The following is a 72,089-nucleotide window of genomic DNA, read 5'->3' on the forward strand; positions in this document are numbered from 1 at the left end:
CGGAATTTAAACTGGACCATTTGAAATATGCGGTGAGGCAACAAAATGTTCCAGTCAATGAAAACGTGCACATAGCATCTTCAGAAAATGACAACAATACCAATTCAACTAATACAAACTCCAATGCTAGCTGGACTATTAATAATGGTAAGTACCTGCAGATGTGGATGGGAAAGCAATTGGAGGCACATCGAACCCTATGGAATATATTGTACAAAAAGTTCAGGAGGATGAAATTTCAGCACTTTCCATTTAAACGATAAATACTGTTCTTAATTTCCCGAACTAATGAGTCAATTTAACAAAACAAGGTACCCTAACCCCACTCTCCAAACCCTGCCACCCTCACCGGAACAAATCACACTGGCATCTTCCTTGTGATCACAGTCAGATTGAGCCGGCGATGAGGAAGGACAGTCGGCCAGAGAAGATTCGCTTCCAGTGCACTTCACCTCATCCAGCCAGATAACACCGTCACCCTGAGAAAAAGTAGCTCCTCCGGGGGCCAATAGAGCGTGACCACAACCCAGCTGTCTGCAGACAACATTGGCATCGGACAAATCCCAGGAGTCATCACAAACCGTGCCCCAGCTGTTATTGCACAATATCTCCACTCTCCCAGAGCAGTTGGTGTTACCTCCAAACAGGCGCAACCAATGTCCAGAATCTGGCAAAGAGAATCAATTATTATTATTGATGTAGTATAAGACAGGAGTACAAGTCAGATAGTTGGTATAATAAAGAGGAAGTAGCACCTGGTGAAAGTACATGTTTACAATCATATTCTCGAATGCAGTCCTCTGATCGATGGAGCTGCTCCTCAGTTACTTTTGCTTCTGTTGAGAAGAGAAACATGCTGACTGTATCAGCCACCAATGTTTGAAATGACACTCACAGATTGAGACGTTTGTTGTGTTACCTGAACAAATAACACCAGCATCCTCCCTGTGTTCACAGTTGTGTTTCCCCCACGGTTCTGTTTGACACTGCCAAAAGAACGATTCGTGTGAAATACACTCTATCCCATCGAGCCAAATGGGTCCAGATCCTTCTCCGAATGACAGAGTGTAATAATCGATAGAACTGAGGGGACCGCACTGTAACTGTTTACAGATCACTTCTGCATCAGGTCCATCAAGTCTATCCGAGCACACTGTTCCCCAGGTGCCATTGTAGAACACTTCCACTCTCCCCTCACAGCGATGCTTCCCATTCACCAGCCGCAGCTCTTTGTGCTCTGTCAATGACACAATTGATATCCAGGTGTTTGGATTGATAACTCGTTGTATGTTCATACTGCACAGCTCAACACATGCTGCACCAGTTGTGTTCACTGATTTCCGGTAATTATTCAAGAAAAGCGAGAGAAAAACACCGGCAGCCCATAATGTATTAAAGAATAATCAACACGGATTGAACAACAGAAAGACAAACAACGTTACTGAATTGTTTTCAGGCGTTACAGAAAGATAACGGGGATAATGCAGTCGATGCAACATGCACGTTTTTTTCAGAAGGCCTCCGACAAGGAACCACATCGTGAGATCATGACTGGGGTCAGAGCATGTGAAGTCAAGAGATCAGTGGAAGAATAGTATAAGACGAGCTACAAAGCACACTGTCGGGTTTAAATGTGGTAACCCAGAATGGCGGAAGGTGGGAAGTCGTGTTCCACAGGTCTGGGGTCACTGCTGCTCAATATTTACATAAACGATTTTGACTTAGACAAGGGAGACATGATTTCAAAATTTCAGATGACAGCAATTTGGGGATATAGTTAACACTAAGAACAACAAATACGAAATACGGAAGACGTTAGTAAAAGAGCCGAATGGGCAAACAATTGCCAAATGAGTTGAATACAGATAAGTCTAAGGTGGTCAGTGTTGATAGGAAGAATAAAGAGGCAACGTACTTCTTGTAAAATAAGGATTAAAATGATGTATAACAGCAAAGAGACCTCGGGATACAGGGGCACTAATCACTTATAAAGTGACAGAGACCGAAGCTAGTGATCATAAATATAGGATGATCATGAACAAATCTAATAAGATATTCAGGAGAATTATTTTTTTTAGCTCGGAGTGGTTTGAATTTTGAATTCCGAACACATGCAATTGTTGAAGTGATGAGCGTCGATGCCTTCAAGGTAAAGCTGTATAGGTACATGAAGAAGAAAGAAGTAGGCGGATATGCAAAGAGGGTTAGATGCAGTGATATGGGGCGATACTCGTGGGCAACATAAACACCACATTGACCAGTAAGGCCGAATGGCCAGATTCTGTGCTGTCCATTGTATGTAATTCGATGTCATATCTTCCCTGTGAAGCCATGTGCACAACACTACGGAAAATGGGCACATGGAAGCACCCTTACCTGAACACAAGATCCTCACATCTTCTTTATGAGAACAGTCGTGGTTACCCCACGATGCTGAGGGACATTCCCAGAGAAATGATTCGTTACCGAAACACTTCAGTTCATCCAACCAAACTGGCCCTGAGCCTCGTTCACAAGATGCCGGAAGTGCCAGGTCCAAGGCCTTTCCACAACCCAGCTGTTTGCAAACCACGTCAGCGTCCGCCAGATCCCAGGAATCATCACAGACTGAACCCCATATCCCATTGTCATAAATCTCCACTCGGCCAGTACATGGGCTTCCACCGTCAGACAGCCTTACCTGCACGTGGTCTGTTGGACAACAGTACAGGAGGATTATACTTTCAATAGACATTCACCTCATCACTCAATGCAACTCATTGCACCATCACCAGCTTTAAAACAAGACATGTTAAATGCGCCTGCGACAGGTAAATAAAGCTATAAAACAGAATATCTGTTTACACATGCTTCTTACACAGAATGTAATGAACAGAAATGTTTCAGATATCCTACTACATCTGGCTTTGACATGTTATGTTCTCCAGTTCCCATTTTATGTTTTGAATGCTGTGTACGTTGTTGTACAGGCGATCACTCACACGATTAACAATTAATTTATACCCATGTTATATTACTGTGTATGTTCGTTGTCCATGTATGTTACCCTTATCTGTTATCTTGGTCAAACATTTACTGTCATCTCCTATTGCCTTTATCTTGAATTGCAAGTGACTTGCATTTATCTAGCGCCATTAACGTAATGCAACATCCCAAGGCGCAGTACAGGAGTGATATCAAAGAAAATTTAACACAGAGCACCTAAGAATATATTTGGTCACATGACCAAAAGCTAAGTCAAAGAGTTTGTTTGTTATGGAGTATCTTGAAGCAGGGAAGAGAGGTTGACAGGCAGAGAGATTTAAGGAAGCAATTCTGGAGCGTGTGACCTTTGCAGCTAAAGGCACGGCCGCCATGGTGCGCAATTGAAATCAGGAATGCTCAAGAAGCCAGAACTGGGAGCTGCCAGTCTGGAGCCGATTGCAAAGAGAGGAGCTGCGAGGCCAGGAAGGGATTTGAAAACAAGGATGAGAAATTTAAAACCGTGCATTGCTGGGAAAAGTAGGTCAGTGAGCAGAGGGCAGATGCCTGAGTGGCAATTGGTCGAGACAGCAGAATTTGCAGAGGTTGGAACTAAGGAAGCCAGCCAGGAGTACATTAGAATTATCGAGTCTGGAGGGAAAAGGGCAATCGACAAGAATAGATCACGGCAAATTCGAGTGATGTCATGGAGGTGAAAATAGACAGTGTTAATGAAGATATGGAGATTTGGTAGGAGGCTCACCCCGGGATCAAATGTAACACCAAGATTACAAGCAGTCTGCCTGAGTCACAGACAGTTGGTGTGGCGAGAAATGGAGTTGGCAGCAAGGAAACATGCGATGGGCTCTGATGGTTTCTATCTTTTCAATACTGAGTTGGAGGAATTTTATGCTGATGCAGTACTGAATGTCAGACTGGAATTCTGACAGTGTACAGGCTGCGGAGGGCTCAAGAGAGCTGAATGTGAGGTAGAGTTGGATACAGTGAGATACATGTGGAAACTGAGGCTCAGTTTGTGGATATCACTGAAAGGCCGCATGTAAATGAGAAATGAGGTATCAATGGATAGATCCTTTGGTGACACTGTAGGTGACTTTGCAGGAGCGGGAAGAGAAGACATTGCCGGTAACTTTCTGACTATGACTGCACAGATAAGACTAGAACGAGCTGAGTGCAGTCCCACCCAGCCAGGGGATAATGGAGAGGGGTTGGAGAGGAATTTCATGATCAATCATATCAACATTTGTAGACAAGTCAAGAAATAGGAGGAGGAAACGTTTAGATTTGTTACAATCACTTAGGATGACATTTGTGACTTTGATAAGAGTTATTCTGGTCTTGTGGTGTGGATAGAAATCGGATTTGAGGAATTGGAACATGCAGTCCATAAAAGATGAGCATGGATTTGGGAGGCGACAACACATTCAAGGACGTTGGCGAGCAACGAACAGTTGGAGCTGGGGCAATAATTTGCATGGACAGGTGGTCAATGGTTTCTTTCTGAGGAGAGGCATGATGACTGCTGATTTGAAGGAGAGGGGGCTGAACATGAAGAGAGAAAGAGAGAATCGTTAATATTGTCAGCTGTCATGGGACCCAGGAAGGGAATGTCTCTGTTCAGTATCTTAGTAGAAATAAGGCGCACACAGCAAGACGTGGATTTCATCAACAGCATAGGTTCAGAGAGAGCGTGAAGGACTCTAGGAGAGAAACAAGAAAAGCGAATTCAGGGTGATGGTGCGGGGTGGGGTTGAACAACTGATAGGAAGTTAGGCCCGGTGGATTGGGGAAGAAAGGTAAGTTGTGGAGGCGACTGAACAGATATTTTTGAACTTTGTGACAAAAAGTCTAGGAGTCCTCTCATTTATTTTTGGAGTTCAGGGTGGACGAGGCAGGGGAGTGGTTCAGGGGGAAGATTTATGATGGAGAAGATATGCTGCGCGTTTCCTTTGCCTTCCTGGATGATCATTGTCTAACGGGTGGTTTTAGCAAAGAAGAGCAGGACCCGATGATGCTTTATGTGATTGATCCATTCAGGATTATATTACCAGATTGTTGGCCAGATGTCACCCAGCCTTTCTGTTTTTTTTTAAATTCTTTCATGGGGTGTGGGTGTTACTGGCAAGGCCAGAATTTCTTTTATCCACCCTATATATTACTTCCAATTCATACTGGAGAATGTAACGTCCACAAGTTCTACCCTTGAACATCAGTCTTGCAATATGCAGTATCTTCGTGTAGAACTATGTTCCAGGGTCGTGTTGATTATAACATTATCATAAATCGATGTAATATTAATTGCATAACAGAATCACTTACTTTTGTAAGGATGGGACTCTGTCTTTGACAATGAAGACATTTGAGTAATTTTAGAGATAAACCATACGTCTGAACAGGGAATATGCAGACCTCTCTGTCCAGACAGGCTGCTGCTATTATGTTCAATGAGCAGACGAAACTTGTGAGGCATATTATCAATTGCTATTGTCTGTAAAATATCAATGATCTAAACTAACAATTATATCAATATATGACTGTTGGAGTGAACAAAGAGGGCAGAAAACAGGATCTCTCTGCAAAATGTTGGACAGGATCAGGAAGTGTCATTGGACAATTGAACTCCAGATGTGTAGACCTCCTGGCTGAGCAGGAAACCAGTATTTCATCTGGACGAGACAAAAATGATTGGACTAATTGCGTCAGGCACTTTGGGGAATAAGAATCAGGATGTGACCCATCAGATGGAGAAGTAGAAGACACGGAGAAGACACATGGCTTCTGTAGGCGGACATAAATGTTGGGTGGAGCTGGACATCTACCTAACTAACGAACAAGATGACATACTCTACTCTGTCCAGTGACTGAGTGTGTAATAACCATTCGGCACTGTAAACTTCTGACGTGAAACGATGGAATGTATTGAATGCCGCTGTGTCCGAAAAAAATACTTACTGTAACCAATCGGTATTAAATCTGAATCATTAACTATCTCATATGTTGTAAGTTCCACTCTGTCATATTTAAATAAATGTTCGTTGGAACAACCCCAAACTATCATTAGCGAAATATCAGCACGGTTTTGTGAAGGGTAGGTCGTGCCTCACAAACCTTATTGAGTTTTTCTCGAAGGTGACCAAACAGGTGGATGAGGGTAAAGCAGTGGATGTGGTGTATATGGATTTCAGTAAGGCGTTTGATAAGTTTCCCCATGGTAGGCTATTGCAGAAAATACGGAAGTATGGGGTTGAAGGTGATTCAGAGCTTTCGATCAGAAATTGGCTAGCTGAAAGAAGACAGAGTGTGGTGGTTGATGGCAAATGTTCATCCTGGAGTTTAGTTACTAGTGGTGTACCGCAAGGATCTGTTTTGGTGCCACTGTTGTTTGTCATTTTTATAAATGACCTGGAAGAGGGTGTAGAAGGGTGGGTTAGTAAATTTCCGGATGACACGAAGGTCGGTGGAGTTGTGGATAGTGCCGAAGGATGTTGTAGGGTACAGAGGGACATAGATAGGCTGCAGAGCTGGGCTGAGAGATGGCAAATGGAGTTTAATGCGGAAAAGTGTGAGGTGATTCACTTTGGAAGGAGTAACAGGAATGCAGAGTACTGGGCTAATGGGAAGATTCTTGGTAGTGTAGATGAACAGAGAGATCTTGGTGTCCAGGTACATAATTCCCTGAAGGTTGCTACCCAGGTTAATAGGGCTGTTAAGAAGGCATATGGTGTGTTAGCTTTTATTAGTAGGGGGATCGAATTTCGGAGCCACGAGGTCATGCTGCAGCTGTACAAAACTCTGGTGAGACCGCACCTGGAGTATTGCGTGCAGTTCTGGTCACCGCATTATAGGAAGGATGTGGAAGCTTTGGAAAGTGTGCAGAGGAGATTTACTAGGATGTTGCCTGGTATGGAGGGAAGGTCTTACGAGGAAAGGCTGAGGGACTTGAGGTTGTTTTCGTTGGAGAGAAGGAGGAGGAGAGGTGACTTAATAGAGACATATAAGATAATCAGAGGGTTAGAGAGGGTGGATAGTGAGAGTCTTTTTCCTCAGATGGTGATGGCAAACACGAGGGGACATAGCTTTAAGTTGAGGGGTGATAGATATAGGACAGATGCCAGAGGTAGTTTCTTTACTCAGAGAGTAGTATGGGCGTGGAACGCTCTGCCTGCATCAGTAGTAGACTCGCCAACTTTAAGGGCATTTAAGTGGTCATTGGATAGACATTTGGATGAAAATGGAATAGTGTAGGTCAGATGGTTTCACAGGTCGGCGCAACATCGAGGGCCGAAGGGCCTGTATTGCGCTGAAATATTCTGATTCTAATTCTAAAAAAAAAACATCGGTCGAGGCTTTCATTCTGCACAATACAACTTCCCCAGAACATATGCCTGCATTGACATGCTGCACAATGGAACTTTCAAGCATCTGGTCCAAAACATCTGTCTACTTTTATACAGAGCCTAATGAAACTTACACCAGAACAACTCCCACACAGCTACCTGCACTTATATACTGCACAATGGAACTGATTGCACGCTCGACGCCGGATTTGATACCACAGCTGAGAGTCCAATTCTGTATTCTATTTATCACAAAATAGAGATCTTTCACCTCTATCATCATTCACCTCCTTTCCTGCCGCAGCCCATCTGCTGCTGAAATGCTCACCCATGCTTTGTTGTCTGTGGAACAGCATATTTCAATGTTCTCCCGGGTGATAACCCATCCTGCATCCTCCAGAAACATCAGCTCATCCAAAGCTTTGTCGCCTGCCCTCCATTAAGCCCCTCCCAGGAACGTCACTGCACTCACTGGTATCCCTGCTGCCAATGCATCGAGTTTTCAATTATGATCTTCATGTTCAGACACCTTCATGCTCTCCACCTGCCATCAGTATAACCTCCTCCAGCCTGAATCATTTCGAGAGCTCTGCATTTATCTGAATCCAGCTTCTTGTACATCTCCAACTTCCATCCCCCACAACTTTCAGTCTAGCCTTTAACCATCTTACCACCCAGATGAGAATTTCCACCCCAAACATCTCTGTGTCTCCGCCTCTTCAAATCCAACCATCTGACTAAAGATTTAGTCACCCACTCTAACATCTCTTTGTCTGGCTCTGTGTCAGTTTTCTGTCCGATTACATTCCTGATAAACTCTTTGTGATGGATGTGTTTATTGAAAGCTCTGTAAGAAAAAAGTTCTTGTTGTTTAATTGTGTCCGTGTTCTCTCTCCCTGCACACCACCCCATCCATCCCCAGCTCCCCCACCGCCCACCATCCTCATCCCCTGACCCCAAATGAAATTACTGGTTTGAGACACCCAGGAACAAGTAACCTGTATTATCACTTTTCTCAGCAGATTAGACATTTCACTTCTTTGTTATTGTAAAAGCAGTGAAGAATTTGTTTACCTGAACACAGGACCCCAACATCCATACAGTCAGTGAGAGACGAATTCAATGTGAACAAACTGCAGTTCTGGAGCTGCAATTCATTTCCTCCACATTGGACATCATTCACCCAGATGGGTCCTTCACTCTTTCCGTCCTTTGAATAGTTATAAGCGGCTGTCGCTTCACCACAGCCCAGCTGTGTACAGACCACGTTGGCATCATTCAGGGTCCAGAGTCTGTCCTGTAATCTCCTCCAGCTGCCGGTGTAGTAAATCTCCACTCGTCCATCACACCAGCTTCCCCCGTTAGTCAGCCTTAGTGACCAATTTTCATCTACAATATGAAACACAATGGTGAAATTGAAGCATAATTCACTGCCACCAGAAAAGATATTAATTTTGATGGTTACTATTTCTGTCATCATTGTTCAGAAGGCTTGTCGGCAGATGTTGTTCACCATTACCTTTTCTCAGTAAATACATTTTGGAGACATACCAAGTAGCTTCCGCTGACTAAACTGGGGGCCAAGGGTAAAATGAACTGGGGTTGAGCGCGGCACATTCCGGCAATGGATAAGTGATGAGACCGAAGGGTGGTGCAGGGGCTTTAAATAGCTCCTGACAGATGACAGTTCCTTTCATCCCATATAGAGAGAAACAGACAAGTTTACGTTGCCACAATGCTTCCGATGACATCTCAAGTCGCCTCACAGGCAATGAAGCACTTTTGATTTGTAGTCACTAATGCTGACAGGTGACTGACCTGAGGGACTGAAGGTTGTCCTCCTGTCCACATGTACTGTTATGTCCTGCTCTCGCCCTGTACTTGAAGCATCATCAACGTTTCTTCCAATTTCTCCCCCTCATTTTCACATAGTCCATCTTCAACTCTTCCATTCCCTTCCACAACATCTCTGTCTCTGATTCTGGGGACTCTCACAGTTATCTTGTCTATGATTCCTCACACCACGAATACTAGAATGACTCTATCACATTCTTCCACTTTCTCCATCTGCATTGTATCTGTCTGGTGATGCAACCGATCATACCAGTGCTTCCAGATATGTCTTCCTTTTTCCACATCCGAGGACTATCCTCACCTCCTCATCCACCCACCATGGTTGACAGGGCCCCATCACGTCCATTCCATTTCCCATACTTCTGCTTTAACCCTTTCCCCCCTCGCAGAACCATGATAGGATTCTGCTTCTCCTCATCTTCCACTCCATCAGCTTCCATATTCAACAGATGATCTTCCACCATTTACACCACCTTTAATGTGATACCACTACCAAGCACATCTTCCCCTTCCCTCAACTTTTTTCATTCTAAAGGGACCATTCCCTCTGTGACACTCTTCGCACTCTTCAATCATTCTCAGCAACCCTTCCCACAGGAACTTCCCAGGCAAGCGCAGAAGATGCAACCACTGCCTTGTTACCTCCACCTTTCTCACCGTCCAAGTCGACAAACATTGCTTCCAAGTTAAACAACGATTTGCTCGTACTGCTTTCTCTTTTGTATACTGTATTTACTGTATTGACTGATTATGATGCTTCTCCTTTACATTGGCACAGCAAACACAGTTGAGTGATTACTTTGCAGAACACCTTTGTTTAGTCTGCAAGCTTTACCTTTATCTTCCAGTTGCCTGTCATTTTCATTGTATACTCCACTCCCACTCTGACCTCTCCCTCCTTTTTCTCCTACACAGTTCCAATGAAGGCTAACATAAGTTTGAGAAATAGCAAATTAAAAGCAAAATACTGCAGATGCTGGAAATCTGAAATAAAAACAAGAAATGCTGGAAATACTCCGCAGGTCTGGCAGCATCTGTGGAGAGAGAAGCAGAGTTAACGTTTCAGATCAGTGACCCGCCTTCACAACTGACAAATATTAGAAACGTAAAAGGTTATAAGCAAGTTAAGTGGGGGTGGGGCAAGAGATAACAAAGGAGAAGGTTTAGATAGGATGAGGTTACAGAATAGCTGACCAGAATGACATCGAGCAAAGATGTGTTAATGGTGTGTTGAAAGACAAAGCATTAGTACAGAAAGGGTTTTAACGGAATGAAAATTGAACAGCCACAAGTACAAACATAAAAAAACAGTGGGTAAACCAACTGAACAAAGTAAGATGAAATAATATAAAAACAAAAAAAAATTAAAAAGGGAAAAGAAAAAACAACTAAAAATAAAAGTAAAATGGAGGGCCCGTCATGCTCTGAAATTATTGAACTCAATGTTCAGTCCGGCAGGCTGTGGAGTGCCTGATCAGTAAATGAGATGCTGTTCCTCGAGCTTGCGTTGATGTTCACTGGAACATTGCAGTAATCCCAGGACAGAGATGTGAGCATGGGAGCAGGGGGAGTGATGAAATGGCAAGCAACTTGAAGCTCAGGGTCCTGCTTGAGGACTGTTGGAGGTGTTCACAAATCAGTCACGCAGTCTGCGTTTGGTCTCCCCAGTGTCGAGGAAACCACATTGTGAGCAGCGAAGACATTATAGTACATTGAAATAAGTACAAGTAAATCGCTGTTTCATATGTAAGGGGTGTTTGGGGCCTGGAATAGTGAGGAGAGAGGAGGTAAATGGGCAGGCATTACACCTTCTGCGATTGCAGGGGCAGGTGCCGTGGGAAGGGGATGAGGTGGTGGGGTAGCGGAGGAGTGGACCAGGGTGTCACGGAGGGAACGATCCCTTCAGAATGCTGACAGGGGAAGGGAGGGGAAGATGCATTTGTTAGTGGCATCACGCTGGAGGTGGCGGAAATGGCGGAAGATGATCCTTTGGATATGGTGGCTGATGGAGTGGAAAGTGAGGACAAGGGGAACCCTGTCACGGTTCTGGGAGGGATGGAAAGGGGAGAGGGTAGAGGTGCAGGAAACGGGCCAGACACGGTTGAGGGCCCTGAAAGCCACAGTGGTTGTAAGGACCTCCTATCAGGACTCCATTCCATTCTCCCAGTTTCTCCGTCTCCGTCGCATCTGCTCTGATGATGCTACCTTCCATGACAGCGTTTCTGATGTGTCTTCCTTTTTCCTCAACCGAGGATTCCACCCCCACCCCCCCCCCCCACTGCGATTTGCTTGTACTTCTTTCAATGTCATATACTGCATTCGCAAAAAAAAACGACTTGAGAGGGTTACAGCAATGCTAACCATCAAACAAATACTCCAAATGTATGATCTCTTCAGAATATTCCTGCTTTAATAAGCCTCCTATTTCTTTATTAAGTATAGAAAATGTACCCTGATACTCTCTTCAATCATTCTCAACACCCCTTCCCACAGGAACTTCCCATGAAAGCGCAGGAGTTCCAACCACTGCCCTGTTACCTCCACCTTTCTCACCATCCAAGCCCCAAAACACTGCTTCCAAGTGAAACAACGATTTACTTGTACTGCTTACTCTTTCGTATACTGTATTTACTGTATTGACGGATCATGATGCGTCTCCTTTACATTGGCAGACCAAACACAGTGGAGTGATTACTTTGCAGAACACCTTTGTTCAGTCTGCAAGCTTTACCTTTAGCTTCCAGTTGCCTGTCATTTTCATTGTGTACCACACTCCCACTCTGACCTCTCTCTCCTCTTTCTCCTACACAGTTCCAATGCAGGATAACATAAGTTTGAGAAACAGCACTTCCTCTTTCCACTAGACTCTTTACAGCATTTTAGAATGAACACTGAGTTCAGCAATTTCAGATCATATTCCCTCCCCCTTTTTTCTTTATTGGACGATATTTGTCTTCCAATTTGCACCTCCTCTAGAAATGTGCTTTTTACTTGGCCCATTCCAACATATTTTTGTTGTGCATTGTCCGTTTTACCATTTCATCTCTCCTGTCTTTCACCACACCACGGAGCGTTCCTTTCATTCTTTCCTTGTTTTCCCCTTTCTTTAAAAAAACTGCTAAATCTCGAAGTTCTGATGAAAGATCCACAAACTGAAAGGTTGATACTCTTTCTCTCACCATAGATGCTGCCGGAACTGCTGAGTATTTCCAGCACTTACTGTTTTTATTACCTATATTTTAAGTTGTGAAACGTGGGAGCACTTTTGCATTGAGCAATGTCCCACATACAGTGATCAGATAACTGAGCAGATATTCTGTTATATGAGGGTGCTGGCTGAGAGATAAATGTAATCCCGGAAACTGGGCGAATTTAAATTTACATCATGTTTGTGACATTTTCAAAGACATAGCACATTGGTGAAATAACGAATTACGTCATTCAATATCATTTTATTGCAATCGGTGTTGTGGAACTTAAAATATATCTCACACTATGTATCTTGCAACAAGTTCACAGTGTTTTCTATTGAACAGCTGATCTTTGCAGAGAATTCCATGATCATTCATATTTGAACTGCCTACATTGATAACAGTTTCAATGCTCGAGCAACATATCCATTCCATGGCAGTGGTCCTGGGAGCATCTTGCCGATTCTATAGCCCATGAAAAATGCCCCAGATTTACCCAGAAATAGATATTATATGACGCGAAGTACTACCAACTTTTCATTGTATGTATTAAATGTTTACTGGAGTGAAGCTTTGATTCATTTGTAATTTAATTCAGACCAATAAACCCACAAACACATCTCAGAATCTTAGTGACAAAGGAAGCATGGGATCAGCAAAACTAGTGAATCAGAGACTTGTGGAAATAGTCAATGATGCTTGAAAGCAGAATTGACTGAGATGACTCACCCGCACAGATGACACTTGCATCGTTTTCATGTGAGAAGCTAAACTGTTCCCAGGATGAAACAGGACAATCCCACAATCGCGTCTCGTTCCCCAGACACCTGTAATTTTCCTTCCACACTGCACCAGTACCCTTTCCAAAGCGGGCTCCTCCTGGGATTGAGTTTACTGTCCCACACTGTAAGTGCTCACAGACCACTTTGGCGTCTTCCATATCAAAGTAAAGGTCACACAGCGTCCCCCACTGGTGTCCATGTAGCACCTCCACCCGACCGGAGCATCTGTCCATCCCACCAACCAATCGAAGTTCAGATTTTCCTGTATTGAAAACAAATACAAATCCAAATAATTTCTAAATCATCCTCTGCACAGAAACAGCAAAATAGAAAATGGGTAAAAAAAAAAAGTAGAATTTTATCTACACGATTATCCAGCCATACTTTACACAAATTATCGATCAAATTGCAATTAGAATTACTACAGCAACACAAAAGTAAAATACTGCGGCTGTTGGAGATCTGAAATGAAATAGAAAATGCTGGAAATACTGAGCAGGGCTAGCAGCAACTGTGGCGAGAACAAGAGAGTTATGTTTCAGGTCTGTGTCCTTTCCTCACAAAAATTACTACAGGACCTCTTTAAGAAGTTTGCTGAATACTCAAAAGTTAACAATTCTTCTTTCAAACGCTGATCAATTCTTGGTCTTTATCTCTTGGTGCTTTGAATATAAAACTCAGAAGGATGTGATGTTTCTGTTGTATCTGTTGTCGCTTTTGTGCACCGCACTTCACAAAACCATTGGCTTTGGAGGTGGTGCTGGACAGAGTCACTGGAATGACAACAATGCTTAAAGCATTACATTATGAAGACAAGTTGCATAAACTTTGTTTACAGTAGATTGCGTTTAGAATGATTAGACATTATCGAGTTGACGTGTATAAAATGTTTAAGGGGTTTGATAGATGCGCTAGAGAAGATCAGGAGAACAAATACAAAACAAGGCCATTTAGGAGCTGCTTTTCTTCATGAGGGATGTGGACATCACTGGCAGTTTTTGTTCAAGTTTATTTGCCATTGAAACCGTTGTCAGAACCTTCTTCTTGAACTGAAATTGACTGCCTGGGCAATGTTCTTCTGCAAGTTCTGAGGTCGGTCGAGTTAAGTCAAAGGTTTTAGGCATAGTGTGTACCTTTAGCTGCATGTGTTATAAACAGAGTGGGAAGTGTAGAATTTGGTAATTAGTGTGTAAGACTGAAATCTAGCCTTAACATTTAGAATTTAACTTGTAATATAAAAAAGCTGCAAGGCAGTTCATGTTAGCAGTTAATCGTGCAAGTCAAGTTCGCAGTAAGCAGTCAATCAGCTGTGAATGTCTGATCTGGGGTAATTACTGTCAGCTGGAAACGGTCTAAACTGTTGCAACTTGAATGAGCCTGCAAAGGCATATAACATTAGACTTCATTGCAAGTGGGTTTGAGTGCAGGAACAGGGATGTCTTACTTCAGGGCCTTGGTGAGACCACATCTGGAGTACTGTGTGCAGTTTTGGTCTCCTTATCTGAGAAAGGATGCCCTTGCCATGGACAGAGTGCAAAGAAGATTTACTAGGCTGGTTTCCAGGATGGCAGGATTTACGTATGAGGAGAGATTGGGTCCACTGGGCCTATATTCACTAGAGTTTAGAAGAACGAGATAGAGCCACATAGAAACCTATAAAATTCGAACAGGACGAGGCAGGCTCGATGCAGGGAAGATGTTCCCGATGGCTGGAGAGTCCAGAACCAGGTGTCACAGTCTCAGGATATGGGGTATGCTATTTAGAACCGAGATGAGGAGAAATGTCTTCACTCAGTGGGTGGTGAACCTGCGGAATTCTCTACCGCAGAAGGCAGGGGAGGCCAAACAATTACATATTTTCAAGAAGGAGATGGATATCTATCTTAATGCCAAAGGGATCAAGGGGTATGGGGACGAAACGAAACAGGGTAATGATTTTGATGATCAAACATGTTTTTTTAATGGCTTGGCAGGCCCGAAGGGCCGACTGGCCTATGCCTACTCCTAGTCCTATTTTCTGTGTTTCTATTTTTAGTCTTCTAGTAAGGCAGAGTGTTACCACAGATTGCAATGTTAACTGAATACATTATGAAAATAGTGGGAAGTTAGAGTTTGCTCAGAGTAAGAATTCGGTGTACAGGGGGAAAAGGAGTTTTTTTTTCATTCGTTCACAGGGAGTGGAGGTTTTTGGCTAGGCCAGCATTTATTACCCAACCCGAATTGCCCTTGCAACGATGGTGCTGAGCCGCCTTCTTGTACTGCTGCAGTGCATGCGCTGTCAGTACACCCACAGTGCTGTTAGGAAGGGAGTTCCAGGATTTGACCCAGCTACGGTGATGAAACGTTGATATAGTTCCAAATCAGGATGGTGTGCGGCTTGGAGGGGAACCTGCAAATGGTGCTTCTACCATCCATCTGCTGTCCTTGTCCTTCTAAGTGGCAGAGGGCGTGGGTTTATAAGGAGGTGCTTTCTTTTGTCTGTTAAGCTTCAGTAAGTGAGTGGAGTCACCGATTTAACAGGGCGCCACGGCCAGCAGCAGCAGAGAGGCAGAGACCAGACAAATAGAGGGGAAGCAGTTGTCAGGTCAGAGTATGAGGGGACGTGGATAATTTGCAAATAAGTACTAAGTTAATTGGTGAGTGCTTAGTGTTTCGGCGTTAGCTACCCAGTAAAATAGCTTTAAAGCTAAAATGCATCTACACATAATTTTACCTTTTAAATAAAGACAGCCTATGTTCTCGCAGAGCAGTTATTTTTTTCTGGATATAGGATTTTGTGGATAACGGAATTATCCCGAGGGAGCATGTCCATAGTAGATGTCTCCACCTGGAAACTCTCTGGCACAGGGTCATAGAGCTGGAGTGGGAATTGGAGATACTCCAAAACATACAGCAGCAAAAGGAGTATTGGACAGTTTGCTGCAGATTTTAGTCACATCTTGTAGAGAGGTGCAGGGTCAGAATGAGGCTGTTGCAGTTTATAGTGCACAGCAATGGAAATCCAGATTTGTTGGTGAACGAGGATATGCAGAAAATGAATCTATCCAACAGGAACAATGTACTGGCTATTTGTGAGGATAAGGATGAAGACTGTCAGAAGGGCAGCCAGAATGTTGACCGGGATACGTTGGAACAGGAGGCTGTGCAAAAGGTGGAGGAGTGGAGCATAATGTGATACTTTTAAGTAGTTCAATCATTAGGGTTTTAGGAGTCCCAAACAGTATTTGCCCAACTTGTGCGAAGTGAGGGATATCTCAAATCAGATTGCGAGAATGCAGGGGAAATATCCAGTCGTTGTGGACCATGCAAGGACCAACAGCATAGGAAAGAAAAGGCAAGAGTTTCTTTTCAGAGAGTACCTGGTGCTGAACTATAAAAGAAGATCTCAAGGATTATAATCTCTGGATTATTATACAAGCCGCTTGCACATTTGAATGGGGAGTGGGGGGTGGGGGATTAGGGAGGTCAACACGTGGTTGAAGGTGTTGATTTTGGAAAGAGGTGTTACTTTTCATGGTACCCACCACTTGTACTGGGATATTAAACAACTGTTCTGTTGGAATGCGCTTCACCTGAAATGGGTTGGGATCAGGGTCCTAGAATAAAGGATAAATAAGGTTGTTATAGGAATCTTAAACTAGTAAGTGGGTGAAGGGAAGCTGGTGGGGGCTGGCTGAGGGGGTAGAGCAAAGTTGGAAATCTAACGTAAATAGGCAATACCGGGAGAGGAAAAACTAAAACATGCAATATCTGAGTAAGACAATTTTACAGCTTTACAACACTTGAATCTGCTCTGAAAACAGCTGTTGCTTTCTTGACAAAACAGTTGCCAGAAATACTGGCAGACCTCGACGTTTTGGGCAGTGTACTCTGTCCATTGTCTGGAGAAACAAGTGGAACTGGTGGAAGCGATCGGTTTATATGTCGTGGAGAATGGGAATATGGACAGGATCTTAGGTTATTACATGTTCTTGTTCTGGCTGCTATTGGTCTGTTAATTATATTCCGTGAAAGGTCGGTACATGTCATTGTGCTTGCTGCTGTTTGGTCAGCTACAGTGTATCGTGGCAGGTCAATCCATACTGTTGTTCTGCTCGTGGTATGTTGGCTGCAGAGCAGGGGATGGTGTGTCTCTTGAGGAGAGACAATCAGATATCCACTGAGGAGCAGGCCACTGTTAGGGGGACGTTGTGGTGTTTATAGATCTCCATAGCTTCCCTGATGCAATGAATGAGACAAGCCTGCCATCGTCAAGTAAGCTCAACTCAATGACCACCGCATTGAATGGTCCAATTCCAAACTCACCTCATCTATTATGGACTGGTGTGCAAGACACAGTAACATCATAAATATAAAAGAAAACAAAAACATGGAAAAATAGGGAAAAGAGACCAGATTCTCGTGAATGGCAGATGTACAAAGAATAGCAAAGGGTGACAAAATAGATCGCAAGAGCTACAATACTTTTACAATAACTTCTAAAATAGGTTGTAAGTAAGAGCAATGTAGCCTCATTAAAATGACAATGGTGATATTATAAATGAAAATAAGGAAATGGCGGGAATTATACATAATTACTTTGCATCAGTATGGACGTGGACGTCACTTTTCTTAAGGTTCCTTGTTGCCACAGTTGACCAAAAGCTGCCTTGACGTCGAGGACAGTCACTTTCATCTAACCTCTGGAATTCAGCTCTTTTTTCCATTTTTGGACAAAGGGTGCAATGAGGCCTGAAGCTGAGTGGTCCGACAAACCCAAACTGAGCATCAGTGAGTAGTTTATTGGTAAGTACTGCTTGATAGCGCTGTAAACAACACCTTCCATCACTTTGTTAATGATTGATAGCAAACTGCTGAGACAGTAATTAGAAAGTTGCAATTGTCACACTGCTATTTAAAGAAGGTTAGCGAGTGAATCGAGGGAATTATAGATTGGTTCACCTAACAGCTGTTGTCAGGAAATTACGAGAGTGTACATTTAAAGATGGAGTGTCTGATCACCTTGAGAAGTTACAGCCAATCAGAGAGAGGCAACATGCATTTGTAAAAGGTAGATCATGCCTGATGAACCTGATCAATTGTTTTGTGGAGGACAGGGGAACCTCAATGGATGTTATTCAGATGGACTTCCAGAAAGCAAACAACAAAATCCCTCATAACCGATTGTTGGCTGAAGTTGCAGCTCATAGGATGTAGGGCAAATTATTGACTACATAGGACGTGAGCTAAGTGGCAGGAGACAGACAGCAGGGATAATGGGCAGATCATCTAACTAGCAGGATGTGATAGCGCCGTCCCACAGGAACTTCCACTATTTATTAATGATTTAGATGACTGGATAGAAAGCCATATATAACTGACATATTCAATGTTGCCATTGAAAAAAAATCAACGATATTGTAATTATGCATATTTTAAGCATAAATTTGCAACAAGAAAAAAATAGATTAAGTGACTGTGTGAAGCTATTACAATATTGGCAAGTGTGAGGTGTCCAATTTGGAATTTAAAATGTTCCAGTATTTTCGAAATGGTGAAAAAACGGAAAATAGACTTCAGGGTCATGGGCAAGGACAGGAAAAAAAACAGCAAATGGAATGCTGGGCTTTATATCTAGAGGAACGGAATACAAGGGGCTAGAAATGATGCGACAGCTAAAAAAAATCCTGATCAGGTCACATCTACAGTAGTGTTCAGCTGTATGCAAACTAAAAAGTACTTTGGGCAGTTAGAACTGTGCAAGAAGTATTGTGCGACAAGAACTGATGCTGGGAGTACTATTGATCATATTTTGCATAAATGATTTCGACTCAGGGAGGGACGTACAATTCCAATATTCATTAATGACATGTACTTGGGACAATGGTTAATACTAAGGCAGATTGTGATAAAAAAATATGACGTTAACGAAATTGTAAATGAATTCTAATGCAGATAAATGTTCACTTACAGATTAGGGGAGGAAGACTGAGAACACATTTTCCTTGGACAATGATAATCTAAATTGTGTCGAGGAGCAATGGGATTCAGGGGTACAGATAGAAAAATGAATACAATAGCAATACGGGTTAACAAAGCTACAGAAAATGCAAAAACATTGAGGATTATTTTCAGAGAGATACGTTGAAAGGGGAGTCATACCCAGCACAAGCAAAGATTTGCTGTTGATGGGAGTCGGTTGATTGGGTGCGAACTGGTCAGTGTTTCCCCGCTTTTCTAGGCAGTATGCAACTGGGCAATTTTCCACCGTATCAGTTGGATCCTAGTGCTGTAACTGTACTGGATCAGCTGGCCTCCAGTTGTTGCTAGTTTTAGAGCACTGATCGTCAGCCCTGCAACTGGAGTGTTATCGGGCCCCTAGTTCTTATGTGCAGTGTGCTCAGCCGCTTCTTAATGTTGTGCACTGTAAATTTAGGAATGGACCGAAAAATAGAAAGCATTTGCACAGCAGTAGCTCATTGGCATGGATTGTCACGCACTACTTCTCACCTTTTGCCAGTCTGAATAACTACATTTGACCCACACTTTGTTGACTGTTTTGTAGCCAGTTTCTACAGTCTGTCATGATCACCCTTCACATTATGCAATTAATTACCTTGAAACCACATTCACAGTTTTAGGTTTAAAAACTGGACAGACAGTTTGTGACCAGCAAGATGCAACAGTCAGCATATAATCATAGAATGTTTACAACACAGAAGGAGGACATTCAGCCCGTTGTGTCCATGCTGGTTATCGGCAAGAGCTCCTCAGCTGGTCCTATGCTTCTGCCCTTTCCCCATAGCAATGCAAAGATTTTCTCTTCAGGTGCTTGTCCAATTAGACATTGAAAGCCACAATTGAATCTGTCTCCATCAGACTCGCAGGTAGAACATTCCAGCTGCTAACCACTCGCTGTGTAAATAACGTATTCCTCATGTCACGGTTGGTTCTTTTCCCATCCACCTTATAACAGTGTTCTCTGGTTATTGACCTTTCTGACAAGAGGAACAGTTTCCCTCTATCTACTCTGTCTATTCCCCTCATGATTTTGAACACCTCTATCAAATTTCCTCGCAGCCTTCTCTGTTCTCAGGAGAGCGACCACAGTTTCTACAAACTATCATTGTAACAGAAGTCTTTCATCCCTTCAACCTTCCTTGTAAATCCTTTCTGCACCCATTCTATGGCATTCACATTCTTCTAATGCGCCATGCCCAGAATTGTACACAATATGCCAGTTGAGGTGAAGCCAGTGTTCCACAAAAGTTCATAATAACTTCCTTACTTTTTTACATTATACCGCTACTGAAAAAGGCCAACATCCCATTGACTATTAACCAATTTCTCAACCTGCCCTGCTACCTTCAACGATTTGATCAGAAATACTCCCAGGTGACTCTTGGCTGCAGCCACTTTCTAATTGTACCCTTGAAAGGAGACTGGCAGCAAGCATTAAAAGAAATCCCAAAGTATTCTATAGACAGAGAAATAGTAAAGGGGTGACAAAAGGAGGAGTGGAGTCGATGAGGGATCAGAAAGAGGATTTACATATGGAGGTAGCGGGTATAGTTCAGGTATTATCTAAATTCTCAACGCCTGTCTTTGCCAGGGAAGAAGATGCACCCCGGACAATGGTTACAGAGGAGGTAATTCAGATACTGGAGGGGTTTAAATTAATAAAGAGGATGTATCAGATATACCCTGTTAATAAGAACATACGTATGAACACACAAATTAGGAGCAGGAGGTGGACACTCGACTCGTCGAGCCTGCTCCACCATTCAATACGTTCATGGCTGAACTGATTACTCCACATTTCCACTGACCCCCGATAACCTTCCACCCCCTTGGTTATCAAGAATCAAACTACCGCTGCCTTAAAAAAATTCAAACACACTTCTTCCACTGCCTTTTGAGGAAGAGAATTCCAAAGAGTCACAAACCACTGAGAAAAAAATTCTCCTCATCTCTGTCTTAAATGGGAGACCCTTATTTTTAAACAGTGACCCCTAGTTCTAGCTTCTCCAACAAGGGGAAACATCTTTTCCACAACCACCCTGTCAAGACCTCTCAGGATATTATATGTTACAATCATGTCACCTCTTCCTCTTGTAAATTCCAGCGGAAGCAAGCCTAGCCTGTCAAATCTTTCCTTGTATAGCAGGTCACTCATTCCAGATATTAGTCGAGTAAACCTTCGCTGTACTACCTCCAACGCATTTACATCAGTCCTTAAATAAGGAGACCAGTTTGGTACACAATATTCCAGATGTGGTCTCACCAATACCCTGTGTCGCTGAAGCATAGCCTCCCTACTTTTGTATTCAATTCCACTCGCGATAAATGATGACATTTTCCTAGCTTTTTAAATTACTTGTTGTACCTGCATACTAACGTTTTGCGTTTCATACACGAAGACACCCATATCTCTCTGTATCTCAGAGCTCTGCAATCTCTCACCATTTAGATAATATGCTTCCCTTCTATTCATACTCCCAAAGTGGACAATTTCCCAGTTTCCTACATTATACTCCATTTGCCAGGTCTTTGCCCACTCACTTAACCTATCTATATCCCTTTGCAGACTCCTTATGTCCTCTTCTGAAGTTACATTCTTACCTATCTTTGTGTCATTAGCAAATTTAGCAAGCATACCGTCGGTCCCTGCATCTAAGTCCTTTCTATAAATTGTGAAACGTTGAGGCCCCAGCACAGATCCCTATGGCACACCACTCGTTACATCTTGTCAACCAAAAAAATGACCCATTTATGCCTACTCTCTGTTTCCTGTGAACGAACCAATCTTCCATCCATGTTAATACGTTACCCCCTACACCATGAACTTTTATTTTCTGCAATAGCCTTTGATGTGGCACCTTCTCAAATGCCTTCTGGAAATCTAAGTACAATACATCTACCAGTTCCCCTTTACCAACAGCACATGTAACTCCCTCAAAGAACTCCAATCTATTGGTTACACATGATCTTCCTTTCACAAATCCATGTTGACTATGCCTGATTACCTTGAATGTTTCTAAATGCCCTGCCATAACATCTAAAATAATAGCTTGTAACATTTTCCCTAAGGCAGGTGTTAAACTAATTGGCCTATAGTTTCTTGCTTGCTGTTTCCCTCCCTTTCTGACTAAAGGAGTTGCATTCGTTATTTTCCAATCTAAATAAACCTTCCCCGAATCTAGGGAATGTTGGAAAATTCAAATTAACGCATCAACTACCTCACTTGCCACTTCTTTTAACACCCTAGGATGAAGTCCATCAGGTCCCCGGGACTTGTCAGCCTGCAGCTCCAACAATTTGCTCAGTACCTTTTCCCTGGTGTTTGCAATTTTCTTGAGTTCCTCCGTCCCTTCTATTTCCCGACTTACAGCTAAAACTGGGATGTTACTTTTGTACTCAATAGTGAAGACCGATGCCAAATATCTGTTCAATAAATCTGTCATCTCCTTATTTTCCATTATTAACTCCCCAGACTCACATTTTATAAGTTCAACGCTCACATAGTTACCTCTTTTCTTTTTTTTTAATGTATATATATTTATATATATAAAAACTCTTACTATCTGTCCTTATATATCTATCTAGCCTGCTCTCGTCCTCCAATGCTACCTGACTTACCAATGTTTTTGTCATCCTTTGTTTTTTAAAAATATTCTGTTCAATCTTTTGACCTGCCTCCCATCTTTGCGCAATTACAAGCTTTTTCTTTAAGTATGATACGACCTTTGGCTGTTATACTTAACCACGGATGGTGGGACCCACTCTTGAAATGTTTCTTTCTCGTTGAAATATGAGAAATTGTGTATTCTGAAATATTCCCTTAAATGTCTGCCACTGAAACTCTATTGACCTATCCCGTAACCTGATTTGCCAGTTCACTTTCGCTAGCTCTACATTCATGTCCTCATAATTGCCCTTATTTAAGTTTAAAATATTAGTCTTGGACCCACTCTACTCTCCCTCAAACTGAATGTAAAATTCAATCATATCATGATCGCTGCTACCAAGGGGCACCTTAGCTGTGCGGTCATTAATTATTCCGACCTCATTGCACAATACCAGGTCTAGTATATCCTACTTTCTGGTTGGCTCCACAAGGTATTGTTCCAAGAAATTATCCCGAGAATATTCTATGCAGTCCTCATCTAGGCTATCTCTGCCCATCTGACTTTTCCAGTCTAAATTTAGGCGAAAATCTGCCCCTAATTATCACTGTACCTTTCTGACAGGCTGCCATTCATTTATTCATTTACAACCCGCCCCACAGTGTGGTTAATGTCAGGTGGTCTGTACACCACTTCTGACAAGCAAATTCTTGCCTTAATGATTTTTCATCTCTACCCGAACAGCTTTTACATCCTGGTCTCCTGATCTTAGGTCATCCCTCACCATTGTGCTAATACCATAATTAATTAACAGAGCTACCCCTCCACCTGTTCCTAGCTTCCTGCCCTTCCTAAATGCCATGTATCCTTCAATCTTCAGGTCCCTGTCTATATATATAAGTGAATTAGACCTTGGTGTACAGGGCACAATTTCAAAGTTTGCAGATGATACAAAACTTGGAAGCATTGTGAACTGTGAGGAGGATAGTACAGATCTTCAAACGGACATTGGCAAGTTGGTGGAATGGGCAGGCAGTTGGCAGATGAAGTTCAATGCAGAGAAATGTGAAGTGATTCATTTAGGACGGACTGACATGAAGATAAAATATAAAATGAAGGGTTCAATTCTAAAGGGGTTACAGGAGCAGAGGGACCTTGGTTTAATAGTGCATAAGTCATTGACGGTGGCAGGCTAGGTTGAGAGAGCGTGCAATAAAGCATACACGGCCCTGGACTTTATTAATAGGTGCATAGAGTGCAAGAGCAAGGAAGTTATGTTGAACTTGTATGAGACACTAGTTCGTCCTCAGCTTGAGTAATGCATCCAGTTCTGGGCGCCGCACTTGAGGGAAGATGTGAGGGCATTGGAGAGAATACAGAGACGTTTCATGAGAAACATCAAGGTTCCAGGGATGAGGAATTTCAGTTATGAAGATAAATTGGAGAAGTTTGGATTGTTTTCCTTGGAGAAGAGAAGGCTGAGAGGTGAATAGACAGAGGTATTCAAAATAATGAGGATTCTGAATGGAGTTCGTAGAGAGAAACTGTTTCCACTGGTGAAAGGATCGAGAAGGAAATGGCACCGATTTAATGCATTTGGTAAGATCAGCTGAAGTGACATGCGAAAAACGTTTTTCATGCAGCGAGTGTTTAAGATCTGGAATGTTTGTCTGAGAACGTGGTGCAAGCAGGTTCCATTGCAGCATTAAAAATGGAACTAGACAGTTCTATGAAAAGGAAGAATGTGCAGAGTTATGGAGTGAAGGCCGGCGAATAGAACTGAGTGAATTTCTCTTTCAGAGAGCCCATGCAGTCATGATGGGCCGATTAGTCCCCTTCTGCACTGTAACAGTTCAGTGCTTCTGTGATATTGCCTCTCCTCCGTTTTCCAACCAAAATGCATCAGTTCACACTTCTCTGCAAGAAATTTCATCTGCAACCTGTCCGCCCACTTCACCAGCCTCGCTTTATCCTCTTGAAGACTATTGCAATCCTCCTTACTGGCCATGTTTTCAGGCAAACGCGCCTCTTTTCTTCCATTAGTTCAACGGTGTTGAATTTAATCGTTGCAGCTACTTCCTGAACTATCTTAGCTCCTTTGTTTAATATTCTGTGCATTTTACTTTCTCAGTATTTCCTAAAATTTAAAAGACAATGCGCAGGCAGCGGTGGGATCTTAACGCGCAGTTTCCTCTTGTGATACCCACAATAACTGCGGACTCATTACTTCAGCTCCCCGAGGCTGAGAAACCTGCCTCCCTCCCTCCCCTGCTCCCCAGTCTCAGCTTCACAATCTGTGTAATACATCAGATCTGAGGCCAAGCGATGATTGCAGGCGGACAGCCGGTCTGACAGTGCATGTCAGGTAGCGGCTGCTGGGTTGATGAATGGAGAGTTGGATTGAGGTTGTGACATTTCCAGCCGTTCAGATAATTCACTGCGGATCAAGGGAAAATCTCAATGGAAACTGCTCTGTCTGCATTGTAAATGTGCTGAGTATCAGGTATTTGCTGCTGCCGGTGGATAATGTTTAATAAATATGGTGCTAATGATATAATTTTAAACAGTGATCCGAACATTAACATTAATTCTAACCGGAGATTACTGGAATTATTAACATCTGACTTTCCAGGGACTGGCATCCCGGATTGTTTTACTTTTGCTTCTTCCCAGATTCTATCAGCCGCGGTGGGAGACGGGAGACTGAGAAAGATTTTTACCTGAGCAGATGGCACCGGCATCATAGGAGTGTGGGTAGGAATAGTGATCCCATTGAGCTGACTCACAGTCCCGCAGAGCGGCCTCGGTCCCGCTGCACTTCACACTCAACGTCACAATGGGTCCGGACCCTTCCCCAAAGTGAGCCCAGCTTGGTGCAGAGACCGCAGTTCCGCAGCCCAGCTCCCAACACACAACAGCGGCGTCCTGCAGGTCCCAGTACGAGCCATACACAGTCCCCCACTGTCCCCTGTAGTGTATCTCCACTCTCCCAGCGCACCGACTGCCCCCATTCGCCAGTCTCAGCTTCACCATCTCTGTAAAATATCAGAAATATCATCAAGCGGTTATAGTGTGTTAAACCCACAGGTTCCCAGCGCACCGACTGCCCCCATTCACCAGTATCAGCTTCACCATCTCTGTAAAACATCAGAAATATCATCAAGCGCTTATAGTGTGTTAAACCCACAAGTTCCCAGCGCACCGACTGCCCCCATTCACCAGTCTCAGCTTCACCATCTCTGTAAAATATCAAAAATATCAGCAGGCGGTTAGAGTGTGTTAAACCCACAGGTTCCCAGCATACGAACCCTCCCCATTCACCAGGCATGAATTGATAGGAACATCAGTCTGCACTCAGAACCCTAATAAAACCCGAAGTAAATATTACACATAAAAGAAAAAGGAAACTGAAATACTAATAAACGGTGCAAACGAGCAGGGAACCAGGAGACAGCCGGATATTCCCACCAACACAACTGCTCCAATGGGAACGAGGTGGCGACAGGCTCAGAGTCGAATTAACCGGCAGAAGTGGGGAGATGGGCGTGGCTGTAATGATCTCATATTTAAGTGCTCAGTACTGATTGGGCGAACACAGTGAGATCCCAGCACCACGAAAGAGCAGGGGAAATTGCCCCCTCACCCAACACAGCCAATAAAGATAGGGCTGGATGATGATGTGATCAGGATGTCAGCACAGATTGGTGAGGTGGACCTTTGGACCGGCAACAATGTCAGTGGAGGTGATTCTTCACACTCTGCTCTTCAGAGACCCTTAATTATTGTCCCACCACATGAAGACAGCAGTCATCTCTTAGCTAGGTAACAGTGTGAGTGGAGCTGATTATTCTCACTCTGCTCTGCAGAGACCCTCAGTTACTGTCTCTCCACATGAAGGCAGCAGCCATCTGTCAGCTAGAATTAAAGATCTTTACTATCACAATGAGCGACACACTCCCTTTCTGAGTAGCAACAGGGCAACGTGATCAAAAAGGTGCTGCGACTGTCGCCCAAACTTAATATTTAATGGGATGGGTTGGAGCAGAGAGATAGCAGATAGTGTGAAAAAAAAGGCGATTACCTGACGGGCCAGCCTTACTGTTCCCAGTTCTGCCTGAAATGAGAAGTTAACAATTAGAGTTCACTGGGAAAAGAAATGAATGAAACTGTCAGAAAGAAAAGACACAAATGCAACTAACTGCAGGGTCATTATTCCCAACACTTTGCGGAAGAAATTATAAGGGATATGTGATTTCATTCCTAAAAACAGAAAATACAGTTTCTGCATCAAATTAATATTGGTAATGGGCCTAAATGTATCCAGAATTGTTTTCACATATACACACACTGACACCCGGATACACTCTTCCCTTGTGGCGGTGGGTGGGCCTTATGTAATACCAGTGTGAAGGTGCCTGAGAAGGCGGTGGTGATGATCCTCTCCCTTATAGAATTTTACAATGAAACAGCACAGAGGGATGCCATTCGGCCCTTGGTGCCTATGCTGTCTCTTTGTCAGTGCAGTCTAATTAGTCCCACTCCCTTTCCCCATCGCCCTGTAAATGTGTGCTGATGGTGCTCTGACCATTGATGACCTGTGTAGGTGCCCTGAGAAGAGAGTGGTGATGGATCTGCTTTTCAACTCACTGGTGATGGCACGCTCAGTGAATTCAGTATTCTGATCTAAAGTTCGAGAAGGAATGGGAACATTTAAATTCTATTAAAGATTTTCCGATCCTGTGGTAGATTCCGATGCCTTTTAATTTACTGCAAAGTCTTCCACCTGTAACTTTCAAAGTTTCTATAAAGGTTTAATTGGGCCTTTCTGCTGTTCAATAAAATATATAGCTTCCTCAAACAAAACAAAACAAGATGAAGGATCTGTCAGTCTCCTAACTCCCTGCTGACTGTGTCTTACTAAGTTGCGATTCTCTTGTCACCTGCCTCGCCGACGTGCCCTATTCTTTTACCCGTTAATGATGTTCGATCAATGGTCCTCCCGTTTACTGGTTAAGTGTTTATGCTTTTTAAAAATGCAGTCTGTCGGTTGACTCTCCCAATCCTCCTGATGACAATTTGTCTCACAGATCTCCAGGTGTTTTTCTATTAACACATTATATACGATGGAGGGTGTATTGAGCTGCTCCCCATCTCACTGATCGCAATGTGTCTCACAGATCTCTAGGTGTTTTTTTTAATTCTCAACATTACATACTATAGAGGGTGTGTTGACCTGCTCCCAATCCCCCTGATCACAATGTGTCTCACAGATCTCCAGGTGTTTTTACGATTCTCAACATTATCTACTATAGACGGTGTGTTCATCTGTACCAATCCCCCTGATCACAATTTGTCTCACAGCTCTCCGGGTTTTTTTTCTATTCACAACGTTATATACTGCAGACAGTGTGTTGACCTGCTCCCCAACTCCCTGGTGAAAATATATCTCCCATGTATTGTTGTCTCTTTGTATACTCTGGTGATATATTATTGCCAACGGGACACCAATTCCTGTCCTCAGCTGTGCCTTCTGAGGAATCTTGAATGTGTTACATTTTCCCAACTATTATCTCATTGGTCTCTTTATGCTCCTAATTCGATAATGTAAATAGTGTGTGACTTCCTCCCAGTAGGAACCTTAGCATTCCTACCAACTTTTCGTGATAATAGTCAGTTCCCATACATCCCCTTTTCCAGTGACCCAATGACAGACGAGGGGGAATAATCTTTCAGTATTTACTGATAAACGGTTCCAATCTCAGTGTTTCTGTAGAGTCCGTGAATCTTCTTCAATCCATTCAGTCATTTCACCTACTCTTCATGCATTTATCATTTCAGCCTGTAACCACCCATGTAACACTGGACTTTTTTTTCCAGATAATCCAGTGGTTCAAGGAGAAAACCCACGAGCACCTTCTTAGGGAAACTAGGGATAGAGTACACATGGGTGCAGAACAATATCGCCAACATGACGATAGTGCTTCAAGAAAACACCCCGCCATCCCATCTGGCTAAGTAGGGTTGTTCTGTAAATTCTGGCTAGCCAGCGAGCTCATATCCCGAAAATGAATCTAAACAATCTATAACCGAGATTCCCATATTTGTCTATTCGACCAGTTTATTTCTTACCATCTCAGATAAATGTTCAGTCGTTCCCCTTTCTCAATCATTACTATATTTCCATTTATCTGCACTACTCATATCTGCTGACTCCTCCATTTGGCTCTCTTATCCTTCCTCACAATTTGTAACCGCTCTCATTATTTTTCTTGAAAATGTTTGAATGCATTTCTTTGTGTACCGTTTTCCAAATCACCTCCACATACAGGGAATATACCCATTATTCCCAAACTCTTCTGGTCGGCCTCCATCCCGAGGTAAACTTCAACTAATCTAAAACTCTGCTGCTGTTATCCTGGCTCGGACAGTCCCGCTCACCCGTTTCCCCAGCTCTCACCGACAAGTGGTAACTCCCGCTTCCCACACCTCAGATTTCGGCGGTCGCACCATTACCTTCCTGATGTTTAGACTAATGGGTTTGGTGCAAAACTGTTAAGTTATTTTAACATTTTATACTTATGTCAACTTGCTATTGTACCGTATTACTACAAACAGTAACATGGAAATATTAATTATAAATAACAATCAACTCAAAGGAGGTGAACTGAAACGGGATAAACGTGGGATATACAAAGACCAGAATTTAAACTCTTGAATGTGTCACAAAACCAGGGATGGAGTGGTTTAGGGATTACAAAATACAGTCAGTACAAAGAGTTTATCAGTACATGCTTGTCACGGCAGATTATTAGGTGGGTCAAGAATCAAAATAATTATATTTAATCAAACTATTTTAGTTCCAATTTGAACTACTTCCACAATTAGGTGAGCTCTTGTAGATTTCAGAAGCAAATTAATTGATAGAATTACAGTTATTATAGCTTGCACTCACAAGCAAAGCACTGGACAGAAGAAACTCATATCAAACAATCCGGATTCTGTGCGTCAATAGCATTATCTGTAAGTTTTAGCAATCACTATCCATAACACATCAGCTAGTGTCTGAAGAAACGTTGCCACGGTTAGAAATAACCAAACACGCATCAAAAATTTACAGTACCGAGACAATTTGTTCTGGGCCCTGTCTATTGAATTGAAATATGCAAACGAATTCAGGGTTTCTTCCACAGGTGATCAGAGTATGGGACATGTGGAAGGACATTAAAGAATTTAATAGGATTAGGATTAGGCCATACTGCCTACGCAGCCTACTCCGGCATTCAGTAAAATCATGGCTGATCTCCTGCCCCAGATCTACTTTCCCACCTTTACCCAGAGACTGGGAAACAACTCCAGATCTTTCATTAAACACTGCATCGCACCATATAAAAAGTATGGGGCATGTGGAAAGAGATTCAGAAACGCGTCTGGATATTAAATATTACATCAAATGTATGAATCATATAGAAAGAGACTGAGAAACACTAATTATTACACAACACCGTGCACCTAAATGTATGAAATAGAAAGCATGATTTAATGTGAAAAGGCTTTGTTTTGAAGATTGTCGGTGACTAAATAAAACTGTTCATACGTCAAATCCCCTGAAAACAGTAGCATCATTTCTGGAGGGTGTAATTGATAACTCTAATAATAATCAGTACAAATGTAGCAATATTGATTGCACCTCCTGTTAATATATTATACAATATTCATTGTCCTTTCTGAACGTTCCAAATTCTGTAAGAACTGTTTAATCTAATTCTCTGTATCACACGGCACTTTACTGAGAAATTCTGGGGACAGATATCTCAATGTGGGATGAGTCGGCTAGATGCAGATCGCAGTATACTGCAGTTCTGACTCCCATACACTCGATTTTAACACTGAGCAATTTCTACTTCCAGGAGTCTCGTTTTAAACGCCTCATTAGAATCTTAACTCCAGTCTTCAGCGTCTGTACGACAGCCATAGGAAACAATATAAAACCAACTCTTGCGGCATTTATGTTCAATTTTGGTACTAAAACTGAATTTAACTCAATTCTCCTCTGGAAACACAATTAAATGTTAATCAGATGACAAATATTAGATCCGCTTTTGCTGTCAGCGACAAAAGTGGATAACAGTTGCCTATTTGAATTTGATGAACTTAAAATCAAACAGGACAAAATGTATTTAATGACAAATTTATAAATTAAGGAAACTGTTTCAATATTCACTTTATACGATCTCAATAAATGACAAATTAAAATAAATATGCACATTTCGTATAAATTGATTTTGATCTGGGGCCAATTGCTAAAAAAAAAAGATTCAGGGAGTCAGATAGATTTCATACTTTCTCTTTGTTCTTTGGCTTGCAGAAAATACTCTTAAATGACCTTCAAATTCAGGATTTTAGAATACAATCCATTTTACAAAAACAAAAGACAATTCATCATGGAGGTATGCAATAACATTTAGGGAGAGTTTTCCTGTCGTGAACCAGCATTTGTTGTCGATAGACATTGACAAATGTAACCAAACCCGCACCGGAAACAATGAGATACTGAATCGAATCATCCACTGAAAAACTCTGCAAAAATATCGAGCAGGTGGAAGGAGACTATTCAAGATATCTCATTAAACAATTCGCGGTGCTTTACATAAAAGGAGCATGTGGAAGGATACTTTGCCACAATTATTATTACTTTACACTGTACATATGAATATGTGAAATAAGTTGAGAATTTACAATGCAAAGTGCTACAGTTGCAAGGTCATCATTAAGAAAACAATAATAAATGGAAAATCCTCCGGAGATTTTGGAATGTTCAGTAACATTATCTTTTGGAGAGGCACGTCACAATTACAGTAATAACTAATGCTAATTGAAACAATATTGGTTCTGCCTCCAGTTAATATTATACAATATGATAAGATCATGTACAACACTCTAACCTGGAACAAACTATTTAAATTATTTCAGTTCCATTCAGTATGTCGCATAGGGTCAGACAACACTTCTACTGTGAAATACCTGGGACAGAAATACCCGTGTGGGTTCATTCGGCAGTAGATTTAGCTTTGACTGCTGTTCTATAATCCCTGCATTACCATCGACCCCACACCCCAAACCGCGAGACCTTCTACTCTCTCAGTGATCACGTTCTACTGCTAGATTGCTGTGTTTAAATCATCTGCTTCGAATTTCAACACCAGTCAGTTGTGTCGGTACAAGAGCATCAGAGGATCAAATAAAACAAATTGCCACGGTATTTGTTTTCTATTTTGGATTTAAATCAAAGTTTTACACATGCCCCACCTGGGGATTTAGACGACGTGTTAATCAGACACAAGCTATTATAAAACAATGTTTTCTGATAGCAAAAGAATGAATAATTGTTCCCTATTTAAGACTGACGGAATGTAAAATCAAACCATCAGCTCAAGCTCCGTATTCAATGTGAATTCTACAAATGTGATAAACTATTTCAATATTCTCTTCATATGATAGCAAAGAATAACATTGTTTTATGTCATAAAGCATGCCTGCTTTTAAAAATGATTCTGAGCAACTAACGATTGGGGAAAAGGATACAGGGATTCAACCTGCTTCATTGTTTATATTTTCTGTGGCTTGAATAAAGTTTTCTTTAAATAATCCACAAAACAGGATTTTACTCTCCAATTATTGCATATTCATGGAAATATAATTCGTTAAATACAGAAAGTATCTGATAACACTGGGACTACGTTGTCCTGTCAGTAAACCAATAAAGTATTTTTATAGACAGAGATTAATAAATGGAACCAAACACACACGGGAAATAGTGAGAAACAGAATTGAATCATCAATGGAATAACACAACAAACATCGAGCCGTTGGAACAATAATAAAGAACAATATCGCTAACTCTTTACACACAACATGACACTGTGTGAAAATATGTGATTGGGAAAATTGAACTATCTTTAGGCACTGTACAAAAATGAGGAAATAGTAGAATTAATTTAATATAAAAGATATTGATCTTGAAGATCATCACTAACTGGTCAATAATACAGAGCAAATTCCCCTACGATTTAGGAACTTTCAGTAACATCATTTTTTGCAGAGTGCTCGTGAAAATTATACTAACAATAAAAACGAATTGAAAAACATTGGTTCCATCTCCAGTTGAGTGCTTATTATAGAATGAATATAACACTTCAACACTGAACAAATTACTTTAAAACATTTAGTTTCATGAACTGTATCACTAGGACAGCAGACAGCACTTGTATTGAGAAATATCTGTGACAGGAATGTGTGTGGCAGTTCATGTGGGCAGTTGATGTAGTTTTGACTGATGTTCAACACTCAGTGAAATAACTTACACACAGACCTCGAAACACTCTATTCAAACAAAGACGGCACTCTGCTTCTATCAGACGCGCTTTAAATAATCAGATTAGAATTTCAATTCCAGCTGGCTGTGTCAGTATAAGAAACACAGGGGGAAATATAAAACAAACTCCCGCAGTCTTTGTGTTCGATACAAATTCAACTGGGAATTCAAAATACCCGTTAATTCGATGTAAAATATTCCAAACTCGTTTCATGTAACCAAAACAATATTACTGTCAGCAGTAGCTCACTCTGGCCTCTGAGTAAGGAGATGGTGGGTTCAAGTCTAATTCCAGAGACTTGAGCACAAAATCTGGGCTGCCACTCCAATGCAGTACTGAGGGTGTGCTGCACTGCCCAAGTGCTTTCCATCGGAGGAGAAGTTAAACCGAGGCTCCGTCAGCCCTTTCAGGTACACTATTTGGAGGAAGGGCAGGGGAATTATCCCTAGTGCTCTGGCGAATGTTGATCCCTCAATCAACATCACACACACAAAAAAAAGTATTCTGGTCATTATCACATTGCTGTTTGTCGGCGCTTGCTGTGTGTAAATTAGCAGCCACGTTTCCTATATTACAGTATGGACAACACTACAAAACAATATCGAATTGACAGCAAAGCCCTTTGGGACGTCCTGACGTCGTAAAATGCGCTATATAAGCGCAAGGCATTTTTATATACATGGAGGTTTATTCCTATTTGTAGTTGAAAGAACTTAAAATTGAAACATTCAATCCAAAATTTGTAGTAAATGAAACTACTACAAATTATATTACACAGTATCCATTTCATACCATCCCAATGAATGACAACTGAAAATAAAATAGATCCGTTTTACGTAAATTGATCTCAGACACTGACATATTCTATTCTAACAGCGAAGTGTCTCTTTTTCTAACAGACCCTGCTTAAATCGACCCATGAGATTTTAAACGCCAGTCTGCTCTGTACGAGCGGCTGGTAGAAGGCAATAAACAAGTGCCAATATTTCATTAAACTCTACACAAGAAAATTAAAATGTATAAAGCATTATTTACTTTCCACATCTCCTGAATGGGTTCTGTATTAAAGATGATAATTAGATTAATAATATACATCTTGTAATAATAATCAGTGTATCAGTAAATAACATAATGCATTCAAAAATCTGTAACTTACAGTTCAAAAGCTGCAGTAGAGACAGGGTCAGGAAGGTTTGCATCATGGTTCTGGCGCTGGGTACAGCGATGAGAACAGAACATTACCCGAACGCAGTTCTCAGACACTAAGAGCTCCTTACAGCAGCTTCTGAAACTTTGGCTGTTGTGGAAATTAATTCTTTGAGAGAAGTTTCTGCAGAAACCAATGTTTCCTTCCAAATAACCAATAGATTTTGACTTGTGTGAACCGTGAATTACAAGCTGGTAAAATACACCAATGAGACGAAATGTGACCATTAATGGATAAAATGAACCCAGGTTCCAACTACCAGCCTATCCTGCGAGGATAATGACGTGTGACAGTGTGAAAAGTAAATGAATCACTGGTCTGGCGTCCAGATCATAGATTCATAGATGCACAGGAAAGGCCATTCGGCTACTTTAGTCAGAGTCGTCCCTTTGAAACAGCTATCTAATTTGTTGTCACATATGTAGCTTTTTCTCGTAACCCTGCAAATTATTCCATTGCAAGCACTTGTTTAATTGCCTTCATAAATTCCTCTGGAATCTGAATTCATCACTCTTTCGGGTCTTGCTTTCCAGATCTAAACAAGCCTCAGTGTGAAGAAATGTCTCTTCACTACCTTTCTAGTTATTCTGCAGGTTCTACAGAAGGTGTCGGACCCAGGCCCATCTCTGGAACTGCAGAGAAGAGGTAGCTGAGGCAGGGTCACCAGAGCAAGTACGCAAGGCCCCGGTGAGAGCGCCTGGGTGGTTTTATTGTGGTGCAGGAGGAGGGCGGTCCCGGGGAATGAACTGGTTCCTGGTGGGGGTGCTCTGTGCGTCACACATTGGCCATGAAGGAGGCAACGCCCCACCCCACCCACAAGGCCACAGGGAGAATGCTTAGTTTTACAAGGTGTCCTCTCCATATGGTGGAGGACATCGCTGCTGGTAAGATCCCAGCGGGGGTGGAATGATCCCATAATTGTCCCTTAATTGGCCACTGAAGATCCTCAATCTGCCATTGGGGGAGAAGGCTGTTGTAGGCCTATCCTGCTCCAGGATCACTGGAAGACGGTGAGGCGATGGGATCTCCATTCTGCCAAATCCCTTGTCACATACCACATTTCTCCGTGCCCCCTCTCCACCCCTCCCAGCTTCCAATCACGCCTCTGGGGGCCAGTAAAATCATGGCCATGATCTCTGATGACAAACGTATTCATGAGAGGAAATAATTTCCTCATTCTTACTCTACCATAACCCCTCATTATTTTGAACTCTGTTAGATCTGGGATGGCGGGACTGACGTATGAGGAGAGATTGAGTCGGTTAGGATTATATTTGCTGGAGTTCAGAAGAGTGAGGAGGGATCTCATTGAAGCGTACAAAATTCTAACAGGACTTGACAGGGTAGATGCAAGAAGGATGTTCCCGATGTTGGGGGAGTCCAGAACCAGGGGTCACAGTCTAAGGATACAGGTAAGCCTTTCAGGACAGAGTTAAGGAGAAATTTCTTCACCCAGAGAGTGGTGAGCCTGTGGAACTCGTTACCACTGAAAGCAGTTGAGGCCAAAACATTGTATGATTTTCAAGAAGGAGTGAGATACAGCTCTTGGGTCTAAAGGGTTCAAAGGGTATGGGGCGAAAGCGGGAACAGGTTACAGAGTTGGATGATCATCCATGATCATAATGAATGGCGGAGCAGGTTCGAAGGGCCAATTGGCCTACTCCTGCTCCTATTTTCTATGTTTCTATCCCACTGAACTTTCCCTGCTCCAATAAGAAAAATCCAAGCTCCTGAATTCTCTCCATGTAAATGAATTCCCTCACCCGTGGTGCCTTCTTGATAATCCTCATTTGTACGTTTTGCAGGGCCTTGAAATTCTTCCAAGGTATTCATGCCCGGAATTGTACATAGGACGCCAGCTGAGTCATAACAATTGATCAATCAAGTAGTAGCTTGATGCCCGTTATGTTTGAATTCAATAAGCCCATTTTCAAAGCAAATATCTCGTACATTTTCTCAATCAGCTTCTCTACTTGCCCTGCAATCCTTAAAGATTCATGAACATGCATTCCCCTGTCCCTCTGTTCTTGCACCTCCTGAAAATGGTACTATTTATGTTATATTGACATGATGTTTTCACAATGAACATCACTTCTGACTTGACCACAATAAGTTGCATCTACCGTTGATTTGCCATTTTCAGCAGACTGTCTACCCTGAAGTCTGCTATTATAATATTCACGATTTAATGCAGAGCCATGTTTTTCACCATCCACAAATGTAAAAATTATACATTCTAAACCCAAGTCTATGTAATTTGCATGTCGAAGGAAAAAACAGTAGTCTTAAAACCAACCCCCGGGCAACAGCCACTCTCGCCTGTCAGAAGAACATCCATTCACCACTGTTCTCTACCTCCTATCTCTTACCCAATCGACTGCTCGAGCTGACATCGTCCCTTTAATAATATGCATTCTCATTTTCTGAATAAGTCTGTTATGAGGTACTTCGTCAGCATTGGATCCCAAATACACAAGGCCTGCTTCAGTCTCTTACTTGATTAAAGAACTCAATCAGTTAAGTTACACACGATTGGCCTTTTATAAATCCGAGATGTTTTTCTCATCTTACCTCATGCTTCTGCAAGTGAGAATTAATTTTGTCCTTGATGAAGGCCTCTAGTAGATCTCTCAACTTTCACTGTGGTTAGACAGATTAGCGTGTAGTCACATGGTTTACCCTCTCCTCTCGTTTTGAAAAGGAGTCTAACGTTTGCCAAATTCCAGTCCTTTGGCCCCAGTGCGATATACAAGGAGGATTGAAACATTGTGGTCAGACCTGATCTTATCTCTACCCAGCTTCCTTTATCTCCCAGAATGCTTCCCATCTGGACCAGGGGTGTTGTCGACATTTAGTGACAAACTGTTTTAGCAACGCGTTCCCATCTATTTTATCCTATGCAGGATATCTACATCCCTCTCCTCGATTGGGACATTAATTTCAGCCTCTTCTTTTTTGAAGCCAGTTGCAAATTACTCATTCTGTACCTCAGTCACGACCTCTGCCTCGACAGGAACATTTATTTGCTTCTCCATAATCGGCTGCACCATTCCTTTATTTTTACTTGTATATGTTTTACAAGATTTCTGATCCCCTTTACTGTCAGCTGTTAATCTTTTCTATGCTTTCCCTTTGTCCTTCTTGTATTCTTTTCCAATTCTCCCTGTACACTCTGCTTTCTATTTGGTTTGAGATTATATTCTTGAATTGGAATTTGTAATGAATCCCTCCTTTCTCTTTTCCTTTAACTGACAATTCATTTTTCATCCAGAGAGTGCAGCATTTAATTCCCCATCTTCACCTCTCGACTTGAGTATTCCAATGCATTCCTGGCCAACCTCCCTGTTTGCATCCTCAGTCATCCTGAGGACATCCAAACCTCTGCTGCCTATATACAACTCTCGCCAGGAGACGTTCATCCATCACCTCTGCAATCGCATTAGCTTCTGGTCATGCACCTTAACAATATTGAAATTCCCACGTTTATTTTATAATCTCCCCATGAGCTCTTCTCTCCCTATCTCTGTAATCTCTTTCAGCCCTATCAGATATTTGTCCTCCTTCAATTCCGGATACCTGAGCATTCCCAAATTTAATCGCTCCACCGCTGGTGGTCTTATTTGCATCTGCCTAGATCCGAAATTCTGGAATTCTCTCCATAAACCTCTGCCTCTCTACATCTTTTTCCTCATTTAAGATGCTGCTTAAAACTTACCACCTTGACGAAGCATTTGGTCATCTGCCATTATATCTGTTAACGCTGCTCGCTATCAAATTGTGTTTGATAATATGACTTGGAAATTTTAACTATGTAAGGACACCTCATCAATAAGAAGTTGTTGATCTTGTTTTCCACCTTCTCCTTTACTCTTCTCCAGTTAGAAGTGTGCTTTAGAATGAAGTGTATTTAGCTCTCGGTGGCTGAAAGGGCCTTTGAACCTTTCCATTCCAGTTCCACTATTATTCCTTCCATCCTTCCTTAACTGTAATGAAGTTGCCCTTACCCTCAACTTTCATTCCACCAGACTCTACATTCAATGAAATATCCTCCATCACTTCTGCCAACTTCACCACAATGCTCCCACCAGACATCCTCTACTCCATTTTCAGCATTCTGAAGGTACAGCTTGACCCACTGTTCCTTCACTCAAAACACCCACTACTCTTCCAATGTCACCTTCCCATGCAAGTGTTGGTGATGCATGACCTGCCCTTTTACCTTCTCTCCTTCAACTGTCAGGACCACAAACAGTGATTTATTTGCATTTTTGTCTTTGTTTAATCAATGTATTAATTCTTAACAATTGTCCTCCACACCATGGAGATGAAGTATACCTTCTGCAATTACTTTGCTGAGTACTTCCTTTAAGTCCCTTAGCTTCCATTCACATGCCATTATAATTCGCTGTCCCACTCACAGCTGACCTCTCTGTACTCAGCCTCCTACATTGTTCCAATTTTTCTGACTCAGCATCAACTTCAAAAATAAACACGTGGGAACTACTGCCACCATTTGTTTTTGACAGCAGGTTCTGGTAATGATTCTGTTCTTCATTTAATCGCGACTGCCTTCCACCCCATCACAGTTTCTCTCTTTATCTCCTTCCTCTGTTCCCATTTTCCCTGCCTCTGTCCTTACTGAAACACTGTTACAGCACAAACTTTTCCTGTTCTGAAGAAAATTCTCTTTCTCAAAATGCTGCCTCGCCTACTAAGTAGTTCCAACATTTTCAGTTCATGATTTAGATTTCCAGCATCTGCAGAATTTTGACTTTTTAAAGAAGTTGATGTCATAGAGAAATGTGGTGAGGTTGCAATTGAATGTAAATACATACACACAATAGATAAATAACTTCGGAGAGAGTGGCACATGGGAATATGATGGGATCAGGAAAGTAATCTTCTTCGGCACACACTTGGTCAAATGTTGACTTGTTGCCCAGGGTCGTCACCTCGATTGCCATGACCACCATTACGAGCAATACAGCAATCACTGTTTTTCTGCTCAGTTTTGCTGTATTTGCCCACTGTGGAACAGCAGAGTGTATCTGAGACATTCCTCTCAAAACTGCTGCACTCCATATCAGGACTGTGCAGCTTTATTGGGAAAACTGCCAAATATTTGAGGAAATGTGATCTCTAATTGAGACTGTCGAGAGACACAGAACACACTGAGACACTGAGTGGTCATCATAAGTTGTGAATGTTCACCATCGTTGACCTATACAGGGAGGGATGTGATGTGTTTCCTCTAAAACAAAGGAATCTGTTTTCTGGAAGGTTATCACTTGGAATCAGGAACGGCTTTCCATTGCTGAAATATGTGAAAAGCAGCTCACAGTCTGCAGAGCCTCAGAACAGTCACTGTGTGTTTTTCTGTTCTGTTGAACTGAGAGGAAGCACCTGGCATTGCGGTGATTTCTCTGCTTCCGTTTTTCTTGCCTGCTGCTCTGTAATGTCAAGAAACTGCAGCAGCATATTAAAACTCGGAATTTGAAATTACGTTGTTTAAAATCCAGAAGGCCAAAGTATCGGGGGAAGCATTTCTGGGCAATATCATTAATTCATTGGAAATATTTGACAGCTTAGTGTCTGCAAATAAACGTAATTCATCACAAAAACTGAATCACAGCACAGAATATCTGTAATCTGTGTACAATTTCCAAATGTATAACACACAATATCAACGGGCCATGATAAATCACTCTGAGTCCAAATCAATCAGCAAAGTCAGATACACCAATGCATCAATTCTCGCTGTGGTTTTAATTTAAAATAGAAGAACCCATGAGATGTTGAGGCTGTTGCCTGTATAGGTTCATGAAGCAGGAATACTGTTAACAATCAAATACAATCAGGAGGATTGAGCCTGTGTTAATGTAAAGTGTTAACTCGCTGTGGTCCGATCACTGGAAATGCAGCCTGTGTCAATGTCAGTAGTTAACTTGCCGTGATTCAATTCAAAGAGGGGATCTGAAGGTGGACAGTGGTTTCAATAAACTAGCCACTGTGCCCCAATAAATAACATTTAATGTCAGCCTGATTTCTCTGGGAGCGAAAGTAGACCTGGGTAATGAAAAGAGTCTGAAGAACTAAAACAGATCAATAAATGAACACAGCTGAGCAGCCACCATAGAATTATCACAGGTAGAAAGTGTTCAAATGATTAATTCCTCCGGATCTCACATAGAATGAAACAAAAACTCCCCAGAAATGGACATTTAATAAAGGAATTCCACAAACTGCATTGTCAATCTAGACAAAAATGATTTGAAACAAGGTAAATCCCCCATAACACTGCCACACACTCTTTTGTTTCTGAGGATATGTCCGGTACTTTCCCAATATTATGGACTTGTCCCCCTGAGGTGTGTTTTGCAGAAATCACAGACTGACAATTTCATTATGAGCCAAGGGTTGTCAGAGAAACTTGAAACACAAGCACAGAATGGTGGGGATTGGAGATATTTGGGTCAATCTCTTGTTTCTGTGAGGAGCTGATCAATCCTGTAAATAGTGGCACTTACACATGAACATACTGAGAAATGGTAGCACTAACCAAGGAACTTGCAGTAAACACTGATACTCAGCAAAGAACCTTGATAAATTATGTTATACATGCAAGATCTCCTCAGACATTTTAAATACTTAAGAGAATGCAGTATGAAAGTCGAGATCTGAGGATCTCTCTGCCAATACTGTCATTTTCTGGGGTCCCTGTTAATAATGTGACACGCAGGCAACCAAATAAACACTGATCTCAAATCAGAAAGTGCTAGAAATACTCAGCAGATCTGACAGCATCTGTGGAAACAGTTAGCATTTCAAGTCTGTGACCTTTCATCAGAACTGGAAAAGGTTAGAAATGTAACTGTTTTTTTCACAAAGTGAAAAGAAGGCGGCAAGAAGAAATAAAATTTAGATGTATGATAGGATGGAGGGCAGGAGAGATTTTTTGTTGTGACTATTCATTCATGGGGAGTGGGCGTCCATGGCGAGACCAGCATTTATTGACCATACTCGATTGCCTTTGCGATGGTGTGAATTGCCTTCTTTAATTGCTGCAGTCCTTGGGGTGTAGGTACACCCAACAGTGCTGTAAGGAAGGGAGTGCAAGAACTTTAATCCAGCGACAGTGAAGGAACGACGGTCTTTTTCTTAGTCAGGATGGTGAATGGCTTGGAGGGGAATATTAAGGTGGTGGTGTTCATATGCATCTGCTGCCCTTGTTCTTCTCGGTCATATGGGTAGCGGCTTTGGTATGTGCTTGGTGTGTTGCCGCAGTGCACCTTGTTCTTGATACACGCTGCTTCCACTGTGTGTCGGTGGTGGAGGGAGTGAATGTTGGAAGTTGTGAATAGGGTGCCAATCAAGCGGACTGCTTTCCTGGATGGTGTCGAGCTTCTTGAGTGTTGTTGGAACAGCACCCATCCAGGCAAGGGGAGAGTATTCCATCATACTCCTGACATGTGCCTTGCAGATGATGGACAGGCACTGGGGAGACAGGATATGAGTTACTTGTGGCAGAATTCCTTAACAGCTGACTTGTGTCTGTAGCCACAGCGTTTACCTGGCTGGTCCCGTTCAGTTTCTGGTCAACGTTTACCCACTGGGTATTTATAGTGGGGGATCAACCTTTCTAATACCAGTGAGCATCAAGGGGAAATGGTTAGATTACCTCTTGTTTGAGATGGTCGCTGACAAGCACTTGTCTGGTGCAAATGTTACTTGCAACTCATTAGCACAAGGCTTGATGTGGTCCATGTGTTGCTGCATATGAACATAGGCTGCTTTTGTATATTATGAGTCGCAAATGGTGCTGAATATTGTGCAATCATCAGCAAATATCCCCACTTCTGGCCTTATAATGGAGGGATGGTCATTGATGAAGCAGCTGAAGATGGTTGAGCCGAGCACACTGCCCTGAGGAACTCATGCACTGATGTCCTAGGGCTGACATAATTGAACTCCAACAACCACAACCAACTTCCTTTGTGCTAGATACTACTCTAAGTGGAGAGCTTTCCCTCTGATGTCCTTCGGTTCCAGTTTTGCTGTGGCTTCTTAATGCCATACTCAGTCAAATGTTGCCGTGATGTCAAGAGCAGTCACGCTCCCTTCATCTCTCGCATTCAGCTCTTTTGCCCATGTTTGGACCAAGGCTGTAATGAGATCAGGAGCTGAGTGGCCCGGCGGAAACTAAACTGAGCGTCAGTGAGCTTGTTATTGCTGAGCAAGTGCCGCTTGAAAACACGATTGATCACCCCTCCCATCTCTTTGCTGATGGTCGAGAGTAGACTGATTAGGCGACAATTGGCCAGGTTGGATTTGTCCTGCTTTTTGTGCACAGGACATACCTGGGCAACTTTCCACATCGCCAGATAGATGTCAATTTAGTAGCTGTAATGCAACAGCCTGGTTCAGCGTATGGCTAGCTCTGGAACACAAGTTATCAGTACTATTGCCAGAATATTGTCAGGGTCCAGAGAATTTACAGTATCCGGTGCCTTCGACTATTTCTTGATATCAGGTGGAATAAATAAGATTGGCTGAAGACTGACATCTGGGATGCTGGCGACCTCAGCAGGAGGCCGAGATGGATCATCCAATCTGCACTTCTGGCTGAAGATGGATGTATATATTGCAGCCTTGTCTCTTGCACTGATGTGCTGGGCTCCACTCTTAGTGAGGATGTGGATATTTGTGGAACCTCTTCCTCCTGTTAGTTGATCATTTGTCCTCCACCATTCGTGACTGGATACGGCAGGACTGCAAATCAGTTTCAGTGTTATTGGACCTGCACTCATCCAGGTAAGTGAGTGGGGACAGTATCAATAATTACTTTTTAACTGTTAGCTTGTAGGTATAAGAGCGTACACAAAGCTTGTGGGAGGGGGAGGAGGAGTTTTATATGAACTGTGGAAAAAATGGAGTTCATCGACCAAAGGATTTACCTGTTTTCTCGACAAGTTATTTTATCTGATGTGTCATCTTGTTGGAAACCTTGCCTGATTCAACAGGCTGAATTTTTCAAGCTTTTTGGAGATGGCCTGGGAGTCAGGACGGCTGGCAATACGAGTAGGGCAGGCATCGGGTTGGGAGCTGATCTGTGTGTTGTGGAATTGTTTAACTCTGTCTATCACATGTTGCTTCCTCTGCTGGGCATGCAAGTAGTTCTGTGTTGTAGCTTCACCAGGCTGACACCTCATTTTTAGGTATGCTTGGTGCTGCTTCTGGGAAGCCCTCCTACACTCTCATTGAACCAGGGTTGATCCTGCGGCTTGGTGGTAATGGTAGAGTGGGGGATGTGCCGTGCCATGAAGTTACACATTGTGTTGAATATAATTCTGCTGTTGCTTAAGGCACAAAGCGCCTCATGGATTCCCAGTTTTGAGTTGCTACATTAGTTTGCAATCTATGCCATATAGCATGGTGGCAGTGCCAGACAGCACAATGGTGGGTATACCTCAATGTAATGACAGGACTTCGTCTCCAGAGGGACTGTGCGGTGGTCAGTCATAGAGTCATAGAGTCATACAGCACAGAAACAGGTCCTTCGGCCCAACGTGTCTGTGCCAGCCATCAAGCACCTAACTATTCTAATTCCATTTTCCAGCACTTGGCCCGGACCATTGTATGCTATGGCGTTTCAAATGCTCATCTACATAATTCTTAAATGTCGTGAGGGTTCCTGCCTCCGCCACATCTTCAGACAGTGCATTCCAGACTCCAACGAGTTCAAATTCGTTCCCTCAAATCCCCTCTAAACTCCCTGCCCCTTACTTTAAATCTATGCCCCCTGGTTATTGATCCCTCAGCTAAAGGAATAAGTTTCTTCCCATTTAACCTATAAATGCCCTCAGAATATTGTATACCTCAATCACGTCCCCCCACAGCCTTCTCTGCTCTATGGAAAACAACCCTAGCCTTTTCAGTCTCTCTTCATATCTGAAATGCCCCAGCACAGGCAACATCCTGGTGAATCCCCTCTGCAATCTCTCCAGTACTATCACATCCTTCCGATAGTGTGGAGACTGGAACTGTACACAGCACCCTAACTGTGGCCTAACTTACATTTTATACAGCTCCATCATAACCTCCCTGCTCTTATATTCCATGCTTCAGCTAAAAAAAGCAAGTATCCCATGTGCCTTCCGAACCACCTTATCGACCTTTGCTGCTGCCTTCAGTGATCGATGGACAAGTACACCAAGGTCCCTCTGATCATCTATTTCCTAGGGTCCTACCATCCATTTTATAGTTCCTTGCCTTGTTAGCCCTCCTATGCATCACCTTTTCAGGATTAAACTCCATTTGCCACTGCTCCGTCCACCTCACCAGCACATCTATATCGTCCTGTCATCTAAGGCTTTCCTCTTTCATTATTTACAATGTCATCAATTTTAGTGCCATTTGCAAGCTTACTAATCATATTTCCTATATTCACGTCTGAATCATTACTCTACACTACAAACAACAAGGGTACCAGCACCAATCCCTGCGGTACAACACTGGTCTCACGCCTGCACTCCCAAAAACAACCCTCGGCCATAAGCCTCTGCCTCCTGCCACTAAGCCAAATTTGGATCAAATTTGCCAAATTACCCTGGAACCCATGGGCTCTTACCTTCTTCACCAATCTCCTATGCGGGATCTTATCAAAAGCCTTACTGAAGTTCATGTAGACTACATAATCTGCTGGACCCTCATCTACACATCTAGTCACCTCCTCAAAAAATTTCAATCAAGTTTGTTGGACAGGAAAATCCTCTGACAAAGCCATGCTATCTATCACTGATTAATCTCTGCCTCTCCAAGTGAAGATTAATCCTGTCCCTCAGAAATTTTTTCCCAATAGTTTCCATACTACTGATGTAATTATCTGTTAGATCCCTGCTCCCCTTCTTGAATAATGGTACCACATTCAGTGGCCTCCTGGCAACCCTCCTGTTTCGAGAGAGAATTTTAAAATTTGTGTCAGGGCATCTGCTATCTCCTCCCTTGCCTTACATAACAGCCTGGGATGCATCTCGTCTGGTCCTGGGGATTTATCCACGTTAAATCCCACTAAAACAGCTAATACTTCCTCCGTTACAATGCTAATCTGTACAAGTATATCACAATCCCCCTCCCTGATCTCTATGCCTACATCCAACTTCTCCATAGTCAAAACAGATGTGAAGTAATCATTTAAAACCATACCTATGTCCTCCGGCTCTACACACAGATTGACACTTTGGTCCCTAATGGGCCTAATCTTTCTCTAGTTATCCTCTCGCTCTGAATATCCTTAAAAAACGCCTTGGGGCTTTCCTTTATCTTGCCCAGCAGTGTTTTTTATGTCCCCTCTTCGCTCTCCCAATTATTTTTTTAAGTACACCCCCTTGCACATTCTGTAGGCTCGAGGGGCCGAATGGCCTACTCCTGATCCTATTTTCTATGTTTCTATTCTCCTCCATGTCTTCCACTGTTTTCAGCGCTCGAAATATGCCACAAGACCCCTTTTTTCCTCATCCAATCCTTGAGATCCTTTGACATCCAGAGTTCCCTGGACTTGTTAGACCTACCCTTCATCTTTACGGGTACGTGCTGGCTCTGAACTCTCACTATTTCCTCCTTGAATGACTCCCAATGATCTGATGTAGACTTACCTTCAAGTAGGTGCTCCCAGTCCACTTTAGCCAGATCCTGTTTTTCATATTGATGTTTGCCTTCCCCCATTCGGTACTTTTATTTTCGGTCCCTCCTGACCTTTTTCCATAGCTACCTTAAATCTTACAGAGTTATGACCACTAAGCCCGAAATGCTCCCCCACTGATACTTCTATTACTTGTCCTGCTTCATTCCCTAGGATTAGGTCCAGTGCTGCCCTTTGTCTTGTCGGACGTTCTACATACTGGCTCAAAAAATTCTCCGATATGCATTTTTAAGAATTCTGCCCCCATTAAGCCTTTTGCACAAAGAATATCCCAGTTAATATTGGGGGAACATGAACTCCCCTACTATAGCCCTATCAGTGTTACACCACCCTCAGATTTGCCTACGTATCTGCTCTCTATCTCTCTCTGACTGTTTGGAGGCCTGTAGTACACTCCCAGCCAAGTAATTCCCCTTTTTCTGCTTTGAATTTCTACCCATATGCCCTCATTTGAGGATCCCTCTGAGATATCATCGCTCCTTACTGCAGTAATTGACTCTTTGATCAACAGTGCCTCCTCTTTTACCCCCTCTTCTGTCTCACCTGAAGATTCTATACCCTTGAATACTGAGCTGCCAGTCCTGCCCTTCCCACAAATATGTTTCTGTGATTGCATTAATATCATAATCCCATGTGTTAATTAACGCCCTCAAATCATCTGCCTTGCTAGAAAGACTCCTCGCATTAAAAAGATAGATGCAATCCATCCTTGCATTATTCACTCGTGCCTTAACAGGTCTGTATTTGCTCTACCTTCCAAACTGACTTAGATTTTCTTCTTTATTTGACTGTGCATCACCCCGACTGTACCTCCAGTCTTATACCATTGCGCTGCCAAATTAGTTTAACCCCAACAGCCCCCCTCCCACCACAACAGCACTAGCAAATCTACCAGCAAGGATGTTGATAAAACACACACACAGGCAAACACACACTGATCAGACCCCAGGCACTGAGCGAGACAGATATACAACCAAATACACAGACTGACAAAGAGAATCACACACACATACACCGATCATACCCCAGATTCTGAGCCAATCAGATATACACACACACACACACGGAGGGAGGGGAACTTTTGCAAAGAGTCAGAGGAGGGATGATCAAAGACAAGGACAAAAGACAGTAAGGGGGATAGGAAAAATGAAAGGCAGAGAATTCAAGGGCCAGAATTAAACAAGGCCGCAGTGAAAAATAGTGGAAAGGGGCAAAATAATGTTAAAAAGACAAGCCTTAAGGCTGTGTGCCTTAACGCGTGGAACATTCAAAATATAGTGGATGAATGAATCGCGCAAATAGATATAAACGAGTATGATACAGTCGGGATGATGGAGACATGGCTGCAAGGTGATCAGGGATGGGAAATGAACATCCAAGGGTATTCAGTGTTTTGGAAGGACAGACAAAAAGCAAAAGGCTTTCGAGTTGCATTGCTGGTTAAAGAGGTTTTTAATGCAATAATGAGGAAGGATATTAGCTCTGACGATATGGAATGTGTATGGGAAGAGCTGAGAAAATCTAAGGAGCAGAAAAGGATAGTGGGGGTTGCATATGGATCCCCAAACTGTAGTGGTGATGTTCGGATTGGCATTAAACAGGAAATTAGAGACGCATGCAATACAGGAACATTTGTATTTTCTGGTGTCTTTAATCAGCCTATCGAGTGGGCAAATCAAATTTGTCACAATACCGTAGAGGAGGAATTCTTGGAGTATATACGGAATGGTTTTCTGGACCAATACGTTGAGGAACCAACTGGAGAAGAGGCCATCCTAGACTAGGTATTGTGTAATGACAGAGGAATAATTGACAATCTGGTTGTGCGAGACCCCATGGGGAAGAACGACCATAATATGATGTAATTCGACATCAAGATGGGGAGTGACATAGTTGACTCTGAGACGAGGGCCCTGAATCTTAGTAAAGGAAGCTATGAAGGTATGAGGTGTGAGTTGGCTGTGATGGATTGGGAAACGTTACGTAAAGGGATGATGGTGGAAAGGCAAAGGCAAACATTCAAAGTGCGCATGGATGGACTGCAACAATTGTTTATTTCTGTCTGGTGCAAAAGTAAAACGGGAAAGGTAGCCAATCAATGGCTTGCAAGGGAAATTAGAGAAAGCATTAGATCCACGGAAGATGCAGATATATTCGCTGGAAAAAAAACAACAAACCTTAGGATTGGGAGCAGTTTAGAATTCAGCAAAGGAGGATCAAGGGATTGATTAAGAAGGGGAAAATAGAGTACGAGAGCAAGCTTGTGGGGAACATAAAAACTGACTGTAAAGGTTTCTATAGGTATGTGAAGATAAAAGGATTAGTGAAGACAAATGGAGGTCCCTTACAGTCAGAAACAGGTAATCTATGATGGGGAACAAAGAAATGGCTGACGAACTAAATGTATACTTTGGTTCTGTCTTCACAAAGGAGGACACTAATATCGTACCAGAAATGTTAGGGAACGCAGGGCTTAGTGGAAGATGGGAACTGAAGGAAATCGGTATTAGTAGAGAAATGGTGTTGGGAAATTGGTGGGATTGAAGGCTGATACATTCCCAGGGCCTGATGGTCTGAATCCCAGAGTACTTAAGGAAGTGCCTAGACATGGTGGATGCATTGGAGGTCACCTTCCAAGATTCTGTAGATTTGGGAGCAGTTCCTACAGATTGGAGGCTAGCTAATGGAACTCCACTATTGAAAAAGGGAGGTCTAGAGAAAGCAGGGTATTATAGACCAGTCAGCCTGACATCGGTAGTGGGGAAAATTCTAGATTCCATTATTGAAGATTTTATAGCAGAGCACTTGGAGAACAGTGGTAGAATCGGCCAGAGTCAGCATGGATTTACGAAAGGGAAATCATGCTTGACAAATCTACTAGAATTCTCCAAGGATGTAACTAGTAGAGATGATGAGGGGGAGCCAGTGTATGTGGTTTATTTGGACTTTCAGAAGACATTTGAAAAAGTCCCACATAAAAGATTAGCAAGTAAAATTAAAGCGCATGTGATTGGGGGTATTGTATTGCGATGGGCAGAAAATTGGTTGGCAGACAGCAAAAAAGGAGTAGGGATAAATGGGTCTTTTTCCGAGTGGCAGGCAGTGACTAGTGGGGTACCTCAGGGATCGGTACGAGGACCCCAGCTATTCACAATATATATTTATGATTTAGATGAGGGAACTAAATGTAATATCTCCAAATTTTCAGATAACACAAAACTGGGTGAGAGTTGATTGAGTGGGCAAATGCATGGTGGATGCAGTATAATGTGGATAAATGTGAGGTTATCCACTTTGGCAGCAAAAACAGGACGGCAGATTATTATCTGAATGGCTATAAACTGAGAGAGGGGATTATGAAATGAGTCCTGTGTGTTCTCGTACATCAGTCGCTGAAGGCAAGCATGCAGGTCCAACAGGTGATAAAAACTGCAAATTGTATGTTGGCCTTCATAGCGAGAGGATTCCAGTACAGGAACAGGGATGTCTTGCTGCAATTATACAGGGGCTTGGTGAGACCACACCTGGAATATTGTGTGCTGGTTTGGTCTTCCTTTCTGAGGAAGAATGTTCTTGCTATCGAGGGAGTGCAGCGAAAGATTACCAGATTGATTCCTGGGATGGCGGGACTGACGTATGAGGAGAGATTGAGTGGGTTAAGATTATATTCGCTGGAGTTCAGAAGATTGAGGGGGAATTTCATAGAAACCAATAAAATTCTAACAGCGCTTGACAAGGTAGATATAGGAATGATGTTCCCGATGGTGGGGGAGTCCAGAACCAGGGGTCATCGTCTAAGTATACGGGGTTAACCTTTCAGGACTGAAAGGAGGAGAAATTTCTTCACCCAGAGAGTGGTGAGCCTGTGGAATTCGCTACCACAGAAAGCAGTAGGTTTTCAAGAAGGAATTAGATAGAGCTCTTGGGTTTAAGGGGTTCAAAGCATATGGGGCAAACGCGGGAACAGGTTACTGAATTAGGTGATCAGCCAAGTTCATATTGAATGGCGGAGCAGGCTCGAAGGGCCGAATGGCCTACTCCTGCTCCTACACACATACACACACCGATCACACCACAAGCGCTGAGCCAGATAGATATACACACACACTCATTCACTGATCAGACTCCAGTCACTGAGCTAGAGCGATATACAAACACACACTCACAAAGAGAAACAGACAGACACAAACACACAGCATACACACACATACACTAACACACACACACGCACATGCACACATCGATCAGACCACAAGTACTGAGCCAGACAGGTGTACACATGCACACACGCACACACAAACACATACAAGCAAACACACACAAGCACTGATCAGACTCCAGGCACTGAGCTGGAGCGATATACAACTAAATGTACACAAACTGAGACAGACACCACACACCCACAGACACACAACAATCAGACCCGCAGCACTGAGGCAGACAGTTATCCAAACACTTAGACACAAACAGAGAAAGACACAAACATACACACCCCGATCAGACCACAAGCACTGAGCCAGACAGGTATACATACACACACACAAACAGACACAAGCACTGATCAGACCCCAGGCACTGAGCAGGAGCGATATACAAATAAATGCACACAAAGAGAGAAAGACACTACACACCCACAGACACACACCAATCAGAGCCCCGGAACTGAGGCAGACAGTTAGACAAACACTTAGGCACAAACAGAGACAGACACACACACACACACACACACTGATCAGACCCCATGCACTGAGCTAGACTGATATACAAGCACAGACACACACCACACGCCCACAGATGCACACCGATCAGACCTCAGGCACTGAGCCAGACAGATATACAAACAGACACACGCACGCATACACACTCACGCATACACACACACACACACACACATGCACACACACACACACAAACATAGACAGACAGACAAATACTCACCATACACACACCAATCAGACCATAGGCACTGAGCCAGACAGATATGGAAACAGATACACATAGACACAGAGAGAGAGACACACACCGAACAGACCCCCAGCTATGAGCCAGACAGATATACAAATATACATATGTAAACAGAGATAGACAGATGCAAACAACACACACACACACAGACACGCGCGCGCACACACACACGCGCACACACACACACACACACACACAATCGCACCAATCAGAACCCAGGCTCTGAGCCAGACAGATCTGCAAGCACACAGAAACAAACAGAGACAGACTCACACACAAACACGCACACACACACACCGATCAGAACTCAGGCAATGAGCCAGACAGATATACCAACACATAGGGCCTGTACTGCGCTGTAATGTTCTATGTTCTATAGTGTAGGTCAGATGGTTTCACAGGTCGGCGCAACATCGAGGGCCGGATGGCCTGTACTGCGCTGTAATGTTCTATGTTCACACACACACACACACACACACACACACACACACACACACACACACACACACACACACACACACACACAAACATGCACCAACCCACACAGGCCAGATTTGATTAAAGCCTAACCTGCTGCTGTTGGGGCATTGATTTCTACAATCCCTTCCAGCCTCGAAAAATAGAGAGGCAGCATTGACAGATTTAGTGGTTCGAATGGAGAGGAGCTTTGGTCGGATCACTGATGTCCTTAAGTTTTCTGTCATGCTGATCAGTGAGAGATAATGTTCAGCCCCATGGGTGCAGACTGGTGCTATGGGAGATGCAGACGGTGTCCTCTTTCAAGAGGGAAGTGCATCTACGCCCTTGACAGACCCTCGTTCGATGCCCATGCAGGCACCACCAAGTTAGTCGAGATGCACTAACCTGCATTCAGTCGCCACTCTCGGTCGCACTGCCGAAAATGCAGGTTGTAAGTATCTGCAGTGCCATTTTTACAACTGCAGCAAGCGTCCACCACGCTAAAGTCAAAGGGGCAGCTCTAGAATTAAAAAACACAAAGCCTTCAAGGAAACACTGTTGGGTGGCACATGAATGAATATTCATTTGAGTGCAATTTGTTAACATAATATTAGTCAAATGTTTATCCATGTCAATTTGTGAAGATTGTTTTGTTAATATCTTTAGGGCCATCACAGCATGTGAAGGAATTTCTCTGTCCAAGTACAGTGGAGATCTGAGCTAAATATAAGAGAAGAATGATGTTCGTGGATCACTGGGTGCAGGGATGAGAGGAAGGAGTGTGGGTAATCATTAGTTCTCAGACATCTCTTGTTACTCGCTGTATCACCGTGTAATGCCAGGCACCACATGGTCAGCTCTCGGTGTGGTCTCCAATTCGGCCTGCACGATGACAGTGCAGTGACTGGCTCGACAGAGCCATCCCTCAGTGTGGTCTCCAGGTCTGGCTGCTGACACAGGACAGTAGGATGGAAATATGAAATATCTGTCAAAGAGGAGGAGTGCTCTTGTCATCCCCCACTGTGGTCGGAAAGAGGATGGTTGATCCCAGGGTAACTGCTCCTGTTATGTGTCGATAAGGGATCCCCACACCGAGCATGAACCCACACCTCCTGCAATTCACCTTGCGCATCCATTATAATACCCGCTATTCAAAAACACAGGAGCGCTTTTCAGGCTGAAAAGTGCCAATAGAAAGTTGACGTGTTCATTGTCGTCTCAACCAATCTACCTATCTATCCTCAGTTTGGTCTCTGCAAAGCAGACTGTACTGTGAGTAACGAATACCATGTAACTCAGTTGGAAGAAGTACAATTATATACCTGTTTCATCAAGAAGGAATGTTTGGGAGACTCTCTGTGAAAAGGGAGGAGAGAAAAGTATGTGGCATCATTCGACAGTTGCATGAGATGCTTATATGGGAACAGGAGTGATTCTGGGATTGACAGAGGATTAAACTAGAGCTTCACAGAGGGAGTAGTGCCTTTGGATTGTTTAAAGGGGAGGGGAGGGAATTTTGCATTTGATGGTCGAAATTGCAGAAAACTGTTGAATGTGTCGGTGTTGCTGTGGCAAGTGAGGACAAGGCGAACCGGATCATGGCTCTGGTGGTGGCGAGGAGGGATGAGGGTGGAATTGCAGGTTATGTGCCTAAAGAAGGGAACCCTTCAGTTGAACAAAGACAGAAGCCAATTCGGAAACAATGACGTGGAAGGTGGCATCGTTGGTACTGATTTAACAGAGACGTAGATGCCTGGAGAACAAATTATTGACCTGGCACGAAGCAGGATGTGGGAGTTCGGGGAGCATATCAAGGGAGGTCATTAAGTTGGTGGCTATAAATAGACATTGTGAGCTACCTACCTGTCCTCAGTTATGGCGATAGGAATTCGAGGAATCGAATTGGAGATGGGTCGTGTAAAGGGACGGTAGGGTTGGCAGATCGAAGCAAATTTAATTCCTTTCAGTTGAGAACGAGGTCAGGAAAGGACACTGAAACAGTCATCAGTGTAGCTAAACAAGATGCCATGGGCTGGTGGGAGATAAAGGTGTCAAATGAATGGATGGCGTGGCGAGAGATAGCGAAGCAGAGAGGCTGCACGTCCTGGTAAGAGGTCCAGGTGTAGGTGGAAGACATATCCTGGTGAAAGATGAACTGTAAAGCGACTGGACATCCCGGTGTGCGATGGGAAAGTAGAAACCTGAATATTTTGAATGGGTTAAGCTGTAGATGGTTTGAACATCCTGGTAAGAGATGTAAGTGTTGAGGGACTGGCCATCCTGATTAGGGATAGAGTTGTCGGGACCCGAATTTCTTGAATGGATTGAGTTTTAAAAGGATTGATTGTCCTGGTGAGAGATAGAGGTTTAGCAGAATTGCATGTTCTGGAGAGAGAGAGAAGTTTACAGGGAATGGACATCTTGGTGAGAGATGTAAATATAGAGTGTTTTTTTTGATTTAGAGATACAGGACTGAAACAGGCCCTTCGGACCACCGAGTCTGTGCCGACCATTAACCACCCATTTATACTAATCCTACACTAATCCCATATTTCTACCACATCCTCACCTGTCCCTATATTTCCCTACCACCTACCGATACTAGGGACAATTTATAATGGCCAATTTACCGATCAGCCTGCAAGTCTTATGGCTGTGGGAGGTAACCGGAACACCCGGAGGAAACCCACGCTGACACAGGGAGAACTTGCAAACTCCACACAGGCAGTATCCAGAATTGAACCCAGGTCGCTGGAGCTTTGCTAACCAATGCGCCACTGTGCCGCCCTGTGGAGCTGTAGGAGTCTAACTGTCCTGTTTACAGTGTTGGACTGGTTGCCAATGGCGAAATGGAGACTGTTCTGAACAGGAAACCATAATAGCTAAAATCGTGGATGGCAACAGAAGAAGAAAAGCGGAGAAAGTAGTGTTGTGATAGGAAGAATTAAGATCCATCGGAAAGGAACAGGTTGAAATGTTAAGTCTATTGAGGTAGCCTTGTTAGTTGATGTTTGGAAAGATTTAGAGGGGGCTGTGTGAGGTTGGTAGACAGTGCGGTTGCAGGCTGTGAGGTGAAGATCTCAAGAGGAGATAGGTTCAATGATAATATGGGAAAGGATGACATGATGTTCGGTGGTGGGGTCATGATCCAGAGGGAGGTGGGATGATATGTCAGAGAGTTAGTGTTTTGGCTTCCCAAGGTATTGGTCTTTTCAACAAATAACAGCAGCGATTCCATTCTCAGTAGGTTGAATGACAATGTCAGGGTTGAGAGATTGAAGTGCTGTAGATCACAGGGGCATAGATAAGAGAGATTAATAAGGGTGGGGTTCATTTAATCACACATGCCTCCATCTTAACACAAGCCTTAACTATTTCATTCTCTCCATACCCCCTTTTCCCTGGTTCTGTATTTGCTAAAAGTAGTTTATCTCCAATGTTATGTATTTCTGAAGAAATCGCATTAACGTGCATAGCTAGTTCTATGTCTCTCTCCACAGATGATACCTGACCTGTTAAGTGTATGCAGCATTATCTGTTTTCAATTCTAATAATGGCCGCCCTCTGCTGGTGGATACGGGTATTTCAGTAAGCCGACCAATCACAAAAATCACAATCTGCTGGAGAGTAATGCACTGAACTCCATAATATCATTAGTAGCATACACAACACCGGACACCTATTCCTGCTGGGGAACTTTAATGCCATGGTTGGGACCCACCATGACTCATGGCCTTCCTGCCTTGGGCGAAATGGCATTGGAAGGATGAATGAGAATGGGCAGAGACTGCTTGAGTTGTGGACCTATCATAACCTCTGCATCACCAACTCATTCCTTCACACTGAACCCTGTCACCAGGTTCCTTGGAGGCACCCAAGACCACGTCGTTGGCACCAGCTGGACCTCATCGTCAGAAGGCGAGCCTCTTTAAACAGTGTTCAAATCACACGCAGCTTCCAAAGTGCGGACTGCGACACAGACCACTCCCTGGTGTGCAACAAGGATATACTCAAACCAAAGAAGCTGCATCACTCCAAGCAGAAGGGCTACCCACGCATCACCACTAGCAGAATTTCACATCCACAGCTGTTACACAAGTTTCTAAATTCACTTGAAAATTCCCTCCACAGCACTCCCACAGGGGATGCAGGTACCATTGGGCCCACATCAGAGACGCCATCTATGATTCAGCAATGACCACCTATGGCAACTGTGTGAAGCGGAATGCAGACTGGTTTCAATCTCACATTGAAGAGCTGGAACCTGTCATAGCCGCTAAGCACATTGCACTGATGAACTACAAGAAAGCCCCCAGCGAGGTAACATCCATAGCATTAACGCTGCCAGAAGCGCTGCACAAAGAACAGCCAGGCGCTGCGCAAATGACTACTGGCAACACCTATGCAGTCATATTCAGCTGGCCTCTGACACAAGTAATATCAAATGGCATTAAGAGAGCTTTTGGGCAAACCGTCAAGAAGATTGCCCCCCTCAAATCTAAATCAGGGGACACAATCACTGACCAACGCATGCAAATTGAACAGTGGGTGGAACACTACGTGGAACTGTACTCCAGGGAAAATGCTGTCACTGAGACCGCCCTCAATGCAGCCCTGACTTTGCCAGTCATGGATGAGCTGGACGTACAGCCAACACAATCGGAACTCAGTGATGCCATTGATTCTCTAGCCAGTGGAAAAGCCCCTGGGAAGGACGGCACTAAGCCTGAAATAATCAAGAGTGCCAAGCCTGCTATACTTGCAGTGCTCTACGAACTGCTTTGCCTGTGCTGGGATGAGTCAGCAGTACCACAGGACATGCGCGATGCCAATATCATCACCCTCTATAAGAACAAGGGTGAATGCAACAACTACCGTGGAATCTCCCTGCTCAGTATAGTGGGGAAAGTCTTCGCTCGAGTCGCTTTAAACATGCTCCAGAAGCTGGCTGAGCGTGTCTATCCTGAGGCACAGTATGGCTTTCGAGCAGAGAGATCCACCATTGACATGCTGTTCTCCCTTCGCCAGCTACAGGAGAAATGCCATGAACAACAGATGCCCCTCTACATTGCTTTCATTGATCTCACCAAAGCTTTTGACCTCGTCAGCAGAAGTGGTCTCTTCAGACTACTAGAAAAGATTGGATGCCCACCAAAGCAGCTGAGTATCATCACTTCATTCCTTGACAATAGGAAAGGCACAATTCAGCATAGCGGCACCTCATCAGACCCCTTTCCAATCCTGAGTGCCGTGAAACAGGGCTGTGTTCCCGCACCTACACTGTTTGGGATCTTCTTCTCCCTGCTGCTCCCACATGCATTCAAGTTCTCAGAAGAAGGAATTTTCCTCCGCACACGATCAGGTGGCAGGTTATTCAACGTTGCCCGTCTAAGAGCGAAGACAAAAGTACAGAAACTCCTCATTTGGGAACTCCTCTTTGCTGAAGATGCTGCATTAACATCTCACAATGAAGAGTGCCAGCAGAGACTCATCGACAGGTTTGAGGCTGCCTGCAATGAATTTGGCCGAACCATCAGCCTCAAGAAAACGAACATCATGGGACAGGACATCAGAAATGCCCCATCTATCAATGTCGGCGACCACACTCTGGAAGTGGTTCAAGAGTTCACCTACCTGCCTCTCGATGCAGAATTAAACAAGCGCATGGGAAAGGCTTCCTCTGCTCTGTCCAGACTGGCCAAGAGAGTGTGGGAAAATGGCGCACTGACACAGAACACAAAAGTCCAAATGTATCAAGCCTGTGTCCTCAGTACCTTGCTCTGTGGCAGCGAGGCCTGGACAACGTATGTCATCCAAGAGCGACGTGTCAATTCATTCCATCTGCGCTAACTCCGGAGAACCCTTGGCATTAGATGGCAGGAGCATCTCTCCAACACAGAAGTCCTCGAGGCGGCCAACATCCCCAACATATACCCCCTACTAAGCCAGCGGCGCTTGAGATGGCTTGGCCATGTGAGCCCCATGGAAGGTGGCAGGATCCCCAAGGACACATTTTGCAGCGAGATCGTCACTGGTACCAGACCCACCGGCCGTCCATGGCTCCGCTTTAAAGACATCTGCAAACGCGACATGAAGTCCTGTGATAAGCAAAATACTGCGGATGCTGGAAATCTGAAGCAAAAACAAGAAATGCTGGATTCACTCAGCAGGTCTGGCAGCATCTGTGGAAAGAGAAGCAGAGTTAACGTTTCGGGTCAGTGACCCTTCTTCGGAACTGACAAATATTAGAAAAGTGCTTTTCTAACATGAAGTCCTGTGACATTGATCACAAGTCGTGGCAGTCAGTTGCCAGCGATCGCCAGAGCTGGCGGGCAGCCATAAAGGCGAGGCTAAAGCGTGGCGAGTCGAAGAGACTTAGCAGTTGTCAGGAAAAAAGACAGAAGCGCAAGGAGAGAGCCAACTGTGTAACAGCCCCGACAGCCAATTTTATCTGTAGCACCTGTGGAAGAGTCTGTCACTCCAGAATTGGCCTTTATAGCCACTCCAGGCGATGCTGCACACACCACTGACCATCTCCAGGCGCTTACCCATTTTCTCTCGAGACAAGGAGGCCAAATAAGAAGAAGATTCACTGTGCAGCGTTCCCCCGTGCCCTGTGTTTAATCTTGTGAGTATTCACTGTGCAGCATGCCCGCTCGCCCTGTGTTTAATCTTGTGAGTATTCACTGAGCAGCTTCCCCCGGGCCCTGTGTTTAATCTTGTGAGTATTCACTCTGCAGCATTCCCCCTCGCCCTGTGTTTAATCTTGTGAGTATTCACTGTGCAGCATTCCCCCTCGCCCTGTATTTAATCTTGTGACTATTCACTGTGCAGGATTCCTCCGGGCCCTGTGTTTAAACTTGACATGACTGACTGTGCAAGATCCCCCCGGCCCTGTGTTTACATTTGTGACTATGAATTGTGCAGCTTCCCCAGGGCCCTGTGTTTAATCTTGTGACTATTCACTGTGCGGCTTCACCCCGCGCCCTGTGTTGAAACTTGTGAGTATTCACTGTGCAGCATTCCCCCTCGCCCTGTGTTTAATCTTGTGACTATTCACTGTGCCGCATTCCCCCTCGCCCTGTGTTTAATCTTGTGACTATTCACTATGCAGGATTCCTCCAGGCCCTGTGTTTAAACTTGACATGACTGACTGTGCAAGATCCCCCCGGCCCTGTGTTCAAATTTGTGACTATGAATTGTGCAGCTTCCCCAGGGCCCTGTGTTTAATCTTGTGGCTATTCACTTTGCAGGAAATCCCCGGGCCCTGTGTTTAAACTTGACACGAATCACTATACGGGATCACACCGGGCCCTGTGTTTAAACTTTACACGAATCACTGAGCAGGATCCCCCGAGCGCTCTGTTAAACTTGACTTGAATCACTGTGCAGGTTCCCCCCGGGTCCTGTGTTTAAAATTTACACGAACCACTGAGCGGCATCCCCCGGGCCCTGTGTTTAAACTTTACACGAATCACTGAGCAGGATCTCTCGGCGCTCTGTTTAAATTTGACACGAATCACTGGGCAGGATCCCCTCGGGCCCTGTGTTTAAACTTGTGACTATTGACTGTGCAGATTCCCCTCGGGACCTGTGTTCAAACATGTGACTATTCATCCTGCTGGTTCTCCCGGTCCCTGTGTTTAAACTTGACACAAATCACTGAGCAGGATCCCCCCAGGCCCTCTGTTTAAAATTGTGTCTATTCACTGTGCAAGATCCCCCGTGCCCTGTGTGTAAACTTGTGACTATTTACTGTGCAGTATCCCCTGGGACCTGTGTTTAAACTTGTGACTATTTACTGTGCAGTATCCCCTGGGACCTGTGTTTAAACTTGTGACTATTTACTGTGCAGTATCCCCTGGGACCTGTGTTTAAACTTGTGACTATTTACTGTGCAGTATCCCCTGGGACCTGTGTTTAAACTTGTGACTATTTACTGTGCAGGATTCCCCAGGCCCGGTGTTTAAACTTGTGAAATTCACCGTGCACGTTCTTCCCGGGCCCTGTGTTTCAACTTGTGAATATTTCCAATGCCGTATCCCCTTGGACCTGTGTTCAATCATGCGACTATTCACCTTGCAGGTTCTCCCTGGGCCCTGTGTTTAAACTTGTGACTTTTCACTGAGCAGGATCCCCCGGACCCTGTGTTTCAACTTGTGATCATTCACTGTGCAGATTCCCCCCGGACCCTGTGTTTAAACTTGTGACTATTCACTGTGCAGGATCCCCCGGGCCCTGTGTTTAAACATGTGACTATTCATTGTGCAGGATTCCCAGGGCCCTGTGTTTAAACTTGTGACCATTCATGGTGCAGGATCCCCCTGGCCCTGTTTTAAACATGTGTCTATTTATTGTGGACGTTGCTCCTGAGCCCTCTGCTTAAGCTTGTGTCTATTGTGTTCAGATTCCCCTAGGCCCTGTTTTCAAACTTCTGACTATTCATTGTGCAGATTTCCCCCATGGTGCCCAGTGTTTAAACTTGTGGCAATTCACTCTGCAGGTTGTTCCAGTCCCTGTTTTAAAAATGTGTCTATTCACTGTGGGCGTTGGTCCCGAGACCGTCTCTTTAAACTGATAACTTTTCACTGTGCAGATTCCCCTCGGCCTTGTTTTTAAACGTGTGCATATTCAATGTGCAGACATCCGTATTTTTTGCAACCATATTTTTTGCAACCTTGGTCATTTGGTTGACTTCGGGATGAGCTTACAACCACAAGCCTGCGCCATCTCAATGACCCATTCCTTGTCCCCCGTTTCACCTCAAATGCTGCTGAAAACTTATCAGTGTCTTTGCCAGCTCCAGATTTGAATGTTCAAACACACTCCTGGCCGACCTCTCACATTCTACACTCGTATTGTTTCCTCTATTTATTTGGAGGAATCATACTCACTGTCAGAACCAGCTGCTGCCCACGTTCACTAAAGCTCATGAATGCTAACCAGGGAGGAAATCTGATCACAAAGCCAGGAGCCAATCAAACAGCAGCCAGCACAAGTTGTCCCTACTTCCAGTAAGTCAGGGTCACATGACCAGGCTCTGCTCCTGGTCAATCCCACCAGCCCTGTCTCCGACTCCATTTTTTGTCTATCCACGACCAAATCAGGAGCACAGCATAAACAACAGGTATCCTGAATGCCACAGCTCAAATCCTGACCAGGAATAAGACCCCAATCCCTGTCCCGTACCTTTCCACCAAATTCCCCTTGTCCTCATTGCTCCACTGAAATAATTTGAAGAATAGTGAACGACCATATCAATCCTATTGTAGATGACACCCTGTCAATCACAACAATCTGCCAAGATATAAATCCTTGTGAACTTATTCCACTCCTCCCTTGTCATCTGTTGTCGAACAGTATTTGTTATGCATCACTGTTTCTGCTGCGCCGTAACCAAGTGTTTCCCAATAAACTGTACCCAGGGCATCGGAAACTCCAGCACACCATCATTTCAACTCTCTTCTTGTCTTCAAAACTCGCCTGGAAGTCGATATCTCTCACTACGTGCTCAACAATCTCGCACTCTCTCTATTTTTCCACTTCCTCTTGATGTCACGCTGTTTTAACCTGCTCTATTCTGTCTTCTGAGATTTCTTTTTGGATGTGTGTAGCACTTTGTTAATGTAAATTGTAATGGTTGTGGTTGGCGACCATTTCGCTGCAGGTCACCACCACCCCATACTGTACGGTCTGGGTTCACCCACTTCTTTCCTCATTGCAGTGGAATGCATGCTGCAACGTGCATACGTAAAGGAGGAGAGGAACCATCACAAGTCGAGTGATACTGGTGAGCTGTCCTATAACTGCAGGAGCCTGCTTAGATTGGAGGATCTGTGCAATGGGATTTGTGTCTCTTTTTTTCAATATATTTTAGCACTAATATCATTTGACACAATTACTTTAATATTATTGCCATGCCCAGTAGAGCCATGTCAAATTCATATCTTTTAAAATAGAATTTCACTGAGTGTGTAGCATTTTTTAACTGACCTTTCTTTTAAAGTGGACCATACGAGCCGCAAATGATGGCCACCAAAGGTCATCTGACCTGATCAGTGAATTTTTAAACAGACATACTGTCTCGCAAGGACAATATGATACATCCCAGATTAAGAAGTGGCGCCTCCACGTATCCTGAGACAATCCAAAAGGCAATCCTGAACTGAATGGGTCTTTCTGAAACAAAGACCGTAATCAAGCAATAAGCCAGATAATAAATAATATGCCTAATTCCAACATCATGTTTGGGAAAGGGAAATGTGATAATGCACATAGTAAGGTAGCCATATTGGTTTCTTTTTATTCTTTAAGTGCTGTCTGAAGAAAGACACGACAGCAACAGCAGAAAGGGCAGCAGAAAGGGCAGCAAAATATATGCCTTAATAATTGGAGACTGTAACATGGTGAGGATTCCAAGCCTGTTCCATTTCGAGTCCACAAGTACTGTAAACTGACCACGTGGTAACGAGACGACAAGCAACCAAGTTTGTGGCCTGCAGAAATTCTATCCCTTTAATAGAATCTTTAAAGCCACTTCAGCACCTGAATCTGGCTGTTGAAATTAGCGAAGCTACACTTCAGGAGTGAAGACGTATTTTTCATAAGGTCTGCAACATGTCTTTTCGAGAATGAGCCATGTGAATTATGAAGTATTAGTTTGCTTCTAAGCTGTAAAAGTTCACTATTCTTTTCAACTGTACTTTCCTTAAGTGTGTTTCTGTGTGTCGCTATGTGAGTGAGTGCCGCAGCATTAGATGTCGGGGTGAGAGTTGAATCAACAATTCAGAGGTTGTGCATTCATGCAATGCGGGACATGTGAAGAGCAGTTCTGTTCTTCAAACGGAGCTGAAACGCTCACATGTGGCTTGTATATTCGAACAGGAATCACAAGAAAAATAATAATGTACAATGGACACATTGATGGACTGCGAACAAAATGCTGCGAATGAGCCAATGTTGCAAATGATTTGTCAATTGAGTATGCTCTAACTGTGATTAAGAGCAGCTCATACTAATTGTGGAAAGAGCAGAGTCCACATGGAGCACTGTGAATAAAGCTATGTGGAAGAAAGACCGACTCCTGCTTTGTCCTTTGGCAGATGCATGTTTACCAAATTAACAGAATGGTCCTGCATTTTGCGCCTTTCCAGGATCTGATCTTGTAATTGGGATGTTTTATGCTCCTTCGTTGATTTCTTTCAGGGCGTGGGATTTACCTGGTTTCAGGCCTGTGCAGGGCAGGTGAACGAAATATTCTATGAGGCTGTCAGTCACGCCCTCAGGGTAATTCAAACCAACACGGAACTTCTTCACCACAAAGTAAAAATCTGCAATAATTGCAATTTATGTGAAGGAGAGGCAGAAGGAGGTGGACATGCTTTTGTTGGTAGATTTGCCTTGTAGATTTTTGGGGGTTTGTTGAATGTCAAGTTAGTAAGTGTAGAACTGATCCATCCTGATATTGTGAGAAATGGAACATGCAATCACGTAAATATTTGGGAACAAAATGTAAAATTAGGATGTCAGGGAGAAATAGATCTTCCCAAGAATGGAAACGAAATTGTTGAAACAGGCAAATGTTTGTATTTACAAAGAATTGAATCTGATTTACCAGAGAGTCCGAGTGTTTCATTCCTGCTTGACATGAATGTGAAATCTGTGGCAGCTTTGCCTTTATGGACAACTGGAATAGACCTCGGGATTAAAGGTTTCTTGTTCCTGTGTTTAGCTAACCCAGAAGATACAATGAATTCCTCGGGCTGGAGTTGTATTACTTACTTTCCGTGGAACACCTTCAACCTGTTGTCAATCACATTCAGAACTCTGAGCCAGAGCTGTGCTGTTAACATCTTCCTCCATCAGCTCCCAACTGGACCCTCAAGCTACAGATCCATATACAAGAAGGTAACGAAAGGCCTCCCATTACCCCGACCCTGCACCACCGCATTTCCCCCTGTTACTACGACGTCCCGCCATGTAGTGGGAAGAGACGGTCCATCTAATAACCCAAAGTAAGGTTTGCAAGCCCAATGGTTCGATGGATAGCAGCATAACTCTCCATAATGTGTACTCCCCTTGACAACATGTAACGAAGCACTAACGAGGAATAAAAGAGCTTGTATCAGATCCAATGACCCCTCCGCCTGTCCATATATGATACAACCCTGCGAATTGTCCTCGTTTTTAGTTTAGTTTTAGCTTAGTTTAGAGATACAGCACTGAAACAGGCCCTTCGGCCCACCGAGTCTGTGCCGACCATCAACCACCCATTTATACTAATCCTACTCGAATTGCATATCCCTGCCACATCCCCACCTGTCCCTATACTTCCCTACCACCTACCTATACTGGGGGCAATTGCTAATGGCCAAGTTACCGATCAACCTGCAAGTCATTGGCATGGGGGAGGAAACCAGAGCATCCGGAGGAAATCCACGCAGACACAGGTAGAAATTGCAAACTCCACACAGACAGTACCCAGGATTGAACCCGGGTCGCTGGAGCTGTGAGTCTGCGGTGCTAACCACTGCACCACTGTGCCGCCCACCTGATTATTACAATGTATCTATTCGAAATTATCAAAGCCAATCAAGAAGCTCTTGCTTGTTTCAACAAATAAATCAACGACAGTTTATACTTCCTCCATCTACCCTATAATTTGCCTCTTGCAATTATTCGGTCGAACACTGAGGCCAGGATGAGATGAAGTCTACTCTGGTTGAATGGTGGACAAATTGAACCTTTCTTCCTTCACTCACGCAAAAGCACATCACATTTTTTGCATTGTTTGCATCCGGCTTGTGCTGATAAAAGGAAGCTAAAAATAGCATCACACATTTTCCAGGAAATGGCCATGTCCAACAAGAGAGAATATAACCACCACCCCTTGATTTTCATCATCGTGGTCACTCCCCAGTTACCACATTATCAATATCATAGGCGTTACCATTGATCATAACTGGGCCAGACAAATAAATGTTGTTGCTCCAAGAGAAGATCAGACGCTGGGATTTATGCAGCAAATAACTCCTCCACTGACATTTACATCGCAATCTACAAGGCATAAGTCAGGAATAATGGAATGCACTCCACTTTCCTGGATCTGTGCCACCACCAAAAACACTCAAGCGCCTCAGCAAGATCCAAGCAAATGGGTTTGCTTGATGTACATCTGATGCACCATACTAACACTTAACTGCTTCCACCACCAGCACACAGTGGCTGCTGTGTGTACCATATACAATATCACACCGCAGGAAGTTACTAAAATGTATTTGACAGCTCCTTTCAAGCATGAGACCTCTAACACCTAAAAGGATAAAGGAGGCAGATGCATGGAAACATGAACACCTGAAGGTTCCTTCCATGCCACAGACATCCTGAGTCGGAACGACATCGCCATTTCTTCATTGTCTTCATTTTCTTCATTATGGGTCAAAATCCTGTAACTTCCTTTTTAATAGCACTGCGGGTGTACCTAAAGCTGATGGAGTCCAGTGTTTCAAGAAAGCGGCTCCCCACCTCGTTTCCAAGGAAAACAGAAAATGGATAACAAATCCCAGCCTCGCCAGCAATACCCACATCCAAGGAGCAAGAAGGAACACTCTTCACCTTGCTAACTCAGTCTAATGTACCGGTGTGGTACATTGGTGCCCTGCCCGGCCCTGAGCTCAGCACATTCTCCAGCATTTATGAATAAGCGGTCTCCCAATTAAAATCGTGATGAGGAGGAATTGCTTCTCTTGAAAGTTCCATCGCATTTGGAATTCATTTACCCAGAAGTCAGTGGAGTCTGGGTCTTTGAATATATTCAAGGCTGGTTTAGACTGACTTTTCATTTGCGAGGGAGTGAAGATTTACTGTTTTCTGGTGGGAAATTGGAATTACAGCCATGGTCAGGTCAGCCATTATGGTATTGAATGCAGAACACCATCTATGGGCTGAATGGCCTACTCCCACTTTTATTCCTAAAGACTGTATCATCATAGGTGAAAGGTAAACTGTTGCATCTCTTGCACTTGCATAAGAAGGAGCTGAGGGCAAGCATACCACATCTTGGGTGTGATTGAAGAGTGAATACAGATAATTTGTTCGCGATTTTAGTTGGACATGGTGGAAATGGAGGAGGATGATGTGTTGAAGGTGGAGGAAGTTGGAATGGAAAGTGAGAATAAGTGAATTAATATCATGGTTCCAGAAGGTCGGGAAGCGGTGAGGACAGTAACTCGGGTGATGGAACAGATACAGCAGAGTCCTCTGCAAAATTAATGTGAGGAATGCACGGTTAATGTGAAATGAAGAGACTACAGAAGCTCTGGTATGGAAGATAGCATCGTTGGGATAAACAGAAGGATGAGGAAACTGAGAGAATGGAAGCTATTATTTATGCAAAGTGGAGTTGGAGGAAGTGTGGTCAAGATAACTATGGAAGTTGGCGGATTATAGTAAATATTTATGCAGTATCCGTCCACTTAAAATGAGAGAGGGAATTCGTGGAAGAGAAGTGAACTGTCACAGGTGGACCGTTTTCAGGCGAAAGAGGTACAGATTTAAATTCCATTATGATTAAAGTTTCAAACTCGATGTGAAAGAAGGGTTTGAATCAAAAACAATCATTGATGTGTCAGATAAAGAGATTGAAAAGGGAAACAGAGGAGCTTGGACTGTGTGAGGGACGGAACGATATTGACATTCCTACCATTGTGTCCAGTTCCAGGTACCGAACTTTGAGGAACAATGTGCAGTCTTCACAGCGGGTGTAGAAAATGTTCAAAGAGAAAATCCCAGGGCTAACAGATATTTTATGCCGATAGATTAGAAAATCGGGGTTGTTCTCCTTCAAGAGGAAATTGAGAGAAAGCTTGATAGAGTTTTTCCAAACCATGGCGGTTTAAACGGAGTAGACACAGAGAAACCGTTCTCATTGGCAGAAGTGCCGAAAACCAAAGGACACAGGTTGAACGGATTGGCAATAGAATTCATGGCGACATGAGGGAAACTTATTTCTACACAGCACGTGTTTAGGATATGAAATGAACTGCCTGAGAGTATGGTGAAGACAGATTCAATCAGAAGCGAATTGAATAAACAACTGAAGAGAATAACAATGCAGGTCAGTGATGAGCAGATCTGGGAGTGTGATTAGTTGAGCTGCCTGTGCAGAGAGCAGACACGGTCAAGACAGACTAAATGGTCAAGTGCTGTGTTGCAACCATTCTATGTTCCTTTTTGTTTGAATATATGAATTATTGAACGGAATTCCACAGATAAAGAGAGCATCCAAAGGAGAGACGAACATCCCTTCGAGGCTTCCCTGACGTTAGGAACTTAATTTCTGAACAGTCATGCAGAGTGAAGGCAATCACTAAAACAACATGAGATCTAAAGATAGGGCTCAAGATTTATGTAGGACTTCCTTGATTTCTGTTTAACACATTTTCCAGTTATGATTATTTGCTCATTGTGATCAGATTTGTCCAGTCTTGGGGGTGGGGATGGGTCCAATTCAATTTTCGTGGAAAATACATTCCATTAAGAGGGAATTAACCCAACTGTCGTCATCTGTTTGTTCAAGATTAAGAAAAACTGTTTGAACAATGTTGCAACCTCAGTATTCCGTTGGCGATACGGGAGGCTATAAAGTTAATGCACTGGGAATGTGTCAGCTCAGAATGTACTTCAAAGATATTACCTGCAGCATGAACAGACCTATCACTCCAAGTAGAAAATGCACCGACCAATGCAATGGGTGCGGAACATATTCTATGTGATCCTTGCTATAATTGGTGTTCCTGGTAAGGATGTATAACCAATGAAGTTTTGTAAATCTGCGTATGAGCTGGTTTCTTCCCTTACCATGGGAATAATAATATTACATGAGATCGAACGGTTACAGTTACACAGACACACATTCAATAATTTAATTGCATAATTTTCCTGAATTATCTGTGCAGTTTTAATCTGTTGTCTCAATTGTTTCTAGCTCAAGGCACTATGCATTGTAAAGTGATTGAATTGTGTGGAATGTTGTATTCTGTAGAATCACAGCTCAAAGCAGGAAAATCTCAGAGGGGAAGGATTACAGCAGTTATCTGTTAATGTAGAACTATAGTGTGTGTGTGCACTAACTGGAGTGGAGCACCTGACCTCAGCTATCATGTAGAACTGGGAGTCTCTGTAACTACAGAATAGCACTGATTGTGGCTGACTAAATGATGTGGACCACTCAACACTAGGGACCATGTATTTCCTGGAGTATCTGTCATTACATTCAATGCGGGTCCCCATCTTACTCTTTCTCTAAGTAGAGTTGTTGACAGCACTATCAGGTGCTGATTAATATCTTTCCCGAGCACGGCCCTGAGAAGCCTTTGGTCATGAGTGACTGCAATAATAAATAATCCTCTTCAATATTACGAGAAACACTGATGGCTATGACTTGTTAATAAACATGTTACCGATTCTACAGCACAGAAACTGGGCATTCGGCACAACCAGATCACAACTGTCTTCATGCTCTGTCTGAAGACATTACAGCTCATCTAATGCTATCAGCATATCCTTCCAGTCCTGTCTCTCTCATGTACTAACATCGCTTCTTCATTTTTTCTTCCATTACAACTACTCCAAGAGGTCTAAATTCCATGTTCTCAGCACTCAGAGTATACAGGTCTCTCTTGAATTCCATCGTGATTTATTGATGACCGTCTTATTTTGAGGAAATGCAAAACTGGCCACCAGCAAAGGTGGAAATATCAGATCTACGTTTTCCCTCTCTAACCCCTATATAATTTTGAAGCCCTCTATTAGTTCAACACGCATCATTCTCTTAACGGCAGAATAGAGCCACAGCATATCCGAATAACTATAATCTCTCAGTTATGGTATTATGTTTGTGAAGAATACGTGCACCTGCTGGTTACCCTGGATATTGTTCATCATGTGTAGTCCAGAAGAGTACACATTATTTCTGTGTTCAATAACCATCTTTATAATAGGTTATTATAAAACTTTTCTTTTAATGATATTCCTGTAGAGATGAAAGCCCATGCTGTGATCACATTTGCATTGACTCAGTAAATTCCCTTTTCAATATAACTCATTTATACATCAGAGGGAGTGGTCCATGACGTATGTGTGCCTCCAATCCGAGGGACTGGTTCGAGTCAGGGAGGAATTTCTTCGACCCCAGGGAGTGATTCGAGTCCAGGATGGGTTCCTACAGTGGCAGTGGTTGGAGACTGGGTGCAGGTCTCCAATCTACCCTTTTTTAGCTCCTCATTGCGATGTTTAACTTGCTGGCCAGCGTTAGGTGAGCGGGGTGCCGGAACTACCCGTCCAGGATTTGTTAACTCTGGAAGTGCTGAGGTTGGAGGAAGGTTGGGGTCATGGACCTGGTCCCAATCCACACGGTTGTGGTGCTGAAATCCTTCCTGGGTTGAGAAGCGGAGAATATTTTTCAGTAATTTACAACCACTTTTCCCTTTTCTCATTTACAGTTAATTTAGTGTCAATTGTGATCCTGTCCAAGGGAAATTGCGGACTCTCCAGCTGCACCACCCGCTACCTGGTGGCCATGTCAATGGCAGATCTACTGGTTATTATCACTGAGATCATACTCCGGAGAATCAATAATCTTTATTTCCCATTAAATTTCCTGGACCTCACCTCTGTGTGTCGCTCTTGTTATTTCCAGATCCGTGCAGCCATCCACTGTTCCGTCTGGTTCACCATCGCTTTCACATTTGATCGTTTTGTCGCCATTTGTTGCCAGAAGCTGAAATCAAAATATTGCACCAGGAAAACTGCCACTGTTGTTCTATCAACAACCAGCATTCTGCTTTGTCTAAAAAATATTCCCACCTACTTTAGATATAAACCAAGACGGGTAATTGACAATGTAGAATGGCGCTGCTCGAATAAGCCAAGCTATTTTACTGACCCTCGATGGATTGGATTTGCAATGTTTGAAAAAGCTTTAACACCATTATTGCCTTTCATGTTAATTCTGTTGCTGAACGTTCTGACGTTCAGACACATTTTAGTGACCAGTCGAGTTCGTCAGAGACTGAGGGGTCAGAGCAAGAAAGTTAATCACAGTGACACTGAAATGGAGAGAAGGAGGAAGTCTATGATTTTACTCTTCAGTATATCTGGCAGTTTCATATTTCTGTGGTTGCTGTATATGTTATATATTTTTCGTATTGGTGATTTCTTAGATGATGATTCTTACTATATTTTTGGAAAGCTTGCATATATGATGCGGAATTTGAGTTGCTGTACAAACACATTTATTTATGTGGTCACTCAGACCGAGTTCAGAGAGCAGTTAAAGAGCGCGGTGAAATATGCAGTTACATCAATTATTAAATTAATTAATAAACAAAACAACTGAGACCAGCTTAAACATCCAGTGGTTAATGGACGAGAGGTAACCGCTGGAGGTCCAGAAGACAATGGCCTGTTGGAGTAAAGACAAACAATAGAGCTGTCAGTGACGGGAAGAGGGGGTCGAGAGCAAGAGGATCGGATGTAAATTAGCAGAAATCAAAAAAGATAACGAGCAGTGAGCAAAGGGAAAGAGATGACCTTTGTAAAGGGGTCAGAAGGAGAGTGATTGCGCTCCCTAAAGAAACTGCTGTGAAAGAGGCTTGAACTGGATATGACACCTTTCATTAAAGAGGAACCAAGTAGTTTTAATAAGTATGCTAACTGACTTGATCAATTAAATATATCTGCAGAAAAAAACATTTATATTTAAACGCATAATTTTTCCTGATATTTCACTAGACACATTTATTATTAATTGCTTTGCCACACTGGAAATATTGAGGTGAATTGTTTATGATAGTTGACATTGATGATGAGAAGATGAAACGTTGCTTGTACAACAGCTTTGTATCTACAAGTATGAAATATTTGTTCACACAATGAAATGTTAACTCTAGGAGCCTAGGAAATAAGAGATGGACATGCTTTTAGCATACACCACTCTATTTACAGAGGTGCAGTGACAGCAGATGAAACTCACGTTAAATTCATGGAAGAGGTAATTCAAAGGATTTCATAATAAGGAATCGGAATCCCAAAAGTTGGAAACTCAGAGTCTTTGCTCGCACTGTTTACAATGGTGTCTTTGGTGTAATTATTCAAAAACACAGTTCAACGTAATGTCAATTCAGAGACAGGAGAACAAAGGGACCGCCTGTGCTGACAACATTCAAGAAATCCTGGCCTTGAAGGATAAGAAACTTCCATGTTGTCTTCAGTGCTTTTTTTGTTAAGTATTTATAACATCTTGTTTCATAAATTATACTGGATTCATAAGTAGCCATTATTTGTAACTTGTTAGGTCAGGCACAACTGAAGACCCCAGTGTAATAAATTGAAAATTCAGAACTGAGAATTTTTAAATAAAAGTGTTTTAAGCCTCAAAACCCCAAATCATACAAAGGTGCAATTTGGGGCCATACGTTGAAAAAGGCTAAAACGAAATGACTGGTTGTGAATTTGAGTGGAATCTTGCTCTGATTCGTCTGACCAGCTTTATTCATTCAAGGAAGGGAATCCATAAGAGGAACAACCAGACATAGATCAGCAAGACCAGGGAGTAAGACGCCATTTGAATTACGAGGTAAAAGATTGGTCAAAAACATAGAACGAATATCAGCAGAAAAGAGGAATAATTTAGCATTTTAAGCTTGCAAGAACCATCGAATCATAGAAACAGAGAATGTTTAAGGCACAGCAAGAGGCCATATTGACCCATCGTGTCTGCGTGTCTGTGCCAGCCGAAAAATGATCCATCTATTCCAATCCCACTTTCCAGCATTTGGTTCTTCGACCTGCAGATTATGGTAGCTGAGGTACATATCCAGACGGCTTTTCAATGAGTTGAAAGTTTCTGCCTCAATTACCCTTTCATGCAGTGAGTTCCAGATCTGTACCAACCTCTGGGTGAAAAATGTTTTTCCTCATCTCCCCTTTATTTTTCTAGTAATCTAATGCCCCCTCGTCACTGACCTCCCTGCTAAGACGAATAGATCGCTCACCTGCACTCGATTCAGGCTCCTACTGATTTTGTACATTTCATTCAAATATCCACTCAGCCTTTACTGTTCCAAAGTGAATAACCACAGCCTATCCAATTTTTCCTCCGACCTGAATTTTTCCAGTTCTGGCAACATCCTCGTAAATATCCTCTGTACCCTCTCCAGTGCAATTACATCCTTTCTGTAATGACGTGACCAGAACTGCACACAGTACTCAAGTTGTGGCCCAATCAAAGAGTTATGCAGTTCCAGCATAACCTCCCTGTTCTTATATTCTATACCACAACTAATAGAGGAAAGGATTCCATATGCCTTCTGAACCACATTATTGATCTGTCCTGCTACCTTCTGGGATCTGTAGACTTTGACTCCAAGATCCCTCACTTTCTCTGCACTTCTCAGTATTTTCTCATTTATCGTGTACTCCTTTGTCGAGTTTCACCTCCCAAAAAGCATCACCTCGCATTTCTCTGGTTGGAATTCCATTTGTCACTTGTATGCTCATCTGACCATACCATAAATATCTTCCGACAGCTTATCCACCAAACAGCCAATCTTCGTCTGGTCTGCAAATTTCTTGAT

The 72,089-nt window shown here is 43.1% G+C and overlaps 1 protein-coding gene across 1 annotated transcript; it reads right to left on the reverse strand.

Moving 5' to 3' along the window:
• Positions 1-10,435: 10,435 nt before the first annotated feature.
• Positions 10,436-34,355, reverse strand: LOC137361867 (scavenger receptor cysteine-rich domain-containing group B protein-like). Its single transcript, XM_068026471.1, has 5 exons — positions 34,281-34,355; positions 26,833-26,865; positions 25,472-25,786; positions 13,168-13,408; positions 10,436-10,496 (listed from the first exon to the last, which is right to left on the reverse strand). The coding sequence occupies exons 1-5, from the start codon at positions 34,324-34,326 to the stop codon at positions 10,436-10,438; spliced, it is 696 nt and encodes a 231-aa protein (XP_067882572.1). The 5' UTR covers positions 34,327-34,355.
• Positions 34,356-72,089: the final 37,734 nt, after the last annotated feature.

The sequence above is a fragment of the Heterodontus francisci genome, unplaced genomic scaffold, assembly GCF_036365525.1.
Source record: "Heterodontus francisci isolate sHetFra1 unplaced genomic scaffold, sHetFra1.hap1 HAP1_SCAFFOLD_101_1, whole genome shotgun sequence".
NCBI classification, from domain to species: domain Eukaryota; kingdom Metazoa; phylum Chordata; class Chondrichthyes; order Heterodontiformes; family Heterodontidae; genus Heterodontus; species Heterodontus francisci.

Coding starts and splice junctions, on each gene's coding strand:
- LOC137361867 (XM_068026471.1), bottom strand. CDS start 34,326: ATGATGCAAACCTTCCTGACCCTGTCTCTACTGCAGCTTTTGAACT. Junction 25,787..26,832: donor CAGTAAGGCTGGCCCGTCAG/GTAATCGCCTTT, acceptor GATATTTTACAG/AGATGGTGAAGCTGAGACTG. Junction 13,409..25,471: donor TGCCGGTGCCATCTGCTCAG/GTAAAAATCTTT, acceptor TTTTCAATACAG/GAAAATCTGAACTTCGATTG.